The following is a 72,089-nucleotide window of genomic DNA, read 5'->3' on the forward strand; positions in this document are numbered from 1 at the left end:
TCGCATTCGCAATAGGCATGTCGCGTTCGCGAAGAGTTGGGCCTAAGTGACCTTCGCGTTCGCGACATTGGGCTCGCGTTCGCAGAGCTTTGACTCCTCGAGCCTTCGCATTCGCTGGCCAGTGGCCGCGTTTGTGTAGCACAAAATTCCCTTCCCCCTCCCCAGGCCCAAAGGCCTTCGTGTTCGCGATCGCAGGTCCGCGTTTGCGAAGGGAAATACCCCCAAGGTTTCGCATTCGCGTCATGTGTCTCGCGTTCGCGTAGAAAGAGATTTCCTTTAGCCTGACTAACCCTTCGCGTTTGCGAGAGTCCTTCCACGAACGCGAAGAAGAACACACCAGCACACCAGAAAACTGAAAACCTGCAATCTTTTCCAAGTTCAAAACCTTCTGAAACCCATCCGAAACTCACCCGAGCCCTCGGGGCTCCAAACCAAACATGCGTACTAACTCAAAAATATCATATAAACTTATCCGTGCAATCAAATCGCCAAATTAACCCCTTAAACAATGAATTCAACCTCAAAATCAATGAAATATTTCAAAACTTCTTAAAACATCAAATTTTGCATTTAAGGTCCGAATCACGTCAAACAGATTCCATTTCTTACCAGACTTCACAGAATTATCTTAAATCACATATAAGACCTGTACTGGGCATAAGAACCAAAATACGATCCTGATACCAACATGTTCTAATCAAAATTCGTTTCCAAATCCTTTAAACAATTTCAGAAAAATAATTTTCTTTGAAAATTCATTTCTCAGGCTTGGGACCTCGAAATTCAATTCCGGGAATACGCCTAAGTCCCATATTTTCCTACGGACCCTTCGGGATCGTCAAATCACGGGTCTGTTTACCCAAAACATTGACCGAAGTTAAATTAATTCACTTTATCGTCAAAATTTATTATTTTTCACAAATTTTCACATAAAAGCTTTCCAACTACGCGCCCGGACTGCGCACACAAATCGAGGTGATGCTAAAAGAGGTTTTTAAGGCCTCGGAACGCAGAATTCAATTTAAAAATAAGTGATGACCTTTTGGGTCATCACACTTGGTGATTTGAGGCCTCTACCGGCTTATTACCTCTTCTAGTTGTTCGTTTTTGTTGTTTCATGAAGGGATCTCAAAGAGATCCAACCCAGATTTTGTTCAAAAATCGTTTAAGGGTTTACCTATGGTCATCTCCATCTGTGAGTACTATTATTTTGTGTTTATGGCTCGAATATTTGGTTCAAAATCGGATTTTCTTTATCATCGACTGATATTTATATTTCTCCAAAATTAGGGTTTTTGATTCTTTATTATTTATTGAAGATTTGAAGTGGTTTCGAGTTTCTATAGCATTTTCTTTAAATGTTTTCTGCTTTCCTTACCATTAATCGATCCTAAATGTTTCTCTAAAACTAGGGTTCCACTTCTTCTTGTTTCTGTACAAACTTTTCTAATAGTTTCTAAGTATTTGAAGCTGGTTATCTTTACTCTTATGTTATAGTCCTTGTTTGTTCATTTGTCTTACTGTCCGCTTCATTTTCTTCGTTATTGTTTATCTCTGTCAATCAAAATGGATTGACTGATTTACTTACGGCTCGAATCATATTTTCCTATTAAAATTAGTACTTCCCCGTGATTTTACCTATTTTCCTCATTTATAATTTTAATTGGTACTAGTTGCCTTATTTAGATTAATTAGTCTAATCTATGGTCTTTAGACTTATTCTTGCCTTATTTAACTTCAATCATGCATGCTAACTGATTTCGTATGAGATTCTCCCTAATTTAAGTGATATTAATTGATTAGGTTTAGCCCTAATTGACTGGTTAACTAATTTACATACTTTATTTATGTGCTGTTAATTTTCCTTGCCTTATTCGCTTACTCTGCTCAATGCTATATAAGTTACATTCTTTTCTTTAACACACACAAACATAGTTCAACACACACACACAGACATAGAAAATATACAAAGTCCTTGCTCTTTTTCTCTATCACAATCTTCTACTCTTTGCTATTACATCATCTAGCCGGCTGGGAGCCAAGGATAGACCTTCAGACCCTGTTTACTTCACTCTCATATTGCTATCTCTTAACTGGTATGCTTCCACAACTGCCATTCAATTAAACCAATGTATGTTTCCTTATAATAAGCATGTCTTTCTTCTGAACCTATATGTTTCTCCTACCCATAGGGGTGTCAATGGTTCGGTTCGGTCGGTTGTTTTATAAAATTTGTACCATACTAATTTTTCGGTTATGCTATTATGTATAATCAAAATTAGACTTTTCAAAATTATCCCAATCATGTTGGTTTCTCTTCGATATCGGTACAGTTCGGTTAATTTTCGGTACTTTTTAAAATATCATGTAAAATTCATCAATAGAAGTAGAATGCAATAACATACGTTCTCTTATAGAACTTAGCAAACCTCTCTAGATATTTTTACTGTTTAAAAGGTGATGAATTAAAAAAATAAAAGATGGCTATAGTATAGATCCATCAAAGTATTATACAATGTACAAAAAACCAAGTAAAGGCAAAGAAAATATAAATCACACGAGTGGAAATATATTAACCAAGCTTAGACTCAAGAATAAAGTCTATAGAAGATTAAATATCCAAAAATATAAATCTATACTATATGAAAGGAAACATATTCAATACATTATAATTTTCTACTTATAATCGCTAGAATACTTTATGAAGAAACTTGAAATAACTTAGTTTAAGTAGAAGTAGCATAATAGATTTTAGGAATTAGTATTTTGAGTTTAATTACTTGTTGGCTTGTAACAGTTTTCATAATTCCAAAGCCCAAAGAAAAATTTAATGCATTATTATTTTTAAACTTACTATATAAATATATTTTTCACATATAAAATTTATTCGGTACGGTTCGGTATTTTTTCGGTTTATTTTTATAAAATAAAAAACCTACCCTAATTATCGGTGCGGTTATAGATTTATATAAAAACCTACGATTTTAAAAAAAAAAACTAACAATAGGTTCGGTACAGTACGGTTCTGTTGGTTTATTTGGTTTTTGAATATCCATTGACACCCCTACCTACCCAGTATGTCTACTGCTATTCGATTTAACTATATGCCTTGTTATCAAGATGTTTACTACTATTCAATTAGACTATATATTTCCTGCTATTCAATTGACCTATGTGTTTACTGCAATAGCATGTTTACTCCTGTTTAACCTATGTGTTTACTACAATAGCATGTCTATATCTGTTTGGTTAAACCTATGAGTGTTCTGCTTTCAACCTGTTTACTTCTGTTTCTGCTAGACCTATGTGCTTTTGCTTTCAACAAGTCTGCATGCCTACTCATATCTAAGTTAGACCTATGTCTGTTTTAGCATGTCTTTTTGTCATGTTCACAGACTCCTGACCAATATGGCTCCTAATCCCTGCTACCCCTTTGAATGTGACTGTCTGATTGATCCCAACTTGCCATATCTTTGCTTAGTGTTTGCTCACCTAGTAACAGTTAACAAACTAAGTTGAAACTCTAAGTGATCCTATTCCTGTATATTGTTTGATTGCTAGGACCCTTGTTAGAGTCACTAGAATTGAATGACCCTGTTTGCTCCTTACTTCCTGAGAATCCAAAACTATTTTCTTAAAAAACTATCCCCTGTTTTTAACTCCTATTCTTAGAACACCTAGGGTCCTACCCCGCTAGTGTGAGCATTGCCTAGGAGTCCATGAGACTCCTCTGAACTTTGACATACTGGGGTTGGCTTTCCTAACTTGCTCACAAAAGGGTTGCTTTGGAAGTTTTTTGGTGTGAGCATTGCCCAGGGTCCCTGAGAACCTTGGGAACTTTGACACACCAGGATACCATTGGGTGCACTATGAGGTTATTGGCATATTTATACTTGGTTGAAGGCCTGACTTTTCAGGTTTACTGTTTGGGCCTATTCAGGCTCCCTATAGTTGTAGCAGTTTCACTTCTGTAATTCATTATTTATGTTTGTTTGTAATAATAATTTCTATAAACAGATATTGGGATACTAGTAAAACTGGGAGGGGTACTTATACATATCTTGTTGGGAAAAGGGTAGATACCATGCCTATAGGTTATTGCAATATCTGTTTATTTAGATACCATGCATATAAGTTGTTGCAATGTCAATTTATTTAGATACCATGCCTATAGGTTATTGCAATGTTTGTTTATTCAGATACCATGCCTATAGGGTTTAAAATCAATCATGCATTTTAGATAACATACCTGTAAGTTTGATGCGTTGTTTGTTTGCTTATGTACATTCAGATACCCTGCCCGCATTCTAGATACCATACCCATAAGGTTTAAAATCAATCTTGCATTTTAGACACCATGCCTGTAAGTTTAAAAATCAGTCTCTTCATGCCAACAAAATTTAAATCAGTTTTCTGCATGTCAATAAGGTTTTAAAACTAGTTGCTACCTTTAGATGTCATGTATATAGGATTTTAAAACCAATTTCTGCATTTAGCCAACATTGTCTATAAGTCTAAAATTAGTTTCTACACCTAGACATCGTGCCTATAGGATCTAATGAACCAAAACTGTCTGCTTAAAATTGTTTACTGGTTTATTGAACTTTAGGTTAATGACTAGATACCATGTTCATAGGACATCACTACTACACGCCTAGGCAAGCCTGTAGGGCGACTGAAATCCTACAAACTGTAAAACTAGGCTTTTGCTATTTGTCTATATTCAGCATGCCCTAAAATCAGTAGGCAAACTGATTAGGTCCCATATTGCCTTGCTTTAACACAATGCTGCATATATTCTATTCGTCATGTCCACCTAGATATCATGCTCTAAGATCCTTTGAAATATTTGAAATCTTGCTGTTTTAGACGTGCTAATTACTGTTTGTGTGAGGAGGTAAAAGTGAGCCTTTAATTGCCCCTTATGTGAATGTTCTATTTGTTTTTCCTTGTCGCTTAAATTTTCTCCTTTTAAGCACTTTAGAAGAGTCTAGAACTGCCTTAATTAGAGGTCCTAAACACCTTCAGGACCATAAGGAAGGGACAGGTAATGCACGCATAGAGTATGTTTAATTAGAATCGCTTATATAACCACTAAGGGGAGGGTAATCGGGTAGTAAAAGATATGATGACCTGTGCGCTAATGCTATATGTAGCACCCCAACTCAGGGACGATTACCAAGCATTGTACAGAAGTGATCCTGTAGGCTAAAAAACTTAGGACCCCCCTTTACTCCTTGTTTTAATTATAATATCAATTTGTCTAAATTGCTTTATCTTTTTATAAGACTAATTCACATAATTTGAGTTCGGTCGGGACCTACCATTGTGGACCGCGAGGGGTGCCTAACACCTTCCCCTCAAAGTTATTTCGAGCCCTTACCCAATCTCTAGTAATGCAAACTGGTTTTTACGAGTTATTTTCTTTAGGTACCCTAACGCACCTTAAATTCGTTAGGTGGCGACTCTTCAAATTCCGTACCCAATTCCTAAAAGGAAATGAGTTGTTCTCAATGAATGTCGAAACCCGGACTCCGCGAGGAAAAAGGGGGCGCGACATCATGGCGACTCTGCTGGGGATATTTTTTAGGCTCTTACTATAATAAACTTATTTTTGTGAATTAGTATTAAGCATGCTTTATTCTGTTAATACATGTGCACCCTTTCCCTTTCCCCTTTACTTTGATTTAATTGTTTATTTTTCAAGCATTTACGATCTCCTTTATTTCCTGAAACTGACTTGTCTCCTTGTTTTCTTTTTTGTAACTGTCTTTAATTATTTAAATACCGCATTTATTATTTTTTAAATGTGCAAATACTTGACAATATGCTATTTATTATTGCATAAATCATGCTCAACAACATATTCCAATGCGTAATCAATCCTATAGCAACGCTTGATGAGTGTTTGCGCTCTTCCTATATATATTACCCGCTAAATGTGGAAAGGCGTATTTACGATAAAACTAGTCGATCAGCGGTGCAATCGACGGTTCCGTGCCTTTTCCCCTCAAGTTGTCCGCTTGAGGGTCCAGTACTTCAGTCTATACCTCTATAGAAACCTTACTCTGATTAATTGTACATGCATCATGGACAAACTTAGCCAGGTTAATATGTTGTCCACATAATAACCCTTTAAGACAAGCCTCGTCCAAAGTCCACCGGGTTTTTCATAACCCCAATGGACGCAACCACGATTGTGTGCATTAATTTTGGAGAAATAAATGCTAGTATGCTAATTATTGTTGTATAAATAGACGAACCTGGAGGGGGAAAGGGCATAACCATATCTTGTTTTGCAGAAAAATGAGGCACGAAATCCCCAGGTTCGGCATGGTCAGTAACATACCATCATTTTTGCTAGATTGGTGGAGGGATCTTCCGTCAAGTGACCAAAATCATGTGAAAATGGTCTTAGGAAATCTGCCTTCTTTATTGGACCTACAACCAAACAAAATGTTGATAGAGGCTGCCACCATGTTCTGGGACAAAGAAAGGGTTGTGTTCCACTTTGGAAACATAGAAATGACCTCTCTCTTGGAAGAAATAGGGGGATTCGCTGGGTTGCCTTGGGATAGCCCTGGTCTATTGGTACCTGAAAATCGCACCACTAGAGGATTTCTTAAAATGATGGGGTTGAAGAAGAATGATAACTTGGAGTGCCTGAAAAACTCCTACATACCTGTTGACTTCCTCTATGAATGATACTGTCACATCAGGTCTTACCGTATTTTTGATGACGAATTCTCCATCACATCCTTGAGTTGGATTCATCGTAGGATCTTTGTGTTCATCATGTGTTTCTTGGGTATGCTAGTGTTCCCAATCCAAGGGGACAGAATCCACACCAGGTTGGTCATGGTGTCCAAAACTTTGATGGACGGGATCGAGGGACAGACATATACCATTGTTCCTATGATCATTGCAGATATGTATCGAGCCTTGGAGCGCTGTCAGAAGGGGTTCAAACACTTTGAATGTTGCAATTTGTTGCTGCAAGTCTGGCTTATAGAATATCTCCAAAAGGGTCAATACTGTCAGAAATTTCCACGAAGCCCGTGGAATGATCACATAGCCTTCCACCATCCCAAGAAAATGACCTATATCCCAGACATGTTTGCTCAACCAAAGGATGCTATAGGATGGGTGCAGTTTTTCAACAATTTAACCGAAGACCAGGTCAATGGATGTTCGAGTGATTCCCTACCGACGAGTTCATCATCAGATACAGGGATGTTTCACACTTGGTATTGATTGGGATAAGGGGCATATACCCTTATGCTCCCCTCAAGGTTATGAGACAGGCAGGCAGGAGACATGTCATACCACGAGTCGCTAAAATGAGTCACTTCATAGCCGATTTTCAAGGTGACGCCATTCCATACAAAAATGAAGCACAACAGATATGGCACCTGAAGATGATTGTGGAAAAGGATACCATCGAGCCGGATCGATATCATGCTGGTCATGCATTCTTCTACCCCTCATGGTTGGATGATAACGTATCATGAATATTCGAGCCAAGGGTTGGTCCAGGAAACAAGGTCATAGACGAAGTTGCCGAAGCACAGATGACATATAAAAAATTGAGCAAAAGAATTCGCGAGTCTAAAGCTGATCATATGGAGAAACATAAGGCCGACATGGAAATGATCAATGATTAAAAAGAGAGGGTTGTTAAATCCAGTGAAAGGCTGGAATACCTGGAGTACAGTTTGATGGAATTGGAAGGAAGAATGATGAAGAGAATCACCAATTGCCAGAACGCTGAGGGAAACGAAGGAGGACATTTGGCAAGGGTATTCTTACTACTGAACCTGCGCGCACTAAGAGATCTGATCGACAAGAGTATCCAGCCTAAAGAAGGTCCTTTTGGGACCAAGTAGATTAGGTTTACTTGCTTTTCAAATGTAATAAGGCCAGGTGCAATTAGTGACTTATCTTATTTAGTGTTGCATTGGGTCGTCTATTTTTTATATTAATTAAATGAGGCAACTATTGGTATTAAATTTCTCCAAATCTATTTATCGCTAGGCCTACCTCGGGCACAACGAGGCTCCCAAATTAGGACATACATTCCCGCAATATGTGCTTAAGTACTGCAAACTTTTCAGAACCCTTACTGACTTGTTTACCTTTTGTTTTTCTTTATTCTTTATTATTCCCGTCCCTAAGGGTTGGTTCGCACATACTGGCATCATCAGCATATCACACCAGATCTAGAGGCCTTCCACCTGTTCCTCCTCCAAGTAATACGAGAAGTAGAGGGAAAGCTAAGATGGATGACTTAAGTGGTATTCGAAAGGAAAATGCTGAGAATGTGGAAACTTCAGACGGTCGGAGTACTCCGGCACCAAATGACCTGGTTTTGCAGTTGGAACAAAAGATACTGGAGTTATAGGGAGAACTTGAGCAGGTACGCAACTTAGCAAACCTCTCCCTCACCCTGAACATCCCCGACGTCAACCAACAAAATACCAAAAACCCAGCACCTCCCAAAATACACCAAACCAACATCTACAAAATCCTCTCGCACCATATCAATATGCAACTCCACCTTAAAATCCCAATCCTCTACCAATACCAAATCGACTAAAACACCATCATCAACCAATCCAGTACCCACAAACCACTACCTGTCACACTCCTCAGAACACACCACAACCCATCCTCGATCCTCAAAACTCAACCAACGACCACCACTACACCCAAATCCTTGTCACTCACCAAAACAACCCTATATACGTAGAAATCATACCTCACTCTACTCAACTGATCTCCTATACACCAAAATCCGCTGAGAAGGACCTGCTCATCAAGAACATGTCCGAGGAACTCAAGAAATTGACAAGTCGAGTTCAAGGTGTCGAAGGAGGCAAAGGGGTAGAAGGTCTAAATTATGAGGATCTGTGCATACAACTAGACGTGGAATTGCCGGAGGGTTACAAACCTTTCAAGTTCAAAATGTTTGACGGAATAGGTGATCCCAAGGTTCATTTGAGAAACTACTGTAACAAGCTCGTGGGGGTCGAAAATGATGAAAGGATCCGAATGAAGCTCTTCATAAGAAGTCTTACCGGAGATGTCCTATCCTGGTACATAAGCCGGAACTCTAAGAAATGGGCCAATTGGATGAGCATAGCATCAAAATTTATGGACCGGTTCAGGTTCAATATGGAGAATGCACCGGATGTCTTCTACATCCAGAATTTGAAGAAGAAGCCAACTAATACTTTCCGCGAGTATGCTACTCGGTGGAGGTCAAAAGCAGCCAAGGTCAGACCAACACTAGAAGAAGAACAAATGAACAAGTTCTTTGTCAGGGCACAGGACCCACAGTATTATGAAAGGCTAATGTCATTGAGAATCACAAGTTCTCTGATATCATCAAACTCAGAGAAAGGATTGAAGAAGGTATCAAAAGCGGGATGGTGACAAATTTCGAGGCACTATAGGCCACGAATAAAGCATTAAAATCAGGCGGCATATCAAAGAAAAGAGAAGTGGGGGCAGTAATGGTGGCTCAAGGCCCAAAATCTCCGCTCACATACCAATTATCTCCACCCACATACCAAACTCCTCCACCCACATACCAACCCTCATCTCCCAGATATTCTCAACCCCCCACCGCCTATCACACTTATAACACCCAACCAGCCTACTATCATTCACCTCTAACTCATCTAAAGTACCAAAAAACCCGACCTAACTTTGATCACCAACCACCTAGACAATACACTACCATTACTGAACCCATCAACCAGCTGTACGAAAGATTAGCAGCTACCGATTATGTTACCCCTATTCCCGCTATGGCAATGGAGAACTCATCTCAATGGGTCAAACCAAACAAAACCTGTGCATATCATTCTGGTATGAAGGGGCACACCATTGGCGAGTGCCGAACATTGAAAGATAAGATCCAGACAATGATTGATAACAAGGTCATACAGGCAAAGAAAGCTACACCCAATATCCGCAACAATCCGCTCCCATATAATAGGGGTGATGGGGTACATGTGATAGAGACAAATGAAGAATGGGATCCCGAGTGGTCGATCGGGCTTATTCGGGAAGGCGATAACTTTAAACTTGCAGTTACACTCACTATAATTATGGTACAGATATAACCGTCAGTCGAAGTTGAGGTAACCACATCGGTTCTATTTGAGGTAGAAGTAGCTCCCCCCTACAGCCATACCTGTTCCATTTGAGGTAGAAGTGGCCACACCTTTCACAGTGATAGTAGCAACCACACCTCCTTTTATCTCCAACGCCATACCTTGGGATTACGTTGCTGAAGCCAGGCGAAAAAAAGGCAAATATGGAAGAATCTGATGCTGCATAAGGCATGACCAGAACGGGAAGGATCTATAGACCCGAACATTTGGGAGGATTGAGCAAGGAGACTGATACTAAGCAACCTGTCATTGAAACTAGACTAGTTGATCTTTAGAGGAAAGTAAAAGCAAGGGAATACTCTGTTGTCGATCATTTGAACAAAACTCCCGCCCTGATATCCATTTTATCGCTATTGCAAAATTCAGAGGCGCACAAGAATGCTTTGATGAAGGTGTTGAATGAAGCTTATGTGCCCAACAATATCACATGCGGGGAAATGGCCAACATGGTAGGGCAAGTGCTGGAGAGTCATAAGATCACCTTCCACGAGGATGAATTACCGCCTGAAGGGTTAAGTCACAATCGGGCACTGCATATCACGGTACAGTTTGAGAACAAATTCATTGCCAGGGTCCTAATAGAAAGAGGTTCAAGCCTCAACATTTGTCCGTTGACTACTCTAAAAAGGTTAGGAAAAGGTTTCCATGAGATATGGGCAGGAAGGATGAATGTGAAAGCCTTTGATGGGTCTCATAGGGCCACGCTTGGGAAGATTAACCTTTGCCTACAAATGGGGCCAACTTGGTTCGATGTTGAATTCCAAGTGCTTGGCATATCAGCTACATACAATCTTCTATTGGGTCAACCTTGGATACATGATGTCGGGGCTGTGGCTTCCACATTGCACCAGGCCATGAAGTTCGAATGGAACCATCAGAAGGTGATTATTCACGGAGATGGAAGTAATCCTATTTACACCAGTCAAACCATCCCGGTTATCGAGAACAGAAGAAGGCTAGAAGGGGAAACTTGTCATCACATCGAACATGTCAATACAGTTGAGAAGGATAAATGGTGGAGTAACAAGATAGAAAACATACTAGCATGGTCTGGGTATGAACCCGATAAAGGGCTTGGGAAGAATCTCCAGGGCATTACTAAACCGATATAGCTGAAACGTCATGGCATAACTTTCGGGGTCGAATATCAGTATACATGGCAAGAATATGATGATTGGTCGCCTCTATGACGCGGTCCTTATTACCTTCTCGAGTAACCAGTGCCACATCTAGGTTAGACTTTTCATCAGGCTGATACAATATGTGGAACTGCAGAAGAAGAAGCTTTAGCTGGGCTGAGGAATTTATTCCTAGAGAATGAGGATATGAATTGCGGTGCGATAATTGAGGAGGAGGAGGAAGAAGGCCTCATCATTCAAACTGCTGGGAAGGGAGTTGTTCTCAGGAATTGGACTGCCACACCATCCCGAGCCTGCCGAGTCCCTGGGTAGCTTGGCATTTAGCCTAAATTTATTTCTATAGCCATGCTAGGCATTTCAGATGTTTTCAATAATTTTGTTTAAAGACGCATTTTGTTTCAAATTAATTGCTCAATTCGTCGAGCCGTACTTTTTTGGATATTTTCAAATTTAATCAGTGCATTGCTATTTATTATTCATTATTATCTTTCACATTTTTCTTTCTACATCATTATTATTACTTTTCCTGATGAACCAATGACCGTGACATGTAATGAGACAACGCAATATAAGGATAGTGACTCGGAGGAAGAAGATGAAATACCTGAGGAAATTATCAGAGAGGTTGAGAACTTTGAGAATAAACCTAAGTCTAACCTGGACGAAACTGAAGCAATAAATTTGGGAAACGCCGAAACTATCAAGGAGACTCGCATAAGCATTCACTTATCACCGTTAGAGAAGGAAGAGTACATTCGTTTCTTGAAGGAATACGAGGATATCTTTGCATGGTCATATGAAGACATGGTCGGTCTAAGCAAATCCATAGTGGCTCACAAGTTGCCTACCAATCCAATGTGTCTGCCAGTAAAGCAGAAACTCAAAAAGTTCAAACCAGACATGAGCCTGAAAATCAATGAAGAAGTCACTAAGTAGATCAAAGCCAAAGTCCTCAAGGTAATTGAATACCCAACCTGGTTAGCCAACATTGTACCAGTTCCAAAGAAATATGGGAAAGTCAGGGTGTGTGTTGACTATCGAGATTTGAACAGATCAAGTCCCCAAGGACGATTTTTCACTGCCAAATATACACATCCTGGTCGACAATTGTGCCAAGCATGAACTCCAATACTTTGTAGATTGCTTTGCAAGTTATCACCAGATCTGGATGAATGAAGAAGACGCTGAGAAAACAGCTTTCATCACACCGTGGGGGGTACACTACTACAAGATGATTCCATTTGGTTTAAAGAATGTTGGGGCTACTTACATAAGATCCATGACAACCATCTTCCATGATGTGATACACAAGGAAATAGAGGTGTATGTTGACGGCATCATCATCAAATCCAAGAGGGCCACAGATCACATAGCAGATTTGAGAATGCTCTTTGACAGGTTAAGGAGGTACAATCTAAAACTGAACCCCGCAAAATGTGCATTTGGGGTTCCCGTAGGGAAGTTGTTGGGATTCATTGTCAGTCGCCGAGGGAACGAGTTGGACCCTTCCAAAGTTAAGGCTATTCAAGAGTTACCTCCACCAAACGAGCTCAATGCAACAAGTGCACCTTGGCCTTTTTCTTCCTGGAGAATGGATGTTATCGGTCCGATCGAGCCCACTACTTCAAATGGGCACCGGTTCATTTTAGTGGCTATTGACTACTTCACAAAATGTGTGGAGGCTGCATATTACAAAGTCGTGACCAACAAAGTCGTTGCATATTTTGTCAAGGATCATATTGATTGCCGATTCGGGGTTCCCGAGTCCATTATCACTGATAATGCCGCCAATCTCAACAGTGACCTGATGAAAGCCATGTGTGAGACCTTCAAAATCAAGCACAAAAACTCCATAGCATACATGCCTCAAATGAATGGAGTCGTGGAAGCTGCTAACAAGAATATCAAGAAGATACTAAGGAAGATGATAGAAAACCACAAATAATGGCACAAAAAATTATCCTTTGCCCTATTAGGGTACCACACTACGGTCCGCACATCAACTGGGGCAACTCCCTATTTACTGGTTTATGGTACCGAAGTTGTCATTCCAACCGAGGTTAAGATTCCTTTTTTAAGAATCATATAGGAAGCCAAACTCAGCGATGTAGAATGGATAAGGAGCCATTATGAGCAATTGGACCTTATAGACGGAAAAAGAATGAACGTAGTATGTCACGGTAAGCTTCATCAAAATAGAATGTCCAGAGCTTTCAACAAAAGGGTCAAACCAAGACAGTTTGTGCCGGGACAGTTGGTGCTGAAGAAGATCTTCCCGCATCAAGATGAAGCCAAAGGAAAATTCTCTCCCAACTGGCAAGGTCCTTACATGGTTCATCAGGTGCTAACAGGAGGAGCACTCATACTTGTAGAAATGGACAGAGAAGTTTGGCCAAAACCTATCAATTCAGATGCAGTCAAGAAATACTATGTTTAGATTGTTTATATTCCTTCATCTAATGTAATTGAACTGCACTTGACTTGATTCCCGTTTAAGAGGGGATACGTAGGCAGCCCTGTGTGTTCGGTCATATCTTAATAAAATCTTCATTTTCCCTCAGTATCAGAAACTGGTGCAGAACTTTGAGGGGGCCCCTCAAAATTCCGGAGCAAGTCCAGCCAACGCCATCATATGCCAGACAGTCAGAAATTGGTTAAGAAACTGGGGCAGAATTTTGAGAAAGATTCTAAAAATTCCGGATAAGGTTCAGCAAGTTTAATCGCACGTAAAATGGTCGAAGGCTCATTTACCAAACTGGGGCAGAATTTGAGGAGGACCCTCAAAATTCTAATACAAAAAAGCTGTAATATCTCTGAAATGTGTTACAATCGTTAGTTCATTTAAAATTACTCGATATTTCACTGTGTTTTCTAAAATAATTCTAATTTCATCAATAAGTGCATATTTTCGAACACTATATTTCCGTGATAGTCAGGCGTTACCCAGGGCAACTCAAACAAGGCCTCCATAACGGAGCGAAGCAAAGCTATCAGATGAAGGCACGAACCAACCTCCCCTCACAAAACTTATAATTTTTCTTTGAGCGCATGCACAACGGACGTAACAATAGCATTCACAAATATATACATGCAGCAAAATCACTATCAATCGGGCCATCAGACTCCAAATATATCTCCAGCTAAGACACATTTTACTCCTACTTGCTACCTGTTTACTGAATAAAGCTAAGCATTGCCTTCTCTTTGCATGAGACTAAGATCTGTCTCAATCTTGCATGAGGCTAAGCCCTGCCTCCATATTTATATAAGGCTAAGCATTGCCTTCTCTTTGCATGAGACTAAGCTCTGTCTCAAATCTTGCATGAGGCTAAGCCCTGCCTCCATATTTGCATAAGACTAAGCATTGCCTTTTATTTTCATGAGACTAAGCTTTGTCTCAATCTTGCATGAGTCTAAGCCCTGCCTCCATATTTGCATAAGGCTAAGCATTGCATTCTCTTTGCATGAGACTAAGCTCTATCTCAAATTTTGCATGAGGCTAAGCCATGCCTCCACATTTGCATAAGGCTAAGCATTGCCTTCTCCTTGCATGAGACTAAGCTCTGTCTCAAATCTTGCATGATGTTAAGCCCTGTCTCCACATTTGCATAAGGCTAAGCATTGGCTTTTCCTTGCATGAGATTAAGCCCTGTCTCAAATCTTGCATGAGGCTAAGCCCTGCCTCCACATTTGCATAGGGCTAAGCATTACCTTCTCTTTGCATAAGACAAATCTCTGTCTCAAATCTTGCATGAGGCTAAGCCCTGCCTCCATATTTGCATAAGGCTAAGCATTGCCTTCTCTTTGCATGAGACTAAGCTCTATCTCAATTTTGCACGAGCCTAAGCCCTGCCTCCATATTTTCATAAGGCTAAGCACTGTCTTCTCGGGACTAAGCATTATCCCTCCCTGCATAAATATTGCTCTAAATTTGGCACTATCTTCTTCCCTTGGGCTAAGCTATGCCCCCAAACTCTGTGCAAGACTAAGCTCTGTCTTGCTATCACTTTCAGTATCATGTCTCTGCACTTCATGGGCTAACATATAGCCAATCTGTCCAAAGGAGACATAGTCTGAAGGCATTATCCTCATAGCCTGAAGACACCATGTCATGGCTTGAGGATCTCTCAATACTTGCACATCATTATTCAAAGGCGTCATGGTTCAGAGGCACCATCCTCATGGCCCGAGAACATCATTTCATGGCCTGTGAATCTCCTATCTCACAATTCATGGCCCAGGACATCATAGTATAAGGACGTCATCTGCACTGTCCAAAGACAACCTTTCATGGTCCAAAGGAAATTTGCATCATGTTTAAATTCTCGCAGTAATCTATATACTTGCATGCATCGTATTTTTAGTTTTGCGGGTAATCTAGGAGGTGATCATTTTTCAAACAGGAGAAACCTTCACTCCGGTTTCCGTTCATACCTTTTCCGCTTTGCCATTGTAACCAATTCCCATCAATTACCCACCTTACTTTGTCACCATTCAGATATCTGTCATATAATCCCTTCGTTACACTCCAGACTTACAATCATAACTCATTCCGACATTACACTTCACAAAAGAACCTTTTCCATCGGCTTCATTCACCGTTGGGTCCAGAACTACCCTGATTCCTGTAAAATCAGGGATATGTAGGCAACTTAAAGACCGGGGTTCGACCTCTATTTTTTCAAAACACCCTTTCGGTCAAAATCGGTCATCATTTCTTTACCCGAAAACTCTTCTATCCTTCATGGGTAAAGAAGGGCAGCTGTTGATACCCAATTTTTCCCTCATATATTTTTAAAATACGCATATACACTTTGAAAATATTGTACATGCATTTACAAACATGCACAAGTGTTTTTACAATTTTTCTATAATTTTTAAAGGCCCTAAATCTATTTATTTCTACATTTTTTTATTATATAAATGTTCAAAACTATCCCTGATATTATTTTATGATGATTTAATCATCTAAATTCATCATTTATGTTTATATGAGTGTTCAAATATTTTAATTGTATTTTTATAATTATATTTATATTTTTAAGACTATAAGTGCATATTTTGCAAAAATAGCCCCGACATATGCGTAACTACGTTATCTATACAAAAATGGCTTTTTATATTTTTATAATATTAATCAATTATTTTAAATCACCTTCATACATGAAAATCATTTTTTATCATTTAATTAGCTATTTTTAAATTATTTTATTTAGTAAAAATGGGTATTTAACGAATAGCCCCTAATTCATACCCAAAATCCCCCCCCCCCAATCCAATTTAATTAAACCCAAGCCCAATTTAAATCAAACCTAACCCAATTAAATCCAACCCGACCCAGACCCCTTCTAATCCTGGTCGTTGATCTCTAAGATCAATGGCCCCCATTCCCTCTTTCCCTTTTTTTATTCTAAACGACCCCTCTAACCCTAGCCATTTGTTACAACCGCCGCCTTTGAATCCCGCATCTCCTCTCTTCTCTCTTCTCTCTGAGACTAACCCTAACCCTAAGCGTCGTCACCTAAATCTACCCCAAATCCCTTCGATTCCTACATATTCCATGAGATTCCCTGGTGATTTGAGGCCTCTAACGGCCTCTTACCTCTTCTGGTTGTTCGATTTTGTTGTTTCATGAAGGGATCTTAGAGAGATCCAACCCAAAATTTGTTCAAAAACCGTTAAGGGTTTCCTATGGTCATCTCCGTCTGTGAGTACTATTATCTTGTGTTTATGGCTCGAATCTTTGGTTCAAAACCGGATTTCCTTTCATCTCTGTCACTTTCTCAAAACCCTCATCTCTTACACTTTGAATCTGCTCAGATCCTTGTAGATCTGAAACGTTTTTGAGTTTATATGCTATCTTTCTTTAAAAATTTTCTGTTCTCTTTATCATTGAGTGATTTTTATGTTTCTCCAAATTAGGGGTTTTGATTCTTTATTATTTGCTGAAGATTTGAAGTGGTTGCGAGTTCTATAACATTTTCTTTAAAGGTTTTCTGATTTCCTTACCGTTAATCGATTCTAAATTTTTCTCTAAAACTAGGTTTTCACTTCTTCTTGTTTCTGCAAAAACTTTTCTAAGAGTTTCCAAGTATTTGAAGTTGGTTATCTTTACTCTTATGTTTTAGTCCTTGTTTGTTCATTTGTCTCACTGTCCGCTTTATTTTCTTTGTTATTGTTTATTTCTGTCAATCAAAATGGATTGATTGATTTACTTAGGGCTCGAATCATATTTTCCCGTTAAAATTAGTACTTCCCCGTGATTTTACCTATTTTCCTCATTTATAATTTTAATTGGTACTACTTGCCTTATTTAGATTAATTAGTCTAATCTATGGTCTTTAGACTTATTGCTTACCTTATTTAACTTCAATCATGCCTGCTGACTGGTTTTGTATGAGATTCTCCCTAATTTAAGTAATATTAATTGATTAGTTTTAGCCCTAATTGACTGGTTAATTGATTTACATATTTTATTTATGTGTTGTTAATTTTCCTTGCCTTATTCGCTTACTCTGCTCAATGCTATATAAGTTTCATTCTTTTCTTTAACACACACGAACATAGTTCAACACACACACACGAACATAGTTCAACACACACACAGAGACATAGAAAATATACAAAGTTCTTGCTCTCTTCCTTTATCACAATCTTCTACTCTTTGATGTTACATCGTCAAGTCGGCTGGGAGCCAAGGCTAGACCTTCAGACCCTATTTGCTTCACTCTCCTATTGCTATCTCTTAACTGGTATGCTTTCACTACTGCCATTCAATTAAACCAATGTGTGTTTCCTTATAATAAGCATGTATTTCTTCTGAACCTATATTTTTCTCTGCTCGGCATGTCTACTGCTATTCGATTTAACTGTATGCCCTGTTATCAACATGTTTACTGCTATTCAATTAAACTATATGTTTCTTGCTATTCAATTGACCTATGTGTTTACTGCAATAACATGTCTACTTCTGTTTAACCTATGTGTTTACTACAATAGCATGTCTACTTCTGTTTGGTTAAACCTATGAGTATTCTGCTTTCAACCTGTTTACTTTTGTTTCTGCTAGACCTATGTGCTTCTGCTTTCAGCAAGTCTGCATACCTGTTCATATCTAAGTTAGACCTATGCTTGTTTTAGCATGTCTTTCTATCATGTTCACAGACTCCCGACCAATATGGCTCCCAATCCCTACTACCCCTTTGAATGTTACTGTCTGATTGATCCTAACTTACCATATTTTTGCTTAGTGTTTGCTCACCTAGTAACAGTTAATAAACTAAGTTGAAACTCTAAGTGATCCTATTCATGTATATTTTTTGATTGCTGGGACCCTTATTTGAGTCACTAGAATTGAATGACCCTGTTTGCTCCTTACTTCCTGAGAATCCAAAACTATTTTCTTAAAAAACTATCCCCTGTTTTCAACTCCTATTCTTAGAACACCTAGGGTCCTACCCCGCCAGTGTGAGCATTGCCTAGGAGTCCATGAGACTCCTCTGAACTTTGACATACTGGGGTTGGCTTTCCTAACTTGCTCACAAAAGGGTTGCTTTGGAAGTTTTTTGGTGTGAGCATTGCCCAGGGTCCCTGAGAACCTTGGGAACTTTGACACACCAGGATACCATTGGGTGCACTATGAGGTTATTGGCATATTCATACTTGGTTGAAGGCCTGACTTTTCAGGTTTACTGTTTGGGCCTATTTAGGCTCCCTATAGTTGTAGCAGTTTCACTTCTGTAATTCATTATTTATGTTTGTTTGTAATAATAATTTCTATAAACAGATATTGGGATACTAGTAAAACTGGGAGGGGTACTTATACATATCTTGTTGGGAAAAGGGTAGATACCATGCCTATAGGTTATTGCAATGTCTGTTTATTTAGATACCATGCATATAAGTTGTTGCAATGTCAATTTATTTAGATACCATGCCTATAGGTTATTGCAATGTTTGTTTATTCAGATACCATACCTATAGGATTTAAAATCAATCATGCATTCTAGATAACATACCTGTAAGTTTGATGCGTTGTTTGTTTGTTTATGTACATTCAGATACCCTGCCTGCATTCTAGATACCATACCCATAAGGTTTAAAATCAATCTTGCATTTTAGACACCATGCCTGTAAGTTTAAAAATCAGTCTCTTCATACTAACAAAATTTAAATCAGTTTTCTACATGTCAATAAGGTTTTAAAACTAGTTGCTGCCTTTAGATGTCATGTATATAGGATTTTAAAACCAATTTTTGCATTTAGCTATCATTGTCTATAAGTCTAAAATCGGTCTCTACACCTAGACAACATGCCTATAGGATCTAATGAACCAAAACTGCATGCTTAAAATTATTTACCGGGTTATTGCACTTCTGATTAATGATTAAATACCATGTTCATAGGACATCATTGATACACGCCTAGGCAAGCCTGTAGGGCTATTGAAATCCTGCAGACTGTAAAACTATGCTTTTGTTATTTGTCTATATTCAACATGCCCTAAAATCAGTAGGCAAACTGATTAGGTCCCCTATTTCCCTGTTTTAACACAGTGTTGCATATATTCTATTCGCCATGCTCACCTAGATATCTTGCTCTAGGGTCCTTTGAAATATCTAAAATCTTGTTGTTTGAGACGTGCTATTAACTGCTTGTGTGAGAAGGTAAAAGTGAGCCTTTAATTGCTCCTTATGTGAATGTCCTATTTGTTTTTGCTTGTCGCTTAGATTTTCTCCTTTTAAACACTTTAGGAGAGTCTAAAACTGCCTTAATTAGAGGTCCTAAATACCTCCAGGACCATAAGGAAAGGACAGGTAATGCACGCATAGAGTACATTAATTAGAATCGCTTATATAACCACTAAGGGGAGGATAATCGGGTAGTAAAGGATATGATGACATGTGCGCTAATGCTATGTGTAGCACCCCAACTTGGGGACGATTATCAAGCATTATACAGAAGTGGTCCTGTAGGCTAAAAAACTTAGAACCCCCGTTTACTCCTTGTTTTAAATATACCCCCTTTTACCCCTTTATTTTAAATGTAATATCAATTTGTCTAAATTGCTTTATCTGTTTATAAGACTAATTCACATAATTTGAGTTCGGTTGGGACCCACCGTTGTGGACCGCGAGGGGTACCTAACACCTTCTCCTCAAGGTTATTTCGAGCCCTTACCCAATCTCTGGTAATGCAAACTGGTTTTTATGAGTTATTTGCTTTAGGTGCCCTAACGCATCTTAAATCCGTTAGGTGGAGACTCTTCAAATTCTGTATCCAATTCCCAAAAGAAAATGAGTTGTTCCCAATGAATGTCGAAACCCGGACTTCGAGAGAAAAAAAGGGGCGCGACACTGTTGTTACTCTCTTCCAAGGGCTTTTCTGATACTGAGGTCTCATAGCAATGTAAAGCTGCTTGATGCTGAACTTCCCTTGCCTATATTATGTGCTCAGATCAGCATTTGAATGCTTTTCAATGAACCAGTTCTTGATATCAAAAATCTTCCTAACAAGCCAACATACCTGCTTAGGAGTATTCATTGTCATGGCATTTTGCTCTTTAATGTAGAAGCTATGGATCCATTGAATCCACAAGGTATCCTTCTTTGCACTAACTGCCCATAACAGTTTGTACAAGGCAGCCTTGTTCCATATATGTATATCCAGGACATTTAGTCCTCCTACCGAGAATGGCATGCAAAATTTGTCCATGCAATTAAGGCTCTCCTAGATGCTTCACCACTTCCTGTCCATAGGAATGTTCTGCATGCTGTAACTATTAGCTTAATAATCTTCTTGGGCAATAGAAACATTTGTGCCCTCTTAATTAGTTGAAACCTTCCACCGTATGAGAGGAACTTGGCTGTCCAACAGTTAATCCGGATAGTGATCTTCTCAATCAATGGCATACATTGTTGAACAATCAATTTCTTTGAAGACAATGGTACTCTAAGATATTTAAATGGTAGCTCCCTTGCTGTGAACTGCATCTCTTATAAGATCATTTTTTTGAACTCCCTTGTGACACCAACAATGTATAGAGCACTCTTCTCCATATTAGCCTTAAGGCCCGACACCTTAGAGAAATGATATCCGTCCAATAGAAATTTGATAGAAACCTTATCTGCTCTACAACATAGAATCAAATCATCAGCAAAGCATATGTGGGTGATGTTATTTCTGGCCCATCTTGGATGGTAATTAAAGTTTGGATTGACCTTTAAATTCTTCAAAGCCATGTTTAGGTACTCCATCACCAATACAAACAGATAAGGAGACATTGAATTTCCTTGTCTTAACCCCTTCTTTCCTTGGAATTTAGCTGTCACGTCTCCATTTAGTAGCAAGGAATAGCTAACAGTGGTCACACATTCCATTATCAACTGCACAAACTTAACATGCATTCCAAACTCTGGCAGTGTCATCTTTAAAAAAGGCCATTCAGCTGAGTCATACGCTAAGCTTATCACTTTTATCTTTTAGTAATCACTTATTTGTTATCATTTTATATGATATGATTACTATTTAGAAAATAAACTTCTATAAATGTTTTTGCTTATAAAGACTTGTGAGTTATAGTCAACTTCTTGAAATATTTGTAATCTACCAAGTAAAACTATTTTTGTAAGTATTTCACGAATACAAAACTCGACACTAGATATTTGTTAATGTGCTCGCTTTCCTTTCTAAAACTTTGTAAGTATACTAAATTGTAAGTTTTCACATACTAAAATGACAAAATGTAGTATGAAAATGCATGTCAAAGACTACTTCCTTTTTCCAGTTCACCCATGTAGGTTTTTGCTATCGGGTTAGGATTTATTGATTGTGAGAAATGAGAATACAAGGACACAAAGGGGAAGGCATGCATATCACCTTAATTACCTCCAAATATATCTTAAAAGATAAAAATTGAAAAACTCACTACATTTAAATAACATTTCACAGTTAAGTTAAGTGATGAACCTTTTAATTCTGATTATGTAATCTCCAGATTCTGATGTGAACGGACAATTTTTTTTCTCGCAGTGAAGAAACACTACAAAAAAATGGAATTAGCTACGAACTTCGTCGCTAATCTGTAGATAAATCGCTCGTAGCTAGCATAATTTCTTGATAATGTGTTGTTAATTTGTTGCTAAATAAAATTAGCGACGGATTTTTCTGTTTAGCTACAATATTTGTCCGTCACTAAAACCTGATTTTTTAGTAGTGAAAATAAAAGTACTTCATCTATATCACTTTTATTTTTCGAGATTCAAACTACATGGCTTTGACTAATATTTTAAAATATATATTTTTAATTATATTAACATATGAAATTATAACTAATAGTATTTTTCGTATAGTTTTTGCATATTTAAATTCTAAAATATTATGTTGATCTAATTAATTTAACTTTTAAAATTAAAGTCAAAAGTGACACTTTGGGATGGAGGGAGCAACAAATACTCACATAGTATTTATATTTATATACTAAATTAAATTCACAAAAACACTTAACGAAATATCGTTTGCCTTTTTTACCCTTTAAAATAACTTTTACAAGTGACAAAATTACAATTTAAGTTAGTTTCCTAATAATTAAAACTTTGAAATCAATTAAAATTTGCATATTAATTTTTTTTTCTTATTAAAATAGGTAAAAATTATAATATTTAAAAATTTAAAATCTATAATATTTTATCTTATATAGATCATACTAAATGAAAATTTCAAAATACATCACTTGTACAATACTTATCAAATTAAAACGAAAAAAATTATTTGATACCATATCTAATCATACTAAACCGTACAAGCCTAAATTTATATTATAAAAGCACGGAGCCTCTAGACAGAATGCTAATTGAATTTTTTTTATCCTTTTAAAATAATTGTTTATTGAATAAAAATATAGTGAAAATATTTTACTAACATTTAAGATTTAAATATTAGTTAAAACTTTTACTTATTAAATATTTTCTTATTTGAACTATATAGGAAGTCCAAATATTTAGGTTTTAAAATGGATTATACATAAAAAAAACATCTACTTTAACATACACCTACTTAGTGAATTCAACAACTTTTTCGTCCTATTAAATTTTCATGTTCTAGTAATATTTTCGTTGCTCGCGCACATTTTGTGACAAAGTTATGTAAATCATATATATATATATATATATATATATATATATATATATATATATAATATAAATTTTAATATCTAAAACCTCACTATATCGGTAACAATAAAACCATTGAAAGGAGATAAACTGAGAAGACATCTGATTCATTTTTTTTTTACTTTATGTTATTTGATACTTTTTTAAAGAATCTTAATAAACGATTCAGTGCTTTAAAAAAAAATTTAAATTTTAAATCTTCCATCTTCAAGGGCTATGTGTTTTTACTTATCTATCTATATCTATCTATCTATCTATACTATATTAAAAGTACGAAGGCCCTTAGCGAAATGTCGTTCGCCTTTGTTACCCTTTAAAAAAAGATTTTTCATTGGGTAAATTTGTAATTTTAAGTTGCTTTCCTAAATTTTAGGACTTTAAAATCAACTAAAACTTGTTTTATTAAATCTTTCCTTATTAAACTAGATAGCAAATCCTAATATTTAGCACTTTAAATTATTAACCTTTTTACCTTATATGAATATCCTTATTTGACGTCTATTAATATTAACGCTTTAAGACTTTATATGAATGTCCTTATTTGATGCTATTAATATTAAAGCTTTAAAACTATATTAAACTATACGATTTTCTTATTATTCAAAACTTTAGAAATTATGCATAATATTTTCTAGAAGTAAAAAAGCACAATAATTCTAGAAGCACAAAAACGAATCAAAATTGACATACTAATGAACAATGATTTCGGAAGCACTAAAACAAATCAAAATTGACATACTAATGGTTTTTAACTATTTGAAATAAAAAATTCTATTCAGCAAAGTTCTAATTATAGTTAAATTTTAAAATTGGGATTAACTAATATTAAGAATTTGATAATAAAAGTTAATTTATTTTCTTTAATGTCGAAAATAAATAATTAAGTTTTTGAATTAACTAATGCAACAAGAGTTCAAGTTAATATTTTTTAAAATTCATTATATAAGTAAGTTTATTTGTCACGTTGACAACTCTTTAAGGTATATAAATTAATTTTTGTAGGAAGAGCATTAATGGTGAAAGAAATTAAAAAGTCAATTTATGACATAAAATTAAGAGTCAAATTGATAATAATATGAATTTGAAGTAATAAAGATGAAATAGTAGATGACCAAATATATTATAAATGAGTTGTCGTTTTTCTTTCTTTCTTGCATTCGGTTATTCAGTCTTATAGGTGACAATGTCTCGCTATATTATCTTTTTAAATTAAGTTAGTTGTAGTAAAATATTATTCAACATTAGTTATTTTTTAAACTTTATATTGTCGCTATAATTTTTTAGGAGGTATAATGTCAACTTTCATCCTAAATTTTTAGAAGACCAAAAGATTTAATTTTAATTTTCAAATTATCATATAAGTCATTTTTAAATCACAAATAAAGCATCCGAAAAACTTGTATAGTATATAATATCTTTATTTATTGAGCTAGCTAAATGAGAACAATATTTATTATGTTAAAAAAAATTCTCTAACGTTTATTTTATAATTTTATATAACTCAAATAAATTATATTCAGTCACAATTCAAAAAGTAGTAAATCTTTTAAGAAGATATTATTGTCGGAAATACATATATAGCAGCTACATAAAGCTCTAATTCATGGCCAAAAAAAGAAAACTTAATTTAAATTCAATCCACTATTTAACAAGATCTAATGATTTGAATTGATTTCCTTACGAAAATATGTTGGTGTAATTTTAATTTTTAACATTCGAATGTACTAAATTTTATTTGACAGAAAAGTTGGGAAAAAATACAACAAATACATATTTGATTGCCCGTAGGACTACAATTTGAAGTCAAATTACCTATTGATTTAACATTCAGAAACCTCTTTTTCCCCCCTCTTTTTCGGTCTAAAACTTTCCATTATTTCGACACATATATTGCTATTTTCGGTCTAAAGCTTCCATGGTTAGTTATTAATTGTTGAATAGGCTTTTGAAAGTTATTTAGTTCTCTTTTTGATAGGTTTTTACATAAAAGTTCGATTTTCTTCTATTATATTTTTGTATTTGATATTTATTTATCTGATGATTATAGTATTCATATGATTTTGAGACGAGATTAGAGGAATGAATTCTTTTAGTCTTTTAAATTCATAGTTCTTCTAAATTTTTTATTGGCATGATACCTTAATCATATTATTTATGATCTAAGCTTTAATTATTGATTTAAACTTCATGTCGCTTAGTATTTTTTATGTTCGTCTGTAATTTTATTCACATATTTGATATTTATTTATATATTGTCGCCAGTTTTGGTTGTACAAACTCAGACGACTCAAAAGAAGGGAATAAAATGGTGAGAATAACCCTACATTTTTTAGATGACTATATTCATTTTTCTTATTCCAAAACTCTAATTTTCATATTGTTTTCTAAATTCCCCCCCCTCCCCCTTTAAATTACAACAATTGAAAATGTAGTACAAGCTAAGGTTAGTATATATGAAAATTATCACAAATAATCAATGCTAAATTGATAAAAAATATATATAAAATTGGGATGAAGCATTTGTAGTAAAAAAACATTATTTTTGTACATATATTTAAACTAGTTGAACTAAAAAGGAAGTACGATAACTTGTAAAATTGAACCGATATTATAAAATTAGAATATAATTTAAGGTGAATATATTGAATAATTATTGAGTACTTTTATGAATAAATGTTTTATACTGAGTTAGTTGTATAAGATCAATATTTATCATAAGCTTATACATTATTTTATAACTTTAATATAATTTTGTAATTTTCTTACAAAAATTACTATTGAGATGGGAATAGGCGAATGTTCTAAAAAGATTTAACCTAAATTGCACAAAATCGAAAAACTCTCAAACACAAAACCCAAAACCTCGTACTGGCGGCAGTAGTACCACATTTCCTCCGCCTCTTTTGCTTTCTCAGGTACTATCCTTCTCCCTTCTCCGAAATAGACCAATTTTATTTTTATTTTTATAATTTATGTTTTTTTTTTCAATGTTGAAAGTATTTTTTGTGTGCTGTGGCATTTGTTTTTGTTCCAGGGAAATCCATCGGTAAACAATGTGGGCCGCCATTAAAGTTCCATCGAACATCCATGGAGGAATAATTCATTACAACTATAGCAGCAAAAATGGTAATAGCAGTAGTTTTGTCAGAGGTCGAAAATCTTTGGTGAAAATGTGTTCTACTTCTGACCAACATGTTCAGCTCATTCAGAACACGCCTGCAATCGATGCGCTTCCTATAATGGTACTTTCCCTTCACTCTATCTGGCATTATTATTACTTGTTGTTTCAATTTTTCGCTGTAGTAGCGACTTCGCGATGACATTTAATTACACGGGCTAAAACTGTTCTAAATATTTTATGAGTTTGAAAGTTATATTCATCCTCCGTGTAAGGAATTTTTACACTATTATGTCACCTTTACCTATTTTAAGGAGGCTTACCTATAGTGTAAAAAAATATTAACAGTTAGTGTACATAGCTTAAACTCATTTGTTTATACCAATTGCAATTGGTGGTATCAAATATGGTAGTCTCTTCAAAAGTTAAGCTATAGTATGAGCATGAATTTGTTTTTTTAACAATGTTATATGTGAGTACTTTTTAATTCAGATTGATTAAGCTCAATTTTTTTTTTTTTTGGTTCTATTTGATGAAATAAAGGTGAATGGTTGTACTGGAAAAATGGGGAGGGCAGTTCTTGAAGCATCAATCTCTGCGGGACTTCAACCTGTTTCTGTATGTTTTAGTGGTCCGGAAGATGCAGGAAAAATTGTGGAGGTGAGTGGAAAAGAGATAACTGTGCATGGTCCTTCGGACAGAGAAAACATCCTGTCCTCTATCTTTGAGGAACACCCGAATTTAATTGTAGTGGACTACACAGTGCCTGCTGCTGTGAATGGTAAGACAAAGATTCAAAAACTTACTTTCGAGTATCTTTTTGCTGTTCTGATATGCTACACATGTATATAGATCTCCTTTTTGTTTTGATTTTATTGTGTTTGATCCCATTGCTCAGATACTTTTGGATATCTTCATCTGAAAATAAGGTCAAGCATTCTCTACAAATTACTTTAGACCCGCTGAATCACTGGTACTGAAAATAAAAGGAAATAAGGATCAAACAATACCGCTGTCCTATTGAAGACAGATGAACATATCCTACTGCTGTGCCTGTACTAAGTCCTCTCTGAAATTTGAGGGGCTTTATTAGTTATAAATGTTGTTTTGTTGTTAATAGTGTGGAATTACAATCTTGAAGGAAGCATATCCACATGTTATCATAAACAATAGGTTAGCAACATTGCCCCTGGGCTTTGGTCTAGTGGCAAAAGTTCAACACGCGAGTGTGGGTTTTAGGCGCACATCACAAGTTCGAACCCTGCGGCAGCTAAAATCAGAAAGGTAGAGGGGCGGGCCCATTATCTATCGAGTTTCGAACTGTGCACCACTGGTATCGGGGATTTCTCCGTTAGAGAAAAAGGTATCGGGGATTTCTCCGCTAGAGAAAAAAAGGAAAAAAGGTTAGCAACATTGGTTGACCTTATCACAAGAAGCAATTGGGGTCTATCCTTGGAAGTATGCTTTTGAAGAGATATCCAGTCTCTGGATTCTGGAATGGAAGAAGTAGACAACATCATATACAAGAACTATAGTTGCACAAGAATAGGTGAAGGGGAGTGCAGAATGATTTGGACAGCAGCGGAAACATTTTAGTGGTTAGGTTTTAGATGACACATCACACATGTCTAATATAGAACAACTTGCAGAGAAGATGGTTCCCTTTTTTTTTTTTTTTGTTGTGAAGGTTCTGCTAGATCTTTAAGATATATCCTGCTACGTTGCAACGTGGCAAATTGTGCGTATGTTTTGGAACCTTTAAGGTATTCAGTGCGTGATGCTGGGAAGCAAGCAGTGACTAGCTGGTAACAGCAGAAGCTAATGATTATAGGCAGACATGGAGAACTGTTCCTTTATGAATATTTTGGACACTTTGGTTAGAAAGAAACCACAAATGTGTTGAGAATAAAACATAGAATATTTCTCTTATAAAGTGTAGATGTCTTTATGACTTAAAAATTTTGGTCTACGCGGAAGTTTAGTAATGATTTTTGATAAAATGCTGGACGTTTTAGATTGTCTACATACTCAGATACACAATCATCTTAATGCTAGAGTTTTAATAAATAAAATTTACCAGCATAAGTAGGTTCCTGTGATGTCTATTGCACATGTCTTTAGTGGAGGGGAGAAGAGGATGTGGTATGAGGTATAAAATACAAAAGCACCAAAATGACATCTATCGTATTCTCCGCAGGAGATGCCATTGTAATATTCTTGTTACCACTATGAACCTGCAGATAATGCTGAATTATACAGCAAAGTTGGAGTGCCTTTTGTGATGGGAACCACTGGTGGAGATAGGGAGAGGCTTTACAAAACAGTGGCAGACTCAAAAGTTTATGCTGTGATCTCCCCACAAATGGGAAAGCAGGTTTACCCATTTTGCTCTTCTATTTCCTTTTAATAGTATGCCAGACTTTAGTTTAACAGAGGGTTATACCTTGCCTCTGTTTTAGGTGGTAGCTTTTCTAGCAGCCATGGAAATCATGGCCGAACAATTCCCTGGAGCTTTCTCCGGGTACACTCTACAGGTTTGTCTTCTTCGTCGTGCGAGTTGACCATTGTTACAAGCTCTTGCATATTCAGCCAATGTTTCTTATTGAGACCTTGATAACTAAAACAATTTCGTATTAATTTGAAAAGCTGACTATATTTTGTATGGTTTCATTCTTTTACCATGAAGGTGCGTAGTTGCATTACTTGCATTGGTATCCTCAGTTTCTGATCTCGTTGACAATACATGTATATGAGGTTAACATAAATTCTTTTTCTTTGGAGATTTGCATATATTAGACCCAAATGGCTTTTGAATTTAATGTTGCTATAGAAAATGTTAAGAGCTACTGGGAATCAATTTTACGGCAGACAGCAGAATTGGACTAGTACTTAAGCACTAAATAACTGGTTACCAATTTCACATTTTTCACTAATATCCATCTTCATGGTACATGTTCTATGGATGTATTTAGAGTTAACGACCTCAAAAATAGTAATTGCTTGAGATTGTGTACATGAAGCTGTTAATATTGAAGATATATATTGCGAACAAGCTTAGGGGTAGCGGATATACATGAATTGCTGTATTTGGCATTTCGTGTCCATGTTGTGGCTGGATATCTCAAGGGCCAATTGAAACCACCAGTTGTTTGATTCGTGTGTGATTGGGACACTAGGCCGCTGGATGTTGTTATCTCATCTTGCTGCGTGATTACAATGGCTGTTCCTCACTCATAGAGGAGTTTAGCAGCTGTTCCTTTTACAACTGGGGTTTTGGTTTGCCTTTTAGAGTTCATGGATGGAGAGAAATATGCAGGGCATTAAGGGGTCTGAAATGCCTTGCAAGTATCTGAACTTTAAAATACTCTTTTTCAACTTCAACCAAATACTGTCCAAATGCCTGTTAAATCATTTAGTACCCACCAGGTATCGTGCCTGCATTTTAGGTGACTATTTGCATGCTCCAGGATTAGGCAGAGCAATTTAAAGACTGTCTTTCTTTGGTTTGGTTCTTTATTATTTTCTTCTTCTGATTTGACATATAGTGGACATACCTCATGCTTATCTTACTGAAATATGAAGGAACTGGTCCGCAAAGAATTATTGGAGTTCTGACTCTTTTTGATTGTGCTGTTTAACCTAAGATATCTATATCTAATTGAGGCAAATCTGGGAATCCGATCATATATGTGATGTGCATGCTTGTTGCCTTCCCTAATTATTGGTGTATTTGTGGTGCATTTTTTTTTCTTCTTTGCTTGCCCTTCAATATTCTCTATTTACTGATCCTCTTGCAGTCTTATACATCTGAACATGTTAACAGAATATTCAGTTTGATTTATAGCATCCTGTGATTGGAGTTTAAATTTTGAGCCTCTTTATCAATTTTTAAGGTGATGGAGTCTCATCAAGCAAGTAAATTGGACACTTCTGGAACTGCAAAGGCTGTTATCTCTTGCTTTCAGAAACTAGGTGTTTCTTTTGATTTGGATGAGGTGCGTCTACAACTTTGTTGATTCAATAACGACAGAACATTGTCCAATTATGGTTCTTCCATATCCTCTTCTCCCAAATTTCCATATCTTCCTTTTTATTTCGTCCGGACTTTATCCTTTTCATTAAATGGTGAACTCTCTTAAGAAATAATGATACTCTACGTATTTGATTGTGGTCTTCCACTTTTACGAACGTGAGTTCATCTTTACGTAATTTGACTATTTTCTGATACCACTAACTTTAGCGTCCTGCTTAAATAAGTTGAACGGGAAAGAATCTGATAGCATAGAGAAAAAGTTTGACTTTATTGCTCCATGGAAGTTCTTATGCTTCACATCTCTAAAATGAAGCATCTGAATTCATGGTCATTGACGGAGAGTTTCAGGTCTAGCTTGGAGCCAAATTGAGTCGAAATAACTGCCACAAACAAATTATTTGTGTTTTAACTTTAACCATGTTTTAGATATCTGCAATGGGCTTCATGAGAGGATTTGGTGATAAAGGCATCAGACTCGTACAATATGAATGTATCACCTCCCTCCACTCTTGTGTATTGCTTCAAATGGCCCTTTTGCATTAAAACTTCTCTTTATACTGAAACAAATTTCTGAAACGGTGACGAGATCTGACAGATATGGAGTACAGAGTACATCCACTATTTTTTCTCCGAAGCTATCATCATCCCTGGCACTTTATTGTCATGCTACCTGCTCCTATATCATATCTTCTTCCATCTGGTTCCTATATCTTCCATAGTGCCATTTTGCTTTGGGGTTTCCGACCCCTTCCGCCACCCTTTTCCTGGGACACACATTCCTCTAGTTGCAGATTTATGTTTCTCTTTCTTTCTTGGACATTCGTCTAGCAGAATTCACCATGTTCTCTTAAATCCATTGTGCAATTTCAATACCAGCAAAAAGTCTGAAGAAAATTCTATTTCCTGTACGGCATAAGTGTTCTATTAACCTTGTCTGGGATGGTTTTTCATTCCTTTAAGTAGTGGTACAGAATGTCAAGTTACCGGATATTTTCAAGGTGTGCTTCAAGTTTGGAAGGAAAGAGAGTGAAATGAAAGATACAACAACAACAACAACATATCCAGTATTATCCCACACCGTGGGGTCTTGGGAGGGTAGTGTGTACGCAGACCTTACTCCTACTTGTGAGAATAGAGAGGTTGTTTCCAATAGACCCTCGGCTCAGGAAAGCATAAGCACCACATTAATGAAAATATAGACAAGAAGGGACAGTACCAAAAAGCCATATAAAAGCAGAATAAAAACAACAAGATAGTAAGGTGATCAATAATGAAAGAAAACAACGGTTAGTCATAAAAATCTACTACCAACAGAAAGCGAGATTGCGTGCCAATACTACTGTTATGAACACTCTAGGCTACCTACTCTACTACCCTAATCCTCGACCTCCATACATTCCTATCAAGGGTCATGTCCTCGGTCAGCTGAAGCTGCGCCATGTCTTGCCACATTAATGAAATGAAAGATACAAGGTCAAATATATTTTCAGCCTTCTTCGAGTTTTGGAGGAAAAGAGAATGAAAACGAGTGAAGAAAGATTAAATTAAATTGGAGTTGGAGCATATAGAGAAATTCAATTTGCTCTCCAGCGCTGAAAGTGATTTTCTATATAACTTGCATTTTACAAGGTAGAATACCGATTCTCAGATCCCTAACAGAATATTTAATTATCCTCATGAATATTCTGTCAGGTACAACTAATACGAGATCCCAAGCAACAAGTTGAGATGGTTGGTGTCCCAGAAGAACACTTGTTAGGTCATGCTTTCCACATGTACCATCTGACCTCACCAGACGGAACGTAATACTGTCTATCTTTTGCTTTCCCCTATGTTATTTTTTGTTGCCAATGTTTATAAATTGAACAACTTTAACTTGGTATCTCCCCTTTTCTTTTTTGATAAGGTTTAACTTTGTATCTCCTTTTTCAGGGTTTCTTTTGAATTTCAACACAATGTTTGTGGTAGATCAATCTATGCAGAGGGAACAGTTGATGCTATACTTTTCCTTGCTAAGAAGGTAATCTGGACAAAAAATGTCTAAATTTGTTATTGGAGCTTCTCATTGCAGCGCTTTCACCATGCATCTCAAGGAACAAATTCAGTTAGAAATAGAAGTTTCAAATATTTTCGTGATGCGTTCTAGCTTTTTACTCTGCATTCACCAAAGAATAACAGTTGATGTTTTCTGAATATAGGTGAAATTGAAAGAAGAGAAGCGAATATACGACATGATCGATGTGCTGCGGGAGGGAAACATGCGATAACAGCTGAGTTACATATGCTGGAGTAGGATGTATAACATTTAGACCTGGGAATGGAGAGAAACAAATGTTGGGTTCAATTTTCATGGATTTGTCCCTCCAGTGGTTCTTGGTGCTTTCGGATCTGTTGTTGCATGATTCTTAAGATGCATCAACCAAAATAATACAAAAATTCTATTATAGCTAGTAGGTTTAGCTACAGCCTCCATGCAAAGTATTATGTTTGCCTCTCTTGAAGAGCTTGTTGTATGCCTTTTCCCCCCCCTTTTCCCTTTGTACTACCATAAGAGAAAGAATGTGATAGGAGGTTCCCAATGTTTCTGGGAAGTACAATATTCACCATGTATTGAGTTTTGGTTATTTTATTATTGAGATTATTACATGATTTACTTTCATTAGGTTTGATTTGATTTTATCTGGTTCAATTATTGTTATATTCCTGGATTAAGATGTAATCTTGCCGAGAATCAATAGTATACCAATGTATGTTTGCAGTATTACAAATCCCAAGCAAGCTCGAGGGTCTTATCAAAGTCTTTCCTTTATTTCTCTCGTTGAGTTTAAGAGTCAAGCGAGTTTTTCTTTGATCACGAATTTTTCATATCCTTTTAAATATTTTAAATTATTAATTATTGTTACTTATAGTACCTTTTATCAAGTTTCCAAATTTGTAAATTTTATCTCTAAAAGCTTAAAAGATTCTATATCCAAGTTTATGGTCAAAATTGAAAAGTTTGACTCTCGAAATTTGAACTGTATCAAACAAATTAGGATGGATGGAGTAGATATTATGGTCTATATCAGTCGGACTATGGTCTGTTGGACAAAAATTAAAACGATCTGTATAGTCCTAGTGATGTTTCATATGCTGATGAGACTAGTAGAAAAAATATAGATAGTAAATTGAGTAACTTGTTATGGAATACTTTGTAGTTTAGTTTGTCAATTTGTTTCAATCATGCCAAACTTCTGGTATGGTGGAATAAGTATATGAATTTGACTTAGATATGGTGAGATACTTGGAACAAATGAATCTCTAACTTATGTGATTAAATATATACAATATCAATTATATTCAAGGATATTAATTGGTAGCTTGGGATCCCCTACCCCTCGAGTACTAAAGCCTCAAGTACTTCATTGATTTAAGCCTCAAATTGAAGGCTTGATCCAAAAACTCAATTCTCTCATCCTTTGATGTTTTTCAGAATTCAATTCCATCTCAACAACGTTGTGATTTGTTCTTTTTCAGCCCCAGCAAATTAAATCAATTCATCACTGTCATTACTCAAAGAGATAAGCCGTTTCTGGTTCAAAACTGTTTCCCTAATTCCCAGCTCACCTGTCTTTTTCCTTCTTTCTGAACACTTGCTCGAGCTTCACCCTAACTTGACTTGACTTGGCTGTATGTGTGGACGGACCAAGTTGATTGCATTAAAACTTGGGCCCAATGCTGGAAACTGAAATTCCAGTTATTCGAACAAGACTCCGGTAAGTCAATTTTCTTCTCAATACATGGCTAATGCTAACGACTTCTCCCCACATTTTCCACTGTACTACTCTCAATACGTGGCACTGTGTTTTTCTCGTTTGTTTAAAATATTCTGAATTGTTTATTATTATGATATGTAATACCTTTATGTACTTTCAAGTATTTAAATTTTATTTCAAAAAACTTAAAGATTCCATTACGACTCTTGAGAAATTCAAACTGTACCACATAAATAAATTGGGTTAAAGGGAGTACTAAAGGTGAAAGGTATATATAGTAGTTTAGAGTTTAAGGTATACGCGTTGACGAAGTAAAAAAAATACTTATTTAAGTAACTAACCTGCTACAATAAATTAAAGTACACTATTTGTAACTTAAATCATTAGTTTATACATGAATGATATTTCTTGCAAATTATGGATGAGCTCAAGACAAATATACCAAGTCTTTCGTAGGACCTATTGTTTTGTTTTCTATGTGATGCCACTTTGTTAGCTTCCTACTTTATTCCCTCCAAAATTTGCTGAATATATACTCTTCACCTTCCTTTACCACAGGATCCATCCACAACATTCCATATTGGGGGGGGGGGGATGCCTAAGATTATTCCGTTTAAATCATATAACTTGCATAGGACTATGACATACTTCTTTAGAAAGAACAAAATAAATACAAAGTTCAATCAAGTATCTGCGTTATCAACTTTGAATAGTCAAATAAATCATTAGGGTTGTAGGTTAAGGAGTAGTCGAACGTTTTTCCTCTTTGTACCGGCTAGTCTGATAGTGTTTTGTCTAGGACTGCTAGCGGTTTATGTTGTGTTTCACACTTTTGCATAGTATTTGTGTTATTGCTTTCCCCTTTTTTGCCGTCTTTCACGTTGCTGATATTATTTTTGTGGTTTTTGTTGTTGTTACAGATCTATCCGAGGGTCTCCCGGAAATAGCCTCTGGTGGGATTCTACTGGGTTGTTGTTATATATATATAGAGAGAGAAAACTATTTTCAAAAGAATAACATGTTGCTTCTTAATCAGTTAGTTTTGTCTGTACAAACTTAATGTTTTTTTTTAAAAAAAAAAAGAAGACAAAATGATTTCAAGATTCTCATAAGAAAAATTGAAAAGTGAAAAGAAACAGAGTTACAGCATATAATCCCACACTAAAGATACTCCAAGCTTTCTGAATATTTGTAAACGAGAGTTATTTTGAAGCAGAAATTAAGTGAGCAGTTTTCTCTATAATGCTTCACACCTACATATATAATCGAACTCCATTTTGCATCACAGTCTTTAATAATGACTACTTTCCTGTTAATAAATAAGTAAAATAGGTTCAAGTCTATATATATTGATATAAGAACTAGTCACTTGAAAAGATATTACTAGAAGGAATAGCAGTTTACTACTGAAAATTCCTGATCTATCAGGGCACGTTTGAGGCCAGGTCTACAAGATTTAATCAATGGTGTCTTTTTTATGATAACTTGGATGAAACCTTTAATTAGCATTTAGCTGAACGGTGAACAAGACTTGTGGCTATATAGTAAATTAAGAGAGGAGTTTAACTTAAGTGAAACCTTTAATTTAGCTGATTTGTCCCTTTTTGTATGATATTCTTTATTGAAATGTCTCAAGATATTTGGTGTTATTCGATTACTAATTATATTCACATTTACAAGAACTGAAATATCATTTAACCAAACTGCTGGGGTCTCTTTTGGGACAATTGTTTAGTATGGACTTGTGATGGTTTTCCGTATTCTTATAGTTGGTTTGAAACTCTATATAAATGATAGTATGTCTTTTAACAAGTTGCATTTGCTATTAGACAAAGATGAGAAAGAGAGAGATGGGGAGAATTTTGGCACTCATTTCTTTGTTTCTTCTCTATGTTGCCCTGGCAGTTCAAGTGTTTTCTTTTTCCTTTGGGCATTCACTTTGCTCTTCACATGATTCCATTGCACTTCTACAGTTTAAGCAATCACTTGCCGTGGCGGACTATCCACTTTTAAATTATTATGACTTCTTTTGCCCATATTCTTATCCTAAGACGACGTCTTGGAATAGGAGTAGTATGGATTGTTGTAGGTGGGATGGAGTTACCTGTGATAGATTCACTGGTCATGTGATTGGTTTGGACTTGAGTTGTAGCAAACTTGAAGGAACTATCCATCCCAATAGTAGCCTTTTCCAGCTTCGTCATCTTCAAACGCTCGATCTTTCCCTTAACAACTTTTCGTTATCTCATATTCCACGGGGCATAGGTCAGTTGGTCAGTTTGATGCATCTCAACCTTTCTTATAGTATGTTCGAAGGAGGGATTCCATTAGAAATCTCACACCTGTCCAATTTGGTTTCGCTTGATCTTTCTTATCTCTTCCATCTCCAGTTTAGCCAGGAAGGATTCAACATGCTCTCTCGAAACTTAACCAAGTTAGAGGTACTTTCTCTTTCTTTAGTAAACATCTCATCCAAGATTCCCATGAATGTATCATCCTCTTCTTCTTTGAGATATCTAGATCTTGGATATGGCTTGCACGGCGAGTTTCCAAAAAGCATTTTCCTTCTACCCAATTTGGAAACTCTCAGATTGTCAGGAAATTATGATCTTACTGTTTCTTTCCCCAAGTTTAACTGGAGCAGTAGCTATATGCTAACTGAGCTAGATCTCTCTCACAATAATATTTCTGGAGGACTACCTGGTACACTTGGAAGTCTCAAAGCCTTAAAACTTATGAATCTTCATTGGTGCAACCTCGTCGGACCTATTCCCGAATCCATCAGGAACCTTTCACAAATCACTCAACTGGATCTTTCATACAACCATTTGGAGAGCAAAATTCCTGATGCTTTTTCCAACTTGCAAAAGCTTACATTCTTAGCACTGGATGGCAACGCCTTCACTGGCCTGTTCCCATCTTCCCTTGTCAACTTGACAAAGCTTGAAGATTTGGGATTGAGTGACAATTCACTCAGTGGTCCACTTCCTTTAACTGCTAACAGGCTTCAAAATCTATATCGACTAGTTTTGTCTAATAACTCACTCAACGGCTCAATCCCGTCTTGGATGCTTAGTCTTCCTTCATTGACTGAGTTACGTCTGGAGAGCAATCATCTCAGTGGACCACTTCCTGAGTTTAAGTCCATTGGGAACTTGAATTCACTTCTGCTGCTGAATTTATCTCACAACAACCTCACTGGACATATTCCTGTTGAAATGAAGAACATGAGCACGCTTGAAGTTTTGGACCTTTCATTTAACCAGCTTACTGGGAAAATTCCAGAGGAATTGACAAGTCTAACATTTCTTGCAGTTTTAAATCTGTCGCACAACCATCTTGTTGGACCTATTCCTTATAGTAATCAGTTCAATACGTTTCCAGATGATTCCTATTTTGGAAACAGTGATTTGTGTGGATTTCCATTGTCAAATGAATGTGGGCATCATAAGAGTGCATCAGTACCAGAATTATTGGTTGAACAAGAAGAAGATGAGCCCAGTTTTCTTACTGAAATGACATGGAAATCTGTCTTAATTGGGTATGGTTGTGGCTTGATATTTGGATTTACCGTCCTGTATCTCATATACTGTTTTGAAAGGCCAAGATGGTTCGTAGACTTTTTTGCAACTATCACTAATGAACTGACATACAGAACAAAGAGGAGAGGTCAAAGACGTAGGAACTTTCACAGAAGAAGACACTAAAATCTATGAGGTAATATTTTATAGTCAGGTTACTGTTTCTAATTCATTCTTCTTCTTGTTTACACAATATTCGAAGGCCCTAATGTTTATTATTGCTCTGCAGATGGCAATCAGAAAGTGTCAAGAAGCAAGAGAGAGGGATCGAAAGGCCACTAGGGTGTGGCTTGAGAAAATAGTGGTATTAGTATAATTCTGCAATATGTGCAAAGAATAAGACAATGCAGATCACTGTTACAGCTTGTTTGGATAATTGTTATGTATAATGTGTCGTATAATATTGTATAGCAATCTACAATATCATTTTGATGTATACAATGTTTGGATATATTGTATTGTTTATCGTCTTTTTATGATGTCATGCACCAATAAGATGAAGAATAAACTTGCAATATTATAAAGAAAAAATAAGGTACGAGATGGAATTATTATATAAAAAGGTAAGATAAATAATAAAATATGATTATTTAATAATAAGGAAGGGCAACATGAGAAAAAAAGAAGAAGAGGTAGTGACGCATCACACCAAATCGGTGTTCCATAAAGTGAGAGTTTTCATTATTACGGCATAAGCAACTTGTTATTGTCCCGTTTGACTAAATTCTACGTTGGTGTGTTTCGTGCTTGCTTCTCTTTTAAACAATTTTATTTTTAACGTAGCTCACAAGTTTAAGTATCTTCTCGCGCTTATAATTTGGCAGTCTTTTAGTAGTTCAAACGGAAGTTTTCCAAACAGCTAAATCACATATAACTACGGCTAACATGGGATTGTATGCTTTTATCTAATTTATCACATGCTTTTAGGGCTGTTTGGTACGAATGAGTATGTTTTCCTAGAAAATATTTTCTTGGAAAATCATGAATAGTTTTATTACTTACGTTCTGTGTTACTTTAGATAGCAAAAAATATTTTTTTTAAAATATAGTATAATTTGGGCCAACAATATGAGAGATAAAATGTGTAAGGGTGGGCGAGGAGGATGGTAGGTCGGGTTCTTTGTTTGTAAGATTAATAATCAATAAAAAACAACAATAAAGAATGTAGTGTCCTTTGTAGGGGCAGGCGCCAGTCGGTTAGTATGAAAGTACGATTCAGTTTATCGGTTTTCGATTTTGTAATATTAATAACCAAACCAAACCAAAGTATTTACGGTTCGATTGTGCGGTTTTTTCAAGATTCTGATTTTGTTATTAACGGTTCGCAATTTTTATATCCGATGTAGACTATAGATCTTTAATTGTAGCAAATTCTTTCACTGTTTCATGTTTACCATGTTCAAGTTAATTAAACTGGCCTCCGCACTCATGCAACGAATTCAACAAAGAGTATCTTGATATCTATCTCCATACATCCTACTCTACTGTTTCCAATTCACAACAGAGAGCTGTGAAGATGAGCAAGTTGTTTTGGGTATCTTATGTTGTAAAAATATTGTATTATGGAGAATAATATTTAGCTTGAAGCGTGTCAAGGATACTGTTCTTAAGGATATTTCGCTCACACCGTGATGAATATTATTAGGCGTATCCCCTAGGATTCAACAAGCTCTTCTAGTATAACTAGGAGCAGAAACAACAAAATTTAACAAAGATAACCCAGCAAGATAATAGAAAAATTTTACTTTGTTTTTTTGACTACTTTTCAAGATGAAACAAAAGCGTATATATATATATATATAGTCTAAAAAAAGATAGACTATCAGGTTCAAATCCATAAAGCCATAAAAGCTTTCCAATTTCCAATACATTAAAGACAAGGCCATTTTAAGACTAAGAAACGGCAATGCTAAGAAACGGTAAATTCATTGCTAAGAAATGGTAACTTCTTCTTTCAACATAACGTTCAAATTACCCACTAATGAGAATTTAATAATCAGATTTAATTTGTCCAAAGAGAATTCAAAATTAAATTAATTTTCGGTTACAAATTTATTTAAGATAATTATTATAATAATGATTCATTAATATAATTGTAAGAAAATAAATCTAGACATAGATTTGGAATATTTCTTTTTGAGATATCAAAATTATTTTTCTATCAATCCCCCACATATCTCAAAAAGAATATTAAATAATAATAATATTAAAAATTTACTGGGTTTTCACAAATCAACATAATACGTCGAATCTGGTGTCTCTTGGATTATGAACTAGACCTAGATAAAATAAGATTAAATTTACAGAACAATTGGTGAAGTTTAAAATTTCTATGAACCAAGAATTCTTTTGAGTTTAGTGTATTATCTGTCACATTATACCGGCACACACTTTGTTGTTTGTCGCGGTTTTGCGCTAATAGGCCATGCGCACGCCTGGTTTTCATGAGTGCTCTAGAAATTTTGCCACAAATTTAATAGGAGTGTCCCCACTCCACACTCATATAGGTCCATCCATCAAGTGTATTCTGCAGCACAATACACCACCTATAAAAGGCTATGGATTATTAGATTAAGAGTTTAATAACTCAGTCTCTCATTCCTTGCAGTTTTGCACTATATACACACACACCGTAGGAAGGGATATAATTTAATAGTGCACATTTGATCAACTAATGACTTGTTATTACCCATATGAACCTACTTTATGGGATCTCCAATCACATAGGTTGGGTTACCATCATAGTTGATATAACTCAAATTGGCAAAAGTCTCATTCCCCTCGATGTTTCAGATATTAATTTTCTTCCCAAAGGTTTAGTCAGAGGATCGGCCAAATTCACTTCTGACTTCACATAATCTATGGAAATAATTTCATCTTTCAGCAGCTGCTTTATCACATTATGTCTCAATCGGATATGTCTACTCTTTCCATTAAAGGATTTATTTTTTCTTTCCGCTACACCATTTGATTGTGGAGAATATGACGGAGTTATCTTGTGAATTATGCCTATTTCTTACAATAATCATTTAGCAAAATAAATTCACTACCTTTATCAGATCTAACTCTTTTGATTTTCTTATCTAACTGATTTTCTACTTCAGATTTATAAATTAAAAACTTATCAAAAGCTTCATTTTTATTTCTCAACAAATAAACTTTTGTATATCTAAAAAAATTGTCTATAAAAGTCACATAATATTTTTTCTCTCCTCTAGTCATAGTTTGTTTCAAGTCTCCTAAATCGGTATGAATTAAACTTAATAATTCAGATTCTCTAAATACTGAAGCACATGATTTCTTAGTTTGTTTAGCTTCTGCACAAACTTCACACTTATCAATATTCGAAAAATTAATATTTGAAATAAGACCTTCAAAATGCATTTTCTTAATATAAGATAAACTAACATGTCCTAATCTAGCATGCCATAAATTAAAAGAATCAATCAAGTAAACAGAAGTACTAGCATTTTTATTGATAACATTGAGTACAAACAAGCCATGGTTATAATAACCCTTGCCAATAAAATTATTATTCTTGGTCAACACGACCTTATCAGATTCAAAAGAAACCTTCACCCCCACTTTTCTAATAATCCCACAGAGACCAAATTGGCTCGGATACTAGGAACATGCAACACGTCATTCAATGCTAAAATTTTGCCAGATGTGAGTTTGAGAAGAACTTTGCCCTTTTCCAAGAACTGGAGTAGTCCATGAGTCACCAAGATAGACAACTTCTTCTCCCTCCTCAACTTGGGTGTAAGATACAAAGTCTTTTTTGTTAGCACATATGTGCCTAGTGGCTCCAGAATCTAACACCCAATCTTTCACATTGGCCACAAGGTTCACTTGGGAAACAACTGCAGCAATTATGTCATCCGCTTTGGCTTCAGTTAAATTTACTTTAGCCTTAGCGAGATTGTCATTCCCAACCCTCTTCCGGCATTGAGCAGCATGATGGCCAGGTTTTCCACACACAAAGCAGTTACATTTTTTCTTGAAGGTTTGATTGTTGGTTTTGGGTTTATAACCATTTCCTTTATCATACCTGTTATTTGATTTGTTCTGCCGCTTATTGTTCTCCACCAGGTTGGCTCTTGTAGCAATCTCCTTTTCTTTGTCAACAACAACTTGCTTGCGGTTTGTATTTTCAATTATAATATGCTTGACCAATTCCTTCAGCGACAATTGCTTGTGTTTGTGTTTCAATTGTTGTTTGTAGTCACTCCAAGATTTGAGAAGTTTTTCTATAAGCATACCAGCAACAAACTGTTCGGGCAGAGAAATATCTTCAGATTTGAGATCTTCAATCAACTTGTGATATTCGTTGATTTGTGCAGTTATGTCCTTGTCCTCCGTCATCTCCCACTTGTAGTAGTTTCCAATTACAAACTTTTGTTTAGTGGCATCTTCAGCAGTATACTTTGTTACCATTGACTCTCAGATTTCTTTTGCCTCCTTGTAAGAAACATAGACATCGAACAATTGGTTAGAAAGAGTAGAAATTATAGTATGTCTACATACTTTATTAGCATGAACCCATTGATCCATCTGAATGGAAGTTGCTTTAGTTGGCTTAGGATCAGTAAGTGCAAAAGCAACTCCATACAAATTCAAAATAGAATGCACCCGTTCCTGCCAACGCTTAAAATTATCTCCATCAAAAACCTCAAATTTCGAAACATCAGGAAAAGGTTTGGCATAGGTAATTGGTGATGGAACAGAAACAGTTGGTGCAGCAGGAGTAGTAGCATCAACAGCAACACTAGCTGCGTTATTCTCCATAATAACAACGTAAAATATCCTTAAGATTTTTGTAAAAATATTGTATTATGGAGAATAATATTTAGCTTGAGGCGTGTCAAGGACACTGTCCTTAAGGATATTTCGTCCACACTGTGATGAATATTATTAGGTGTATCCCCAGGATTCAACAAGCTCTTCAAGTATAACTAGGAGCAGAAATAACAAAGTTTAACAAAGATAACCCAACAAGATAATAGCAAAATTTTACTTTGTTTTTTTGACTACTTTTCAAGATGAAACAAAAGCGTATATATATATTTTAAAAGAAGATAGACCATCAGGTTCAAATCCATAAAGCCATAAAAGCTTTTCCAATTTCCAATACATTAAAGACAAGGCCATTTTAAGGCTAAGAAACGGTAAATTCATTGCTAAGAAACGGTAACTTTTTCTTTCAACATAACGTTCAAATTACCCACTAATGAGCATTTAATAATCATATTTAATTTGTCCAAAGAGAATTCAAAATTAAATTAATTTTCTGTTACAAGTTTATTTAATATAATTATTATAATAATGATTCATTAATATAATTGTAAGAAAATAAATGTAGACATAGATTTGGAATATTTCTTTTTGAGATATCAAAATTATTTTTCTATCATCTTAATGATGAAACTATGGACTTCAGATTGAAAGCAAACAATGTAAAAGGACACAAAGGCAGTATTGCAAGCTATTTAATGGAAAACGCATTTTGTATAGGAAAAATTGAGTCAATTCTAAAAGACAAAATGAACCTAAAGATGTAATAAAAACATGCCTGCATGCAGAAACGCTTGTAGCCAAAGCTTCGATTTTTCGGTTTAACCGAAAATCGAAACACCAAAACCGTACCGCATCGAATATCAAAATTTAATAATTTATAAACCGTACACCGACCAAATAACCGATTAAACCGACACCGAAAAACCAAACTTTACGGTTCGGTCGGTTTTTTCGGTTCGATCGGTATTATGCCCCTTAGTCCTTTGTTTTTGAGAGAGACAATCAGGATCTTGCAATGACAAAATATATTTTAACTTCAGTAAATATTTACTTTATACATGTTTTTTGTATGCAATCAATTAAGGTTGTAACATGTTAATCTCAAAATTCAACTTTTCCTGTGAAAGATAGAATAATATCCTCTTAAATTCATTCTATAATAATAACAAATATCTCTATATTTTGCATTAATAATAAATAAAGGACATACTCAAATAATCCTCATACATGTTTTCTCACATGGCGTATTAATATATATATATATATATATAATAGCAACTAAAAAAATATCAACGTCGATAACAAAAGTTACTGTTATGAAAGAAAAGAGCACACACACCAAGAATATAGTATATAAATGGTAAATATTAGATGAGATACAATTAGATAATTTCTTTGTCTCTCATAAATTAAAGGTAATATATCATAATTATCTAATAATATTTAACTTGTTATAAATATATTATATTATGGATGTTCATTTAGTACCCCGTTGTAAATAAGTTTCCTGAAGAAGCTTATCCATATGAGACTCCACCGTAAATATATTTATCTATTTAGTACTCTATTGGAAATAAGCCTCCTGAAGAAGCGTAACACTTCGGTACCTGGTTATGGATAAACATTATCCCCGGTAGAAGATTATCCATACTAGGTATAATAAGCTTATCCTTTCGATACTCCGTTATGGATAAACATTACTCCCGGTAGAAGATTATCCATACCGGGTATAATAATCTTATCCGTTCGATACTCCATTATGGATAAATATTACCCCCGGTAGAAGATTATCCATACCGGGTACAATGAGCTTATTCTTTCAGTACTCTGTTATGGATAAACATTACCACCAGTAGACGATTATCTATACCTGGTACAATGAGCTTATCCTTTCAGTACTCCGTTATGGATAAACATTACTCTCAGTAGAATATTATCCATATCTGGTATAGTAGCAGCTTACACAACAGCTTGCAGTAGCAGCTTACACAACAACTTCCTTTCTTCTATAAATAGAAGAAATTTCAGTTCATTATGTACATCAGTTTGAATTCGAATAATATATCAGTTTCTCTCTATACTTGTCTTTTTCTTTACGGTCTTTATTTTATAACATATTATCAGCACGAGACTCTGTCATCTCGAGCAAATACTTTGAAAGTATCTGAGGTACGAACTTTTCTTTTCTATATAATGTCAAATCTTTCTAAACTTGAATTTATAGCCCTGGATATATCGGGCAAAAGCTACATGTCTTGGGTGCTTGATGCTGAAATTCATCTTGATGTGGGTCTGGCAAACACCATCAAGGATAAAAATCAGGCATCAAATCAAGACCGTGCCAAAGCAATGATATTCCTACGCCATCACCTTGATGAGGGCCTAAAAATGAAATATCTCACTATTAAAGATCCAGTCATACTGTGGAATAATTTGAAAGATAGATATGACCACCTGAAGATGGTTGTTCTTCCACAGATACGTTATGATTGGACTCATCTAAGGCTACAAGATTTTAAATCTATAAGTGAATATAATTCTGCTATGTTCAGAACTATTTCCCAATTGAAATTATGTGGTGATAATATTACTGATCATGATATGTTGGAGAAAACTTTCACCATTTTTCATGCCTCGAATATGCTCCTGCAGCAGCAATATCGAGAGATGGGATTTAAAAGTATTCTAAACTTATCTCACATCTTCTTATAGCCGAGCAACATAATGGGATATTAATGAAAAACCATGAAAACCGACCTACTGGTTCTTGTCCATTCCCTGAAGTGAATGAGACGAACTTCCACCAAGCTAAACGTGGAAGAGGTCGTGGCCCCTGTCGTGGTCATGGCCGTGGTCGGGGAAGAAATTTTAATCATGGTAATAATAATGCACAAAAAAACCCTCCTCACCACCAGCAGTGGAAAAGGAAGGAACAAAAGCATGAAGCGGTGCAAGCACCAAATGCAGAAAATACATGCTATAGATGTGGAAGAAAAAGGCACTGGTCACGTACATGCCGTACGCCAAAGTACCTGGTTGAGCTTTATCAAGCCTCCCTGAAGAAGACGTAGAAAAATGCTGAAGCAAATTTTATTTTTAAAGATAATTTAGACTTCATGCATTTGGATGTAGCTAATTACCTTGCACTCCCAGAAGGAGAAACAAGTCATGTAATCGGTGGTGAATCTAAGAAATGTAAATATTTTAATTTTTGTTGTTTGTAATAGATAGTATGATTATGTAATTGTTGTACATAAGAAAAATTATGATTTGATAATGATGTTTACTATAATATATCTTATTTATGTCATTTTGAAGAATATGGATAACATTATTAGATCAACTTAAACTCTAGCAGAGTTTGTAAGAAATATACAACCACCAGAAGTGGTTATATTTTGTATATCTCATTGTAATTATATTTTGTTAACCACCAGAAGTGGTATATGCCTATGATCATCAGAAGTGATAATTTACACTTTCTATGGTTACAATTGAAGATAAGCTACATAAATATTCTCTATATTAAATGCATGCTTCGATTTGCTCTTGAAGTAGTGAATATTTTAAAAGAGGTTGAGGCACCACAATTTGATGTGATTAATGCGCATTCAGATAATTATGTTCGATTTCCTGAAGGATGAGAACTTTTGATAATATTAATCCATATCCTGAAGTGAATGTGACAATATTAATAAATATGGTAAATATGAACGCGCTCTTGATGTGAATATATTACAATTCACCCCAGAAGAGGTAATATAATTGAGAGAATATATTCTCAATATTTCGTATTTTAAATTTGCTCCTGAAAAAGTAACACAATTGAAATTGCCTCATGAAGTAGGAAAATATTATGAAGAAGAGTTTTCTTGTGCTTAAAGAATTGTTTTACATTGTTTATTTGATTGTGATTTGCTCTCATGATACCAGAAGTGTATGAGCAATATTTGATAGTACAAAATATATCAACAACTCCTGAAGAGCTAACTGTTTGTCTAGAAGACATATGACATTAGTAGTGTCCGATAAATATTAGATTGTGGATAATGAATAAAGGCTCTTGAAGAGCTTATATACAAATATGTCATTCATATTATATGATTTTGGTCAGAACATATGTTGTAGTAAACTTGAAGTTTACTAATACAAATTACAATCATACTGAGACTACAAATGATTGAAAGATTGAAAATCTTTATGTTTCCACAATCACAGGGGGTAAATATGTATGTGAGAAGTTACCCGCCTTATTCTTCAATTTGTACTATATCATGTATCACAGTAAACCAGAAGTTTACTAATGCAAAAACAACTATAGTAAATAAGAAATTTACTCATACAAAAGTAGTCACAGTAAATCAGAAGTTTACTAATACAAAAGTTTGTGTCATAGTAAACTAGAAGTTTACTAAGAGATAACACATGTCATGATAAACTTGAAGTTTTCATTTGCCATTTTTAAATGAGCTATTTGAGAATTCGGATAAGCATATACCGAAGAACCAGAAGATTCTTCAAGAATTCTCTTGTATTGCTTGTTCTCATAATTTATACTGGCTAAAATTAGGACTAAGACCCTTGAATTCTAGAATATATAAAAGGTGAATATGGGCTCATTCACCTATCATGTGAACCACTTATAGATGCATATATAAGATGGTTACATGTATGTTTATTGTCAACCTGCAGTTTAGCATTTGAGATTGCTTTTCTCAATTAAGAGCATAGCTTTTAGATTATGAAATCAAGACAGTTCATCTTGATAACGCTGGTTTATATCCAAGCTGGTTTAGCATTGAATACCTCATACTAATGGCGAAACTATTGCTTATGAGAATAAAGCTTCATGTGTTGGTCTAAGATATTCTAAATTGCATACAACAACACTTGTATGCATCAGACCAACAATATATGATAAAGTCCTCCCCTCACAATTGGTTTAGGATCATAAATCAAATATTTTTACTATCTTTTGATGTATGGTATATGATTAATTTCTCTACCACAATACACAAAGATATGTTTTCCAAAAAAGATTGGGGATATATGTTAGTTTTTCTAACATTTGGGGGATGGAATAAACAGCTGAAAAATATGTTATATGAATAGAATTATCTTTAATGTGATCCTCACTTAAAAGATAATTCAAGTCAAATGCCAGAAGCATTTGTTGATCCAAAATTTAATATCATATTTCAGCTGCAAATGCTCCTATTAAAATTAAAGTTCATGAAGGATAGAGTTTACTGTACACATGAAGCGTGGTAGACCAGTCGGTTCCAAAGGTAACAATCCTTGAAAAAATGGTAGGAGCTAATGATCATAATGAGGAGGAAATAAGCTCTAGAAGAGCCCACGACATAACATTTCATGAAACTCCCGAAGAAGTTCAGGTACCTGAAAATAAAGAAAGTGATGAAATCTCAACAAGTTATGTCTTTTAGTAACTGATACAAAATGATCGTCGACGATATATCTGATACAATATAGTGCATAATATTGTAAAAGTTTGTGAGGATCGGACCGACAGTCCAGACACTTGAAGATGTCATACCATTTAGATACAAGTCATAACCTATATGACTTATTTGATTAAATCTATCTGAAGATCCTTGAAGGATTTAAAATACCTAAAGCATATAATTCAAAGTCTTGAGAAATGTACTCGATCAAATTATAAGATCTTTGTACGGTTTAAACCAATCAGTGCGCGTGTGGTATAATCGCCTCAGTAAATATTTGCTGAAAGAAGATTACATAAATGATGTTATTGTCTATGTATTTTTATAAAGAAAATGTCATCAGAATTTATTATACTTGCTGTTTATGTTGATGATATAAAATTTGTTGGAATTCCAGAAGAGCTCCAAAAGGTAATTGAATATCTTAAAGACAGAATTTGAGATGAAAGATCTTGGAAAAATAAAAATTTGTCTTTGGTCTGCAAATTGGATATTTAGCAGATGAGATCTTTATCCATCAATTTGCCTATACAGTAAGGGTCTTTAAACGCTTTTTCATGGACAAAGCGCACCCATTAAGTACATCAATGGGTGTTCAATCACTTGAAGTGAATAAAGATCTATTCCGACCTTCAGAAGAGGATGATGAACTCCTTGATCCTGAAATACTTTATCTCAATGTAATTGTTATGCATTTATAGGTGGTGCAGATCGTATGAGTTATGCAGATACAAGATTAGAATGCGGAGACTCAAATATTTGAAATAAGGTTTTCATTAGGGGGAGTAAAATACGCGATTCACTCTTTTTTTCTTACTAAGGTTTTTTCCCACGGGGTTTTCCTTATAAGGTTTTTAATGAGACACCTAGCAATGCGTATTACTAAATATATGTACTCTTTTTCCTTCACTAGGATTTTTTTCCCACGTGATTTTTCCTAGTAAGGTTTTAATGACACGCATTATCTTTTAATGAACATCCAAGGGAGAGTGTTATAAATATATTATATTATGGATGTTCATTTAGTACCCCATTGTAAATAAGCTTCCTGAAGAAGCTTATCCATATGAGACTCCGCCGTAAATATGTTTATATATCTAGTACTCTATTGGAAATAAACCTCCTGAAGAAGTTTATCACTTCGGTACCCGGTTATGGATAAACATTATCTCCGGTAGAAGATTATCCATACCAGGTATAATAAGATTATCCTTTCGATACTCCGTTATGGATAAATATTACTCCCAGTAGAAGATTATCCATACCGGGTACAATGAGCTTATTTTTTCAGTACTCCGTTATGGATAAACATTACCCCCAGTAGAAGATTATCTATACCTAGTACAATAAGCTTATCCTTTCAGTACTCCGTTATGAATAAACATTACTCTTAGTAGAAGATTATCCATATCTGGTAAGTTGCAGCTTGTAATAACAACTTACACAGCAGCTTGCAGTAGCAGCGTACACAACAACTTCCTTTCTTCTATCAATAGAAGAGATTTCAGTTCATTATGTACATCAGTTTGAATTCGAATAATATATCAGTTTCTCTCTATGCTTATCTTTTTCTTTACGGTCTTTATTTTATAACATAACTGATATTATTATAACTTGATCGGTTTTTTAAAATGTTCAGATAATTTTCATTTTGATTTCTATTATGTAATTCAATAATCTCATTTTTAGCCATGTATTTAAATTTAAGGGAGTTAATGTCACTATATAAAAGGTGAAGGAGGTATTATTTTTCAAACCCAAAAAGACTAAAGAAGGTAAAGTGTAATTTAATCACTATTTATTTTCAAACAAACAAACAAAACATATATATTTGGTCGAAGCGAATTAGCGAAATAGCAGTCTTTCTCTTCTTCAATTCAACAACAACGGTGTTCTTGTTGACAATTAGCGGTCGTCACTGAAACCCCCCTTGTAAGTAGATCTTTCAAATTCTTCTAAACACTGCTTTGTATATAATATATACATAAATATTCACAATTAGGATTCTAGGGTTTCTTGGTATCTTGGGTATATTCCTTTTTGGCTCCTAATCTTATAGTTATTTATTCATGGATTTATAATCCATTATTTGTTAATACAATTGTCCCGTTTTGTAATTCAATTGTTTGTAGCTTAATTGTTTATGGTCAAATACATGGGAATGTGAGGGGGGAAAAGGATTTTTGTTTTTTTGGTTGTGGGTAGGTGTTTCTTTTTCTTCCTGAATTGGTTATACATGATGTAGGTTTATTCTGTGAGATACTGATATATGTTGTTTAAAGTTTGTTTATACAGTTTAGTTATATGGGGTTATCCAAATTTTGTTTCTTGTTGCAGTTTATAGGGGATTCTTGAAGTTCAACTATGATTTACACGGCATTAGACACATTCTATCTAACAGAGGAGCAGCTTATAAACTCCCCTTCTAGGAAAGATGGTATCGATGATGTTACCGAAACAACACTTAGAATCTATGGCTGTGATCTTATCCAAGAAAGTGGCATTTTGCTCAGACTGTATCCTTTTTTTTATGTCAGTTAACATGAAGATTTATGAATCTGTTACAATCATACCAGCTGAGTTACTATTCTAATATAAAGTTCACTGCTTTTGGCTTTGGGCGTCTCCTTAACACTATAATTTGCAGACCGCAAGCTGTAATGGCTACAGGTCAAGTACTATTTCATCGCTTTTACTGCAAGAAATCATTTGCCCGTTTTAATGTGAAGGTTTCTTTCTCTTCCCCTACTCTCTCTTCTCTCAAAAGAAAAAGTGTGCTGTCCATGCTGAGGTGTGTTCTTTTGTGTTAACTTTTACAGAGGGTTGCTGCTAGTTGTGTTTGGCTTGCATCAAAACTCGAAGAAAGTCCTAGAAAAGCAAGGCAGGTGCTTAATGTTTTCCATAGAATGGAATGTAGGAGAGAGAACTTACCTTTAGAACATCTGGATACATCTTCAAAGGTTAGATATCTCATTTACTTGAGAAAAAGAGTTTTTTTCTATCTGCATGTTAGTTTGCTTTACTCATTGATATATCGATATTATTTCTTTTTGTTCCTGAAATACACAATTGGGAAGGGTCTGCATATGCAATTTTCCTGCAAGTTCTGAAAAACTTTTTATCTTCAATATCAGTGGAACTGATAGTTCCCATGAGAATCAGATCAATGTTTTGATGTGCTGCAAGTTGCTTGACTGCAATAGAGACTAATGATTTCACTGACAACCTTTTAAGTTTTAATTCATGTGTAAAATCATCTATCTGCAACTTCCCTTTTTATTCTTTTTTTTTCGGGGGTGGGGGGGGGGGGTGGGTGTTGTTCCGTCAGACGCATTTTAATGCATTTTGCACCAAGTTTGCATTTTCTTACATCTTTTTTGGTGTTTACTCAGGGGGTTTCTACATGTAACGACATCAAGTTGATAATATAAGATAAAGATTTTTGGTCTCTTTGCAGAAATATGTTGATTTGAAAGCAGACCTAATCAGAACAGAGAGACATCTTTTAAAAGAGATGGGTTTCATCTGCCATGTCGAGCATCCTCATAAATTTATATCAAATTACCTTGCAACTCTTGAAGCACCTGCAAAATTGAGACAAGAAGCTTGGAATCTTGCAAATGACAGGTGAGCATGTTAGATGTTATGTTTATCTGAATATGTTTTTTATGTAGGCTTTGACTACAGAAAGTATTTTGAATTGGTACAAGTTTTAGTAGTGGCTGATGACCTTTGTGTATAATGTAGACATTTAACGCCCGGTACTCTAGAATTGATTAAGATATATCTTTGTTTTCGCCATCTTTCTTCTTATATTACATTGTGTTGTCAACTTGAAACACTTAAAAGCTGTACATCTATTTCTTTGGAAGCATAAACTCCGATGTTAGCTTGAAAATTAGTTAAATCTTTTAGGTAATAACTTATGCTAGGTATGATCATTATATGACAATTTTCAAGATCCATACCTGTCCTTAAAATGAAAAGGTCATGTAACGGTAACCAAAAGACTATAATTGGGTAAAGCTTTTTGATTTTTGTTTTTCTTTCGTAATGTTGTCTTGTTTTCCATTCCCAATTTTCTATGCTGTGACGAATCGTATCGGTTTTTACACAGTCTTCATCCTTTGTTTTTGGAGAATTATAACCATCGCTTTCGTTTTATTATGTCATTGCTTGTTTTAAATTAAACAGGTGTCTACATCCTTTTCCTCGTGTTATTAACATTTAGTTGAAGAACTTAAAGAAGCTGCCATCCAGTAGACAGTAACTCCGTCTTTGGCCACATAGAGGGTACTGTTATACCAAATCAAGAAGAAAGCTCAGAAAACACTATCGTTATTATCTGAAAAGGCAAGCTAAATGGTATCACAATTGCTTATTTCATACCTTTATTGGGATGTAGTGGGAAGCTCTTTCTACTTTGATCAAAGTATCTCGTTTCTTTTGGCATTGGGATGTAGTGGAAAGTTCTTTCTAATTTGATCAAAGTATGTCGTTTCTTTTGGCATCTATATTTTTTCTCCAACAAATGTCATGGTAATCTTGGATGAAGCTTAACTAATTGAGCAGTGATTAATAATTAATTTGCCTAAAATTTCTATTTAGCTCATTAACAATAAAACCCTACTGGGTGCTTTTGTCTGTAAACAGCTTGCGCACAACACTTTGTGTAAGATTCAAGAGCGAGGTTGTTGCCTGTGGAGTTGTATATGCTGCAGCCCGGAGATTTCAAGTGCCGCTCCCAGAGAATCCTCCTTGGTGGAGAGCATTTGATGCAGACAAGGCTGGCATAGATGAAGTTTGCAGAGTTCTCGCTCATCTTTACAGTCTTCCAAAGGCACAATATATTCCTGTATGCAAGGAAGGAGGCTCCTTTGCTACGTCAAACAGATCGCGGGACTCAGCGGCACTTCCTGTATCTAAGGTAAAACACTTATCCTGTCTTTCAACTTGATATCCATCTACTATAGGATACTTCCAATTTGATATTAATCTCCCCTTACCCCACCTCTTTATAGGAAGGTTTGTTGGATGGTCAACCGGTGAATGAAGATAATGGTACACCAGGAAACCAGGAAGCGGGTAAGGAGGGAGTAATGAAAGCTTCCCTTGATAAGTTGAAGGACTCAAAGAAGAGCGATGATGACTCCAAAAGCAGCATGCCTTCAGAAGGGGAGTCAAAAGAAGAGCCTGGAAAAACTGACCATAGAATAGATGCTGGTGGAGAAAAGAACAAGGAGAGAGAGAGGGAAAGGGGCAGAGACAGGGAGAGAGAGAGGGATAAGGAAAGACTAAAGTCTCGTGAACGTGATAGGGGAAGGGAATCTGACAGGGAAAGGGAGCGAGAAGACTTTGAAAGGGACAGGGATAAATCCAAGGAAAGGAGTCATCGTTCAAGAGACAAAGGTACGTTCTGGTTGATTCATGATTGTCTAATGCCAGACTTCTCAAAATTCAGATAGGCTTGTGAATGCCCGGTCTCTTCTCACTGGCTAGTTTTTCTGGTTTAACTTATTCAAGCTCATCCAAAATTTTGCAGGTCACTCAGAGAAACCAAAACATCATTCTTCTCGAGGTAAACAACAATATACTTCTGTCTGAGTCCTGACTCCTGATGGACTGTACTTGACAACTTTCTGTGTATGCAGATCGTGACTATCAGTCTTATTCATCACGGGAGAAGGATCGTCGTAGACACCATTAGCTTGAAACATCCTGGCAAAATGTACTCAATCATTTCAAGTAGTTGCTTGTTCCATTAAGGCTTCTTTTTAAACTATACTTTACGGGTTTCATTAGTTCTGCATATAGAGGATTTTGTTAATTGGGGGAAATGGTATTTTATTAATTGATGGGTTCAATGTCCTGCTTGAGCCACCTAAAATTATGTTTCTGGCTTGATATTGCAGGTTACCATGCCAAATAGGTTTGGTCTCTATGGAGTGTGGCTGCAGTCCTTTGCATATAGCGGAGAGCGCCCTGGTGAAACTGTACCACCCCTTGATGTATTAACGAGGGTCCCTTGTAATCGAGTCATTGGTTTTAACTATTTTCGTTTAGTCCCTCTCTGAACAATCGACATACCCTTATCGTCATATGTGTTTACTCTGCCCTAACATTTACTCTTTTAACATTCAGTTGACTGTTCAGCTTTTCGAGAAGGGGGGAAAAAGCAGAGAAAGAGTAAACAATTGACCTGAAATATCATTGATATCAGGCTAGTGTTCTTCTGAACATTTTACAAGTCAAATTAATTTTTAAAAGGAGTATCTGTTTAGTGCTAAAGAAGAGAAGGACCATTGCAGAGTTGAGAATATCTTCTTCATTGGTCCTATGACTGATCTATTTGTCAATCATTTCAAACTCAAATACATTACCTTTTCGTCGTTGTGTTTTCTTCCATTGCCTTCAAAATTTCACCAGGAGACTTAATTGACATAAATATAGAGGTCATAGAGACGGTGGGAAAAGGTGTTTTAGTTGTGTTCCTGGACGCTTCCAACCTTCTTTTAAGTACTAACCAAGAGACTCTTTAGTTCTTTGGTTTCTCAATCTTTAATTCGGAAATCATCTATCATTTCTGCCACTGAAATCAATGAACATTAAAGAAATCCACCGTCAAACTCACCCAAACCACGAAGTCATTCAATTCAAGTTGAATGATCACAGTAAGTAAAAATAAGACAAGCCTGAAACTTTCAAGTTTACCATTCCCCTGGCAAAATACGATAGATTACAACAACAGATGCCTTCTAAAAGAACAAACTTGTCCGCTGAGATCCTCACTACATGTTCCAGCAACCACCTCATTCCAGACAAAATTGTTCAGCCCCAATGCCAGCGATTCTACTCCCTCCGGTTCACAAAAAATGACCAATTTGCCTTTTTATTCTGGTCTAAAATAAGTATCCATTTATATAAATTAAGAAAAAATTCAATATGTTTTTCCAATATCCCTAAAAAGTATTTTACTCATCACATTAAATTATAATGCAACATTTAATTAAGGGTAGTTTAATTACTCTAACTATTTTTGTATAGAGTTTAGAATTTCCTTAATGGGTGTGCCCATGGTCACTTATTGTAGACCAGAGGGAGTATTAACTACAGCGGCGTATCTTAATATTTATAATGACACCATCTGCGAATTCGGGCGAGACACCTTCACTGAAGTAAAACAGAAGACAAGGAATCTGTCATGTCTACAGATACTTTTAATCTTCTCTCTTTTTTGCTTAAAAGGATAATTTTATATATATATATAGAGAGAGAGAAACGTAGGGAGTATCCTACTATATTAAAAGCCTTGGATAGTCTTGAGTGTATAAACCTATTACAAAAGGGGGAGGGACTTCCAAAACCTCTACATTCATGTGTGCTATTGCGTTAACCTCCCAATAGTTGTGTTCCATTTTAATCATCAAGCAAGAAACTGTTGAGAAGAAAAGGCCACAGGTGTGTTAATGTAGCAACAGAGGAAGAAATATTTCAGTTCCAAGTTTCTCTAAATCCATGAGAACCAATTCATTTTTGAGTCCCATCACACCATAATCTCAGTTCCAAGTCAACCTGCATAGAAGACTCTCCATCAGTAGCATGAATGCCTTTCAAGTTCCCAGACTTCAGAGACGCCGTCGCATTCTCAGGTGTTCTCTGATCCTTGCTGTAACATGCTAAGAGTTGAGAATTTGAAGTCCTGCTTTCTTCCTTAACTTTGCCAGGGTACCAAATATCATCTGGATCAAGGGGTAAAGAAGCAGGATCAAGTTCAAACGATCCTACTGGTACACCCTCTCCTTCAGTTCCAGTCATTTTGAAAAAGGGAATTCGATGAGAGAAATTGTAAAGTTCATTTGGCTTTACGAAGAATGTGTTAGATTGCTATCTTCGTGCTGTATTTGTACATAATAATTCTGGAGAAAAGAACGTTAGCGTATAAACGTAAATATAAATGAAACAGTAATTACTTCGAGTCCAATGAATTCACAGTGTTTCCTTAAGAAATTTAATCAACCCAAGGTTATGGATTATTTTCTCCCAGGATAGAACGAATTACACACTGGTGTAGCGGTACTTCAAACCCCAGTGTTTCAGCGAACACAAAGTTCGGCAGCAAATCACCCTTACGGTTGCTTTGTTTGTAGTTTAAAACAATGCTGAACAAAGGAGGAGAACTCAGAAGTTGAATGAAAATTCTGAGAGGAAGGACTGTAATGTATAGCCAAATTTTGAGTGTAAACTGAAAAGGAAATCAGTAGCTGTGTAAACTAAAGAGGAAATCAGTAGCTTCACTTTCGATTTATGTCTGTGTGTCTTCAACAAGCTGCTTGCACCATCTATTTATAGTGCTGTCAGCTGCTAAATACGGACCCGCTACCACTAATTTAGTGGAGCACTTGACCATGGTAGGCGGAGCACCAGGCTACTAATTAATGGAGCAATCACTTGCTATTATGGAGCAAGCATTTGGCCATGGTGGGAGACACACTAGGTTGCTGGAACAAATCTACGGATTGGAACATATCCGTTACAAACACGGATAATATTATGTTAATATTTACTATTAACAAATAAATTTGGTCCAAAAAAATTAATCAATCAATCGATCATTTGACCAAATCCCAATCCCAATCCCAATCCCAATCCCAATCCCAAGCCGAAGCCGAGCCGAGCGAGCGACGACGACGACGGCGTGAGGCTTGCCTTCTTCTTAACTCTTTAAGAGCTACAAGAAGAGCACTTGTATATATACCTACCAAAGTCCTTTTTCTCTTCCAATGTGGGACAATGTTTCAAGAGAGGAAAACTTAAAATTTTACTCAAAAATTTCATTTTCCCTCCATTTCCCATCCACCCCCTTTTTAAGACTTTTCCATCTTAAAATCGTCAACAATCCCCCACATGAATGGGAGCATGAAAAACTTCTGTGATTTGCAAGCAAAGATTAATTGCATCTGGATAAGTAGGTTTCCCTTTGAACTTTCCGTAGTGAACTTATGTCGGATATACTCGGTCAATCGGTAGATTTGATATCTTTGAATCGTCGAACTTTAGTGTATACCTAGACAACCATAAGTCACACAATCAACCCTTAACCGTCTTTGGTTCTCATTGTTGTGTTCGTTTCAGCCATGAACACCGCCTGGTTTCATAAGAGCGTAGAGAATTGGCCTTGCAAAATTCTCCTTGAAGCGACTAACACTTCACACTTACATAGGTAATTCCTAAACGTGTCATCCCGTAGATACACTATTTGATATACCCCATATCAAATTTAGAAATGTCACGACCCCAACCCCGGTCATGATGGCGCCCAACATACTGCTAGGCAAGCCCGACCATTCAATAACATTATCCCAAATTCTTATTCAGATTATAGATAAATATCACAGAGAATTTACTAAGTCATTACATTCAAGTGTATAATTAATAATAAAATCTGCGGAAGTTCAATTAAAATACCACACCATAGCCCAATAGAATCCGGTGTCACGAATATGAGCCTCTAATACAGAATATTCACCTATTACAAGTCTGTCTAGGAAAAATGCGGAATAAAAGATAGAGATAGAGGGGAGAGATCAAGGCTACGAACGCCATGCAGCTACCTCAATACTCCCGGATACTGCTGCTCAGCTAACAAATCCTCACTCAGCCTGTGGTGTACCTGGATCTGCACGCAAGGTGCAGGGAGTAATGTGAGTACTCCGACCCAGTGAGTAATAAACATAAATAAAGGCTGAGAATAAGAAATCGTGGAAAAATACAAAGTAAACTATGACTGGCAGTTTAGAACAACAATTAGTGAAGCAACAAGTCAATTAAATCAGAGTACCAATTACTGAGACAGGTATAACAGATAAAAACAAATGCATGAGTGTAATGCAATGCATATGATGGTACACTCTATGCATGAGTGCAATGCAATGCATATGATGGTACTCTCTAGTACCCACTGCGGCGTGCAGCCTAAGCCATCCATTTTATTTATCGTTGACGACGCTCACTGGGGGTGTGTACAGACTCCGGAAGGGCTCCTACAGCCCAAGCGTAATATAAAGCCATCTCGTGGCATCAAATCTAGGCCCTCGGCCTCATATCAATATAATCACCCAGGCTTTCGGCCTCAATATCAATGTAATCAACCAGGCCCTCGGCCTCAATATCAATGTAATCAACCAGGCTCTCGGCCTCAATATCAATATAACACTGCTGCGGCGCGCAGCCCGATCCATGCTCAGTCCAGAAATCATCATAAGCCCCTTGGGCATTTGTAAAACAGTAGTTCTCAGCCCGAAATATCATTTAGAAATATCATTTAAGTTTTCAAATCTTAGAAAGATGGCTGAGTTTGCAAAACAGTATTTAAAACCTTGGACTGAGATCAAATGATATGCATGTATGCGAAAACAGTGATGTCAATCCCTGAAGGATTCAAATAATTGGCAAGAAGCCCAAATGTAACAATTAAATCCAAGTAAGGATGATTCTCAATTTAGTTCAAATAGAAAACACGGTAAAAACATCTCTCGGGACGGACCAAGTCACAATCCCCAATGGTGCTCTACCCCACGCCCGTTATCCGACATGCAAGTCACCTCAATAAAGCGTTACGATGTAAAATTCCGGGGTTTCAAACCCTCAGGACATCATTTACATCAATTAGTCACCTCAAACCGGCTATTTCTTTAATTCGCGACGCCTTTGCCCCTCAAATTGGCCTCCACGTGCGTCGAATCTGCCCAAAATCGCAATGAAATATGTCACATAATGCTAAATATACAATACCCAATCGAAAGCACTCAAAAAATATTAAAATTCACGAATTTGGCAAAATCCGAGCCTCGGACCCACGTCTCAAAAAATCCAAAATTGACATCACCGGATTCCTTATCTCGCCACGAGTCTATACATATCAAATTTACCAAAATTGGAGTCCAAATGACCCCTCAAATCCAAATTTAAAATATTAAAACTCAAACCCTAGTTCTTCCTCTTTCGCTAAATTTCCATGGATTCCAAGATCGATTTCACAATAAAAATGTGTTTTTAGTTCATATGACTTACCTCAAATCACTTCCTGTCGAAACCCCATTCAATCCCCGTCCAAAAGCTCTCAAGGTTGCTCAAAAATGGAGGAAATGAGACTTGGATCGCGGGTGAAATGTTTATTAAACTCACTGCCCAGAATTTTTCGGAAGTACTGTTCACGCGCGTGGTCACTGTTCACCCGCGCGGTTACTGTTCACGCTGCTAAAAAAAATACAGCAGCAGCTAAAGAAATTGCAACACTTTTCTTTTTACTAAAATGGCTCTAACTCCATCATACAAACTTGGAATTCGATGATTCTTGTTCCTATGAGTCAAAAATAATGATACGTACATAGCCCTTCAATCGAAACTCAATTCGGAGCTCATTTGCTCAGTGCGATATCCATTTCGCTCGTTAAACAATTAACTCATGTTTCGTGTCAAAAACCCAATCGCGACTTGATGAAATTAGACCAAACTTTCCAGATCACTCCTATAATTCATTATTTAAATTCTGGAAATCTCGAAATAAAATTTCGATCTCTAGAACTAAAAATGGACCTTTGGACCATTACATGCTTATGCTCAAACGACAAAAATCTTCCAAAAACTCTTCCAAAACTTATCCGAGCCTCATGGGACTCCGACCAAACATGCCAACATAATTCATAACATTATTCAAACCTCTTCCAATCATCAAAACACCTCAAACAACATCAAATTATCCAAAACTCATCGAATTCAAGCCTAATTTTCTAAAAACTTCCGAAATACACTTTCGATCAAAAACCCAACCAAACCACGTCCGAATGACTTGAAATTTTGCACACATATCCCAAATCACCTAACGAAGCTACACCAACTCTCGGAATTCCATTCCGACTCTTGGATCAAAATCTCACTTATCAACCGGAATTCGCCAAAATACTAACTTCGCCAATTCAAGCCTAATTCTATACCGGACCTCCAAAATTACTTCCGATCATACTCCTAAGTCACAAATCATCCCCCGAAGCTAACCGAATCATCGGAATTCACATCCGAGCCTTCTAACTCATAAGTCAACATCAGGTTGACTTTTCCAACTTAAGCCTTCTTAAAAGAGACTAAGTGTCTCATTTCTTATCAAAACCACTCCAAACCAACTCGATCACATAAAATACGGATAATAAAGCATAAAGAAGCTGAGAATGGGGAAAAAAATAGAGCGGTAACCCATGAGACGACGGGCCGGGTCGTCACATCCTCCCCAACTTAAACAAACGCTCGTGCTCGAGCGAGTCAAGAAACATACCTGAAGCCTCAAACAGGTGAGGATATCTGCTCCAGATCTCCCGCTTGGTCTCCCAGGTAGCTTCCTCCATGGGCCTACCTCTCCACTGCACTTTTACAGAAGATATATCCTTTGACCTTAATTTCCGAACCTGACGACCCAAAATAGCCACTGGCTCCACATCAATGGTCAAATCACCATCCAACTGAACCGTGCTGAAATCCAAAACATGGGACGGGTCCCTAACATACTTCCGGAGCATAGAAACATGAAATACCGGATGCACACTCGACAAGCTGGGTGGTAAAGCAAGCATATAGGCCACCTCCCCAATCCTCCTAAGTACCTCAAAAGATCCAATGAATCGTGGACTCAACTTTCCTTTCTTTCCAAATCTCATAACATCCTTCATGGGCGAAACCTTCAGCAAGACCTTCTCACCAACCATGTAGGACACATCTCGAACTTTCCGGTCCGCATAACTCTTCTGACGCGACTGCGCTGTACGAAGCCTCTCCTGAATCACCTTCACCTTCTCTAAGGCATCATGAACCAAATAGGTCCCCAATAGCCTAGCCTCGCCGGGCTCGAACCAACCAACTGGAGATCTACACCGCCTCCCATACAAAGCCTCATACGGTGCCATCTAAATGCTGGACTGATAGCTGTTGTTGTAGGCAAACTCTACAAGCGGCAAAAACTCATCCCTAGAACCTCCGAAATCAATCACACAGGCACGCAACATATCCTCCAATATCTGAATAGTACGCTCGGACTATCCGTCCGTCTGAGGATGAAATGCTATGCTCAACTCCACCTGGGTACCCAACTCTCGCTGAAAAGTCCCCCAAAACTGGGAAGTAAACTGAGTACCTCTATCTAAGATAATGGAAACTAGGACACCGTGCAATCGCACAATCTCTCGGATAAATATCCCTGCCAACCGCTCCGAAGAATAAGTAGTACACACTGGAATGAAGTGCACGGACTTGGTCAGCCAATCCACAATCACCAAAATAGAATCAAATTTCTTCAAAGTCCGAGGAAGACCACTCACAAAATCCATGGTAACTCTCTCCCACTTCCATTCTGGAATATTCATCCACTGAAGCAAACCACATGGTCTCTGATGCTCATATTTCACCTACTAACAGTTGAGACACCGAGCTACATAACCTACAATATCTTTCTTCATTCTTCTCCACCAATAGTGCTGTCTCAAGTCCTGATACATCTTCGCGGCACCCAGATGAATAGAATACCGCGAGCTGTGGGCCTCCTCTAGAATTAACTCTCTAAGCCCATCTACATTGGGCACACAAATACGGCCTTGCATCCTCAATGCGCCATCATCATCTATAGTCACATCCCTGACATCATCATACTGAACTCTATCCTTAAGGACAAGCAAATGCGGATCATCATACTGGCGTTCTCTGATGCGATCATATAAGGAAGACTGAGAAACCACACAAGCCAACACCTGACTGGGCTCAGAAATGTCCAGTCTCACAAACCGATTAGCCAAGGTTTGAACATCAACTGCAAAGGGCCTCTCCCCAACTGGAATGTACGCCAAACTCCTCATACTGACTGCCTTTCGGCTCAAGGCATCTGCCACTACATTGGCCTTTCCCGGATGATACAAAATAGTGATGTCCTAATCTTTTAGCAACTCAAGCCACCTCCGCTACCTCAAAATTAAGGTCTTTCTGCTTAAACAAATGCTGAAGACTACGATGATCAGTGAATACCTCACAAGATACGCCATATAAATAGTGCCTCCAAATCTTCAAGGCATGAACTATAGCAACCAACTCTAAGTCATGAACAAGGTAGTTCTTCTCATGGGGCTTTAACTGATGAGAAGCATAAGCAATAACTCTACCCTCCTGCATCAACACACAACCAATCCCAACTCTCGAAGTACCACAATATACAGTATATGAACCTGTAGCTGATGGTAACACCAATACTGGAGCTGTGGTCAAAACTGTCTTGATTTTCTAAAAGCTCTCCTCACACTCGTCTGACCATACAAATGGAGCACCTTTCTGAGTCAACTTGGTCAAGGGCGACGCAATGGATGAAAACCCCCGAACAAACCGGTGATAATAGCCTGCTAATCCGAGAAAACTACGGATCTCTGTGGCTGAGGATGGTCTAGACCAACTCTGCACGGCTTCTATCTTCTTTGGATCAACCTGAATACCCTCGCTGGACACTATGTGTCCCAAGAATTCCACAGAACTTAGCCAAAATTCACACTTGGAGAATTTTGCATAAAGCTGCTCCTCCTTCAATCTATACAACACCACACGCAAATGCTTGGCGTGCTCCTCCTAGCTATGTGAGTACACCAGAATGTCATCAATAAATACAATAACAAAAGAATCCAAATAAGGCCGAAATACACTGTTCATCAAATGCATGAACGCTGCTGGGGCATTGGTCAGCTCGAAAAACATGACTAAAAACTCATAGTGACCATATCTAGTCCTGAAAGTTGTCTTAAGAATATCCGAGTCCCTGATTTTTAACTGGTGATAGCCCAAACGGAGATCAATTTTTGAAAACACCATCGCTCCCTGAAGCTGATCAAATAAGTCATCAATGAGAGGCAAAGGATACTTGTTCTTCATTGTTACCTTATTTAACTGCCTGTAGTCAATACACATTCTCATTGTGCCATCTTTCTTCTTCACAAACAGAACTGGCGCACCCCACGGTGACACACTAGGCCGAATGAACCCCTTGTCTAGGAGCTCCTGAAGCTGCTCCTTCAATTCTTTCAACTCTGCTGGTGCCATACGATATGGCGGAATAGAAATGGGCTGGGTGCCCAACACCAAGTTAATGCCAAAATCGATATCCCTGTCCGGCGGCATGCCCGATAGGTCTGCAGGAAATACATCAGGAAAATCCCTCACAACTGGGACAGAATCAATACTAGGAGTCTCAGCTCCAACATCTCGCACAAAAGCTAGATATGATAGACAACCCTTCCCAACTATACGCTGGGCTTTCAGGAAGGAAATCACTCTACTAGGAACGTAATCAGTCATACCATGCCACTCGATCCTCGGAACACCCGGAATAGCCAAAGTAACTGTCTTAGCATGACAGTCTAGAATAGCATGACACGGAGATAGCCAATCCATGCCCAGAATAACATCAAAATCTACCATACTCAATAGCAATAAATCAACTCTGGTCTCCAGACCCCCAATAGTCATAATACAAGACCGATACACATGGTCTACAATAATAGTATCGCCCACCGGAGTAGATACATGCACAAGTAAAGCAAGACACCCTCGGGTCGTACTCAAATGATGAGCAAAATATGAGGACACATAAGAATAGGTGGATCCGGGATCAAATAAGACAGAGGCATCTGTGTGGCAGATTGAGATAATACCTGTGATTACAGCATCTGACGCAATGGCATCTGTCTTGCCTAGAATAGCATAGAAACGAGCCTGGCCACCGCCTGATCGACCTCCCCTCCTGGGGCAACCTCTGGTTGTCTGGCCTCCACCCCTATCTGGATGGGCGAGTGCTGAAGAAACTGGAGCAGAAGACGAAGGTTGGTCCCTCTACTAAAACTGACCACCACGAAGTCGAGGACACTGCCTCTTTATATGACCAAACTCTCCGCACTCGTAGCAACTACCAGGTACTGGAGAAGGGAACTAGAGGGAAACCCTCGCACCTGAATAACCAGCCGATGCACTCGGCGCAGATGAACCCTGAACTAAAGGGGCATAGGATAAACTCTGAGCTGGGAGAGCGTTAAGTACAGACTGGCCTTGCTGAAATACCTGATGACCACGGTCTGAAGATGTCCTACTATACTCTGGACGGGCTGGCTGAGGAGGTCTGAAGGAACGACCTCTACCACGCTAGAACTGGCCCCTAGACGGAGCACCACTGAAACTGCCTAAACCTATGGGCCTCTTGGCCTCCCTCTCCCCTCTCTCTCTCTGCGGCGAACTATCTCAATATCACGAGCGATGTCAACCACATCCTCGAACGAAGCACCCAATACTCTCTCTCTAGTCATCAAACTACGGAGAGAGTTAGTTAAGACCATCCACGAATCTCCAGATCCTCTCACGATCTGTCAGAATCATCCAAGTAGCATGACGAGCCAACTGTGAAAATCTCATCTCGTACCGGGTCACGAACATATCTCCCTGAGTCAACCACTCAAACTACCTATGCAGCTCCTCTCTGCGGGACTGAGGTACATACTTCTCCAGAAATAGAGTGGAGAACTGCTGCCAAATAAGGGGCGTTGTACCAACAGGTCTACGCCTCTCAAAATCTTCCCACCAGGTAAATGCAACTCCCTGGAACTGAAATGTAGTAAAAGATACACCACTCGACTCCAAAATCCCTGCGGTACGAAGCATACGCTGACACTTGTCAAGAAAACTCTAGGCATCCTCGCCCTCTGCACCACTGAATGTCGGAGGCTGGAGCCTACCAAATCTCTTGAGACGATGCTGCTTATCGTTTGGCATAGCTGGGACCACAAGGTTCTGAACTGGTGCAACCGGCTAAGCTGGAACAGCTTCCGGTGTCTGCAATCCCTGCACAACCTGCTCAGATGTGCGATTAACAGGAGTCTAGGTGCCTTCCCTGGCCTGTGAAGTAGCTGCGACTGTAGTGGCTGAGACCGCCTGAGCTAGGCCAGTGCAAACTGTCAAAATCTGAGCCAAGGTCTCCTGAAGACCCGGAATCACAATAGACATAGTTGGTGCTTGAACTGGTACAGTTGCTGGAGCCTGATCTGGAACTGGGGCAGCTGGTGGATTAACAGGTGATGCCCGTGCTACTCTACCTCTGCCACGCCCACGACTGCGTCCACGGCCTCTGGTGGCATCAGTGGGTGGCACTGGTGGTCGTCCACCTCGTCCAGTAGCACGAGTCCTCGCCATCTGCGAGAGAATAGAATAATAGAAATTTTTAGTGTTCGGATCAACAAAGTCGCATGACAAGAATTTCAAGAACATGAAGTTTTCCTAAAGGTTCTGCAGCCTCTCGAGGATAAATACAGACGTCTCTGTACCGATCCGCGAGACTCTACTAAACCGGCTCATAACTCGCGAGACTAATTAACCTAGGCTCTGATACCAACTTGTCACGACCCCAACCCCGGTCATGATGGCTCCCAACATACTGCTAGGCAAGCCCGACCATTCAACAACGTTATCCCAAATTCTTATTCAGATTATAGATAAATATCACAGAGAATTTACTAAGTCATTACATTTAAGTATATAATTAATAATAAAATCTGCGGAAGTTCAATAGTGAATAAAATCCGGTGTCACGAATATGAGCCTCTAATACAGAATATCCACCTATTACAAGTCTGTCTAGGAAAAATGCGGAATAAAAGATAGAGATAGAGGGGAGAGATCAAGGCTACGAACGCCATGCAGCTACCTCAATACTCCCGGATACTACTGCTCAGCTAACAAATCCTCACTGAGCTTGTGGTGTACCTGGATCTGCAAGCAAGGTGCAGGAAGTAATGTGAGTACTCCGACCCAGTGAGTAATAAACATAAATAAAGGCTGAGAATAAGAAATCGTGGAAAAATACAAAGTAAACTATGACTGGCAGTTTAGAACAACAATTAGTGAAGCAACAAGTCAATTAAATCAGAGTACCAATTATTGAGACAGGTATAACAGATAAAAACAAATGCATGAGTACAATGCAATGCATATGATGGTACACTCTATGCATGAGTGCAATGCAATGCATATGATGGTACTCTCTAGTACCCACTGCGGCATGCAGCCCGAGCCATCCATTTTATTTATCGTCGACGACGCTCACTGGGGGTGTGTACAGACTCCGGAGGGGCTCCTACAGCCCAAGCGCAATATAAAGCCATCTCGTGGCATCAAATCTAGGCCCTCGGCCTCATATCAATATCAGTATAATCACCCAGGCTCTCGGCCTCAATATCAATGTAATCAACCAGGCCCTCGGCCTCAATATCAATGTAATCACCAGGCTCTCGGCCTCAATATCAATATAACACTGCTTCGGCACGCAGCCCGATCCATGCTCTGTCCAGAAATCATCATAAGCCCCTTGGGCATTTGTAAAATAGTAGTTCTCAGCCCGAAATATCATTTAAAAATATCATTTAAGTTTTTAAATCTTAGAAAGATGGTTGAGTTTGCAAAATAGTATTTAAAACCTTGGACTGAGATCAAATGATATGCATGTATGCAAAAACAGTGATGTCAATCCCTGAAGGATTCAAATAATTGGCAAGAAGCCCAAATGTAACAATTAAATCCAAGTAAGGATGATTCTCAATTTAGTTCAAATAGAAAACACGGTAAAAATATCTCTCGGGACGAACCAAGTCACAATCCCCAATGGTGCTCTCCCCACGCCCGTTATCCGGCGTGCAAGTCACCTCAATAAAGCGTTACGATGTGAAATTCCGGGGTTTCAAACCCTCAGGACATCATTTACATCAACTACTCACCTCAAACCGGCTATTTCTTTAATTTGCGACGCCTTTGCCCCTAGAATTGGACTCCACGTGCGTCGAATCTTCCCAAAATCGCAACGAATATATCACATAATGCTAAAAAGACAATACCCAATCGAAAGCACTCGAAAAATATCAAAATTCACAAATTTGGCAAAACCCGAGCCCCGAGCCCAAGTCTCAAAAAATCCAAAAATTGACATCACCGGATTCCTTATCTCGCCACGAGTCTATACATATCAAATTTACCAAAATCGAAGTCTAAATGACCCCTCAAATCCAAATTTGAAATATTAAAACTCAAGCCCTAGTTCTTCCTCTTTCGCTAAATTTCCATGGATTCCAAGATCAATTTCACAATAAAAACGTGTTTTTAGTTCATAGGACTTACCTCCAATCACTTCTGTCGAAACCCCATTCAATCCCCGTCCAAAATCTCTCAAGGTTGCTCAAAAATGGAGGAAATGAGACTTGGATTGCGGGTGAAATGTTTATTAAACTCACTGCCCAGAATTTTTCGGAAGTACTGTTCACCCGCACGGTTACTGTTCATGCGCGTGGTCACTGTTCACCCGCGCGGTTATTGTTAACGCGCGGTTACTGTTCACACTGCTAAAAAATACAGCAGCAGCCAAAGAGATGGCAGCACTTTTCTTTTTACTAAAATGACTCTAACTCCATCATACGAACTCAGAATTCGATGATTCTTGTTCCTATGAGTAAAAAATAATGATACGAATATTGTCCTTCAATCGAAACTCAATTCGGAGCTCGTTTGCTCAATGCGATATCCATTTCGCTTGTTAAACAATTAACTCATGTTTCGTGTCAAAAACCCAATCGCGACTTGATAAAATTAGACCAAACTTTCCAGATCACTCTTATAATTCATTATTTAAATTCTGGAAATCTCGAAATAAAATTTCGATCTCTAGAACTAAAAATGGACCTTTGGATCATTACATGCTTATGCTCAAACAACAAAAATCTTCCAAAAACTCTTCCAAAACTTATCCGAGCCTCATGGGACTCCGACCAAACATGCCAACATAATTCATAACATTATTCAAACCTCTTCCAATCATCAAAACACCTCAAACAACATCAAATTACCCAAAACTCATCGAATTCAAGCCTAATTTTCTAAAAACTTCCGAAATACACTTTCGATCCAAAACCCAACCAAACCACGTCCGAATGACCTGAAATTTTGCACACATATCCCAAATCACCTAACGAAGCTATAGCAACTCTCGGATCAAAATCTCACCTATCAACCGAAATTCGCCAAAATACTAACTTCGCCAATTCAAGCCTAATTCTACACCGGACCTCCAAAATTACTTCCGATCATACTTCTAAGTCACAAATCATCCCCCGAAGCTAACCGAATCATCAGAATTCACATCCGCGCCCTCTAACTCATAAGTCAATATCAGGTTGACTTTTTCAACTTAAGCCTTCTTAAAAGAGACTAAGTGTCTTATTTCTTATCAAAACCACTCCAAACCAACTCGATCACATAAGATACGGATAATAAAGCATAAAGAAGCTGAGAATGGGGAAAAAAATAGAGCGGTAACCCATGAGACAACGGGCCGGGTCGTCACAAGAAATCATTAAACAGCCTTAATGCTTTATCCTTGGTACTGAACATTGTCTCATCACGAGAATGGACCAAAATTTTTGTTGAAAATGTTGAACCGTCATTAATGACTTGTTTAATCTCCTTGAACCTAGATCTTGGGATCTCCAGTCTTCTAGGTAGAGTTACCGCTACAATGACTTGTTCTCGGCCATAATCCCATTCCCCTCGATGACTTCTCAACTACCTCTCTAGTTAGGACTTTTGTAAGTGGATCCGACACATTATCACTTGACTTTACATAGTCAATCGTGATAATTCCTCTAGAGAGTAGTTGCCTAACGATTTTATGTCTTCGTCGTATATGACGAGATTTACCGTTATACATAACGCTCCCAGCCCTTCCAATTGCCGCTTGGCTATCGCAATGTATGCATATTGGTGCCAAGCTTTTGGGCCAAAATGGAATGTCTTTCAAGAAATTCTGGAGCCATTCAGCTTCTTCACCGGCTTTATCTAAGGCTATGAACTCAGCCTCCATTGTAGAGCGGGCAATACAAGTTTGTTTGGACGACTTTCAAGATACCTCTCCTCCACCAATAGTGAATACATATTCACTTATGGACTTCGAATCAATTGAACCGGTGACCTAATTTGCATCACAATATCCTTCAATCACTGCAGGATATTTACTGTAGTGCAAATCAAAGTTTTGGGTATGTTCTAAATATCCCAAAACTCGTTTCATTGCCATCCAATGAGATTGACCTGGATTGCTCGTGTATCGACTCAGTTTACTTATAGCACAAACTATATCTGTCGTGTACAATTCATGATGTACATTAAGCATCCCAACACACGAGTATAATCCAATTGTGATATGCTTTGGCCTTTGTTCTTTGCTAATGCAAGATTCACGTCAATTGGAGTCTTTGCAGCTTTAAACTCTAAGTGCTTGAATTTTTCAAGTACGGTCTTAATATAATGAGACTGTGACAATGCCAGACCTTGAGGAGTCTTTTGGAACTTAATTCCCAGAATTAAATCCGCAACTCCCAAGTCCTTCATATCAAACTTTCTAGTTAGCATACGCTTAGTCGCATTTATGTTGGCAATGTCATTACTCATTATCAACATATCATCCATATATAGGCAAATAATGACTATGTGATATGGGACATTTTTAATGTACACACATTTATCACATTCATTTATCTTAAAACCATTTGACAACATTGTTTGGTCAAATTTCGCATGCCATTGTTTGAGTGCTTGTTTTAGTCCGTAGAGGGACTTAACAAGTGTACGTACCTTCTTTTCATTACCTGGAACCACAAACCTTTCAGGTTGTTCCATGTAGATTTCTTCCTCCAGTTCTCCATTTAAGAAGGTTGTCTTTACGTCTATTTGATGAATTTCAAGACCATAAACTGCAGTTATAGCTACTAGCATTCGTATGGAAGTATTCTCGTCACTGGAGAATATGTATCAAATTACTCAAGAACTTCTCGTTGTCTATACCCTTTGACAATAAGTCTTGCCTTAAATTTATTAATAGTGCCATCATCTTTCATTTTTCTTTTAAAATTCATTTATAACCCAAAGGTTTATTTCCAAGAGGAAGATCAACCAATTCTCATGTATGATTGTTCAATATGGATTCTATTTCACTATTGACTGTCTCTTTCCAGAACAATGATTCCGAAGAAGATATAGCTTCTTTAAATGTTCGAGGCTCATTTTCCAATAAGAAAGTCACAAAATCTAGTCCAAACTAAGTAGAAGTTTTTTGACGTCTTGGATCCTCCTGATTAAATGTACTTTCTTTTGTTTCTTCAATCGACTCACATTCCTTTTTATATGGATATATATTTTTAAAGAACTCAGCATTATCTGATTCTATAATCGTATTATTATGAATGTCAGGATTTCTGATTTATGAACCAGAAATCGATATGCTTTACTATTGGTCGCATATCCTATGAAAACACAATCAACTATTTTCGGTCCTATTTTTACCCTTTTGGATTTAGGAACTTGTACTTTTGCCAAACACCCCCACACTTTCAAATAATTCAAGTTAGGCTTCCTTCCTTTCCATTTTTCATATGGAATAGATTGTGTTTTGCTATGGGGAACTCGATTTAGTATCCGGTTAGCCATACGAACGACTTCCTCTCACAAGTTCGGTGGCAAACCAGAACTTATCAACAATGCGTTCATCATCTCCTTTAATGAACGATTCTTTCTTTTCACAATCCCATTGGATTGGGGCGTGTAAGGGGCTGTTGTTTGATGAATAATTCCATATTCTAGACATATTTCTCCAAAAGGAGATTCATATTCACCATCCCTATCACTTCTTATCATTTTGACTTTCTTGTTAAGTTGTGTTTGAACTTCATTTTTATATTGCCTGAATGCGTCTATTGCTTCATCTTTACTATTAAGTAAGTAAACATAGCAATATCGAGTATTTTCGTCAATAAAAGTTATGAAATACTTCTTTCCACGGCGAGATGGTATTGACTTCATATCACAAATATCCATGTGAATTAAGGCTAAAGGATTTGAATTCCTTTCAACCGACTTATAAGGATGTTTAACATACTTAGATTCCACACATATTTGACATTTTGATTTTTCGCATCCAAACTTAGGCAATACTTCCATGTTAATTATTTTTCGCAAGGTTTTATAATTGACATGACCTAAATGTACATGCCATAAATCATTTGACTCAAGTAAGTAAGAAGAAGCTGGAGTTTTATTATTATTTTTGACAACTATTACATTCAGCTTGAAAAGGCCCTCAGTAAGGTAACTTTTTCCTACAAATATTTCATTCTTACTTATCACCACCTTGTCGGATACAAAAACGCACTTGAAACCGTGCTTTACAAGACGTCCAGTAGAGACTAAGTTCTTCCTAATTTCGGGAACATGAAGGATGTTGTTCAAAGTCATGACCTTGCCAGAAGTCATCTTGAAAAATATCTTCCCATATCCTTCAATTTTTGCTGTAGCAGCATTTCCCGTAGAAAGCGTCTTTTCGAGTCCAGCAGAAGCATATGTAGAAAATGCTTGCTTCCCTTACAGCACAAACATGGCGAGTATCTCCAGAATCAATCCACCACTCCTTAGGATTTCCTACCATGTTGCATTCAGAAAGCATAACACACAAGTCATCAATATCTTCGTGCTTTTCAACCATATTTGCTTGACCCTTCTTCTTGTCTTTCTTTGGAGCACGACATTCTACAGATCTGTGTCCAGCTTTTCCATAGTTGTAGCAATTTCCATTGAACCGCTTCTTGCTTGGGTTATTTCTTGGCCCAGAAGCTTGCTTCCTCTTTCTCTTAATTTGAGAAGTAGCCTCAACAATATTTTCTCCCATTATTGTTGAGTTTCCATGACCTTTCTTTTCAG

General features: G+C 36.9%; 4 protein-coding genes across 5 annotated transcripts in view; 3 read left to right on the forward strand and 1 right to left on the reverse strand.

Annotated features, from left to right (window-relative positions):
- Positions 1 to 26,288: 26,288 nt before the first annotated feature.
- On the forward strand, positions 26,289 to 33,300 carry LOC104235167 (4-hydroxy-tetrahydrodipicolinate reductase 1, chloroplastic-like). Its single transcript, XM_009788864.2, has 9 exons — positions 26,289 to 26,405; positions 26,525 to 26,732; positions 27,152 to 27,389; positions 28,849 to 28,982; positions 29,068 to 29,142; positions 30,502 to 30,603; positions 32,334 to 32,443; positions 32,574 to 32,661; positions 32,840 to 33,300. Exons 2-9 carry the CDS (start codon positions 26,544 to 26,546, stop codon positions 32,906 to 32,908), a joined length of 1,005 nt encoding a protein of 334 aa, XP_009787166.1. The 5' UTR covers positions 26,289 to 26,405; positions 26,525 to 26,543; the 3' UTR covers positions 32,909 to 33,300.
- A 2,435-nt stretch (positions 33,301 to 35,735) lies between these two features.
- Positions 35,736 to 38,456, forward strand: LOC104235166 (receptor-like protein 9DC3). Its single transcript, XM_009788863.2, has 2 exons — positions 35,736 to 38,113; positions 38,207 to 38,456. The coding sequence occupies exon 1, from the start codon at positions 36,232 to 36,234 to the stop codon at positions 38,101 to 38,103; it is 1,872 nt and encodes a 623-aa protein (XP_009787165.1). The 5' UTR covers positions 35,736 to 36,231; the 3' UTR covers positions 38,104 to 38,113; positions 38,207 to 38,456.
- An 11,580-nt stretch (positions 38,457 to 50,036) lies between these two features.
- Positions 50,037 to 54,638, forward strand: LOC104235165 (cyclin-L1-1). Of its 2 annotated transcripts, none has more exons than XM_009788861.2 (10): positions 50,037 to 50,171; positions 50,577 to 50,755; positions 50,887 to 50,968; positions 51,059 to 51,199; positions 51,697 to 51,866; positions 52,893 to 53,166; positions 53,261 to 53,648; positions 53,782 to 53,817; positions 53,891 to 53,967; positions 54,152 to 54,638. In XM_009788861.2, exons 2-9 carry the CDS (start codon positions 50,604 to 50,606, stop codon positions 53,944 to 53,946), a joined length of 1,299 nt encoding a protein of 432 aa, XP_009787163.1. In that variant the 5' UTR covers positions 50,037 to 50,171; positions 50,577 to 50,603; the 3' UTR covers positions 53,947 to 53,967; positions 54,152 to 54,638. The 2 variants fall into 2 exon arrangements, with proteins under 2 accessions (XP_009787163.1, XP_009787164.1); XM_009788862.2 differs by having other exon boundaries at positions 53,891 to 53,984; positions 54,152 to 54,379.
- Positions 54,639 to 65,904: 11,266 nt separating this feature from the next.
- LOC138880423 (uncharacterized) overlaps positions 65,905 to 72,089 on the reverse strand; it is a 12,502-nt gene continuing 6,317 nt past the window's right edge. The window contains exon 3 of the mRNA XM_070160550.1: positions 65,905 to 66,068. Coding sequence (XP_070016651.1) covers positions 66,021 to 66,068 — 48 coding nt within the window. The 3' untranslated portion in view covers positions 65,905 to 66,020. The remainder of the gene's footprint in view (positions 66,069 to 72,089) is intronic.

This window comes from Nicotiana sylvestris, chromosome 1 (genome assembly GCF_000393655.2).
Source record: "Nicotiana sylvestris chromosome 1, ASM39365v2, whole genome shotgun sequence".
In the NCBI taxonomy this organism is placed as follows: Eukaryota; Viridiplantae; Streptophyta; class Magnoliopsida; order Solanales; family Solanaceae; genus Nicotiana; species Nicotiana sylvestris.

Excerpts from the sequence above, each read along its gene's own strand:
- LOC104235165 (XM_009788861.2), top strand. The coding sequence starts at position 50,604 with ATGATTTACACGGCATTAGACACATTCTATCTAACAGAGGAGCAGCTT. Across the intron at positions 50,969-51,058 it reads TTGCCCGTTTTAATGTGAAG|AGGGTTGCTGCTAGTTGTGT; the intron begins GTTTCTTTCTCT and ends TAACTTTTACAG. Across the intron at positions 53,818-53,890 it reads AAAACATCATTCTTCTCGAG|ATCGTGACTATCAGTCTTAT; the intron begins GTAAACAACAAT and ends CTGTGTATGCAG.
- LOC104235167 (XM_009788864.2), top strand. The coding sequence starts at position 26,544 with ATGTGGGCCGCCATTAAAGTTCCATCGAACATCCATGGAGGAATAATT. Across the intron at positions 27,390-28,848 it reads AGTGCCTGCTGCTGTGAATG|ATAATGCTGAATTATACAGC; the intron begins GTAAGACAAAGA and ends ATGAACCTGCAG. Across the intron at positions 29,143-30,501 it reads TCTCCGGGTACACTCTACAG|GTGATGGAGTCTCATCAAGC; the intron begins GTTTGTCTTCTT and ends TCAATTTTTAAG.
- LOC104235166 (XM_009788863.2), top strand. The coding sequence starts at position 36,232 with ATGAGAAAGAGAGAGATGGGGAGAATTTTGGCACTCATTTCTTTGTTT.